This window comes from Canis lupus, chromosome 3 (assembly GCF_003254725.2).
Source record: "Canis lupus dingo isolate Sandy chromosome 3, ASM325472v2, whole genome shotgun sequence".
NCBI classification, from domain to species: domain Eukaryota; kingdom Metazoa; phylum Chordata; class Mammalia; order Carnivora; family Canidae; genus Canis; species Canis lupus.
In genome coordinates, this window is record NC_064245.1 from 78201372 (window position 1) to 78273460 (window position 72089).

The 72089-nt window shown below is 34.5% G+C and overlaps 1 long non-coding RNA gene across 2 annotated transcripts; it reads right to left on the bottom strand.

Moving 5' to 3' along the window:
• Window positions 1-27848: 27848 nt before the first annotated feature.
• LOC112654042 (uncharacterized) lies at window positions 27849-32977 on the bottom strand. 2 transcript variants are annotated; one of them, XR_004814744.1, is made up of 4 exons: window positions 32855-32977; window positions 31664-31788; window positions 28929-29039; window positions 27849-28034 (listed from the first exon to the last, which is right to left on the bottom strand). It is a non-coding gene; the product is annotated as an uncharacterized LOC112654042 (long non-coding RNA). The 2 variants fall into 2 exon arrangements; XR_007409653.1 differs by lacking the exon at window positions 28929-29039.
• Window positions 32978-72089: the final 39112 nt, after the last annotated feature.

The window sequence follows — 72089 nt, forward strand, 5'->3', positions numbered from 1 at the left end:
CTCTCCATTTATTTATATCCTTGATTTTTTCATCAGAGTTTTATAGTTGCTTTTTCATAAAGATCCTGTACAGGTTTTGTTTGATTTGTATCTCAGTAATTCTTTCTTTTGAGTCCTAATGTAAATGATTTTGTGGTCTTAATTTTAAATTTCACTTGTTCATTGCTAACATACTAATTGCTTTATTTTGGTTCCATTTGTTCTTTGCCATTTATATTTATCATTGTCTACCTTCATATATTATAAGTCTCTTAATGTATAGGGGAAGACTTTACAATATATACTTCCATTTCCTCTCACACGTATTTTATGCTATTGATATAATTTTTTTATTTTTGTACACATAACAAAACTTAACACAGTTAGACTTTTTGCTTTAGACGGCAGGAAAAATGACTTTATATTTCATCTTATTTTTTACCATTTCTTATATTCTTCATTTATGTAGATACAAATTTTCATCTGATATCATATTGTTCTTTCTGAAGAACTTTCTTTAACATTTCTTATAGTGCATATTTACTGGGAGTAGATCCTACATCTTTTAATTATTTATATAAAGTCTTTATATTACTCTTATTTTTGAAAAAAAAAAATTTGCCAGGCATAGAATTCTGTGGTTAAAGATTTTTTTTCTTTCAGAACAGAAAGAAATGTTTGCATTATCTTCTGTCTTTTACATGTTCTAACAAGAAGCATGCTGTAGGTCTGAATTTTGTTCTTCAGTATACAACGTTCCCTGTCTCCCTCTTTGAATGTCTTCAAAAGTTTCTCTTTTCAGCTCTATGAATATGTGTCTACATGTTCGTATTTTTGATTGGTTGTTTTTTTTATCTAGTTTTTCATCCTCCTTGGGTTTGCGGAGCTTCTTGATTATGTGGTCCATAGCATTTCACTAATTTTTGAAAATCATTGGTTATTATCTTTTAAGTATTTCTTTAGCTTGTTTTATCTTCTTTCTCAATCAGGGACTTCCAATTACATATATGTTACACCATTTGGCATTTATTTTTATCTTACACAACTGTACATCTTTCAATCTTCTTTTTTTATGCTTCTGTTTGAATAATTTCTATTTATCTATTTTCTGATTCACTTATTATTTCCTCAGCTCCATCCAGCTTGCTGACTTTTTTGAAAGAATTCTTTATTTCTGACATTAGTTTTCCTTTATTCATTTTTTTATTTCCATTTATTTCTTTTTTCATATCTGAGTAAGAAGGAAAGATATTGTATACCTCACTGAATCATAGCTAAATAGAGTCTGGCTTCATAAACAATAGAAATCAGAGGCTTTCTGAGAATCCAATAAACACAAACTAACTAATGGAAGATCTTATCAACGAATTATTTTCAAGATGAATTAGTCTCTAGCTTCAGTTGTTATGATTAGTATTCAAGTTCCAGGGAAGTAGATTTAGGGTGGCCTGTTTTGGGTCATCCTTGCTAGTCCTAGGGCCTTACACACGTTTATGGGGTGTCAGATGAAATACAAAATGGAGAAAGCTGAGTTTCCGATGGAAAATATAGGTTCTCTACTTACTGGAGTAATTTCCCTGGCAACTTCTTTTCCGTGACCTCTTGCAGGTGAAATCTTCTTTACCTTTTATTGCCTGTTTGACCACTAAATTTTCTATGATATCTTCCCAGATTCACACCATCAAAGTCACTAATTTCTTTCCTTTAGTTCTCCAAAAAGGCTGTGGTACAATGGTATAGAAGCCATCACGGTGCATTATGATTACTTATTTTTTTCCCAAGTGTCTTCCTTAATAGATTTTGAGATGTTACATCATATCCTTTCCCTTTTTACTTAGTTTACTTAATATAAATATGTACTGTTTGAATAAATAAATGAATGAATGCATGATGGGAAAGACATGAATTTCTATTGGACTTAGGACTTATTTGCAACAGTGTATCTCAGAAAAGAAAGCCCTACCACACTGTGCAAGTTTGCCTGACAGCACCGAAGCATACATTCATATGGCTCACCAATTGCTGTAGACATTTTATTTATTTTCTGGAAGATTTAAATATAGCTCATCAAGAACTATAAGCAACAGTTAATTCCTATCTTATAGTAAAACAGACTTACTCTTGTAGGGTTTTAATTTTTAGTTATTCTTAGATCATACTATCCATTGTTCCTACTAGATGAAATAATTAGTCTTGATTTGGAAATATAACTCATAATAATGAAATTAATCCTAGCTTCAATGTAGCTTTGGAACATTATAGAGACTGCCCTAATCTTTAAACAAAATACGTCAGTCAGACAGCTTTGCATTTCAAAGAGACTGGCACAGCTGGCAAACTGACCAACATATATGTGGGCCCAAAGTAGATTAAAAAAAAAAAAAATCTGTCATGTTGCTCACCGGTACTAAAATTCCTTATTTCTACAGGAAATAAACTTTTATTTTAAAATGAACTGTGAAATTTTAAAACGGATGTTTTAACACCCTTCAGGTTCTAAATGGACTGAGGAATCTAAAGATAAAATTAGCATTTCAAAAGCAGACAACACAAGGATGAGAGCCTCCTAGGACTACAACCCAAGTACACAGTCCAAGGGTGACCCAAGCAGCTTTTATGTAACTTAGACATTCCTTTCAGCTTCCCCCAAGACATTTCTTCATCTCTAATGTATATCTTGTGCTATTTCTTCTGGGTCTGTCTCTCTGTGTCTTTCCTTCTTGCTTTTCTCAGGGTCACTGTGTGCATTTCTGTTTAATGCACACACACACACAGACACGGAGACATATTATGAGAGGCTGAAGGAGAGAGGGAGAGAGAGATTCAGGATCATATCCTCTGTTAGACTTGTAGACAAAGCAACAGAATCAATTCATGATTTGCTTTCTCTTTCTAAAGAGCTCTTAACTTCCATGTGCACATGTCCCATATCTTTTCTTAGATTCTGTGACTAAAATGTTTTATTCTTCTTGACTTAAAAGAGCATTAGAATGAATGAAAGAAGAATAACAAATAAATAAGCATGGTCTTTTGCATAAAAGCAATAGTATTTTATCAACCTAAATATTATAAACAGAAGAAATAAATATATAAACAAAACCAAATTTATTTATTTATTTTCTTCAAGTATCAAATTAATTGCCATCAATCAATAGTGATTGTGTGTCCCTATGTATAGTGCTTGGATTGGGTAATTGAAAAAAATCAGGTGTGAGTTCTGTCACTGAGATAGGCTTAATTTGGATTGTATTAAATGAGGGGAAAAATGACAATAAGATTTAGTAGTATCAAGGTACTATTCTAGTGCCTCTTTAATCTACTTTAAATATTTAAATTACGTTCAGGTTTATCTTTTACTTATGTGGCTCCAGCCTCTCTCTGGAAGACATATTTAGTTCTTTTTATACCAGACCTGTCTGGCATTCCTTCCTTAGGCAGGAATAGACCATACTAATTGGGCACTGATTTAGGGGGAAATTGTATTGCCCACTTATCATGGCAGAAATGACTGGCCATAGTGAGACCCAATTGCAATTCCATTGCCTCACTGGAGTAAAACAGATGCAATGAGCAGTTTTCTCTCTTTTCAACAAGTAAAAAAAAAAAGAAACAAAAAACAAAAAAAAACAAAGGGATAAAATATTTGTAAAAAGATTTCCCTTTATAAGCATTACATGTCTCAGTTGTTACAGTAACGTGAAATTTATCTTTTTTTCAAAAGGTTGCATCCAGCTTGTGGTTTTATTTAATTGAGAACAATAGTTTAAAATCACAATTTGTTATTTACACTTTTTAAGAATAATATGAGGAAGAATAATGAAATCACGATTAGTATTAACTGTGATTTAGGCTTGTAAAGCAGATTTGAGCAAGTGTCTCTAAATACAAAAATATATTCCAGGAAAGGGGGAATAATACCTACTCTCAGCAGGCATAATATTTTGTAGGGCAAAAAAGTATGACAAATATGTCACAAAGAAATGTGTTAAGCATATTAGTAATGATGCATATAAACTACTGTGAAAGTTAAGAGAAACCACAGATGATTACTTATTGTTCTAAGCAGGGAGGACTTCAGAAGTTAGTAGCTTCTTGAAAGATAAAACTACTCAGAGTTAATAAAATAGAGTGAGCAAAGGCATGCATAAAGGAAAACATGTGGACTGGAAAAAAGCAAATATTCCAATAAATCTCATGTATAGTTTTTACTGGGAATATAATGAGGCAGACTTGGAAAAAAAGAGTTAGAGTTAAACCATAAGTGTCTTAAATATCTAGTGCATAATTTTATTTGGCTCTTGTGACAAAGTTAAATCTCTGAAGCTTCAATGGCAGAAGTAGTTGATCTAAGAACAATATTGCAGGGGCACCTGAGTGCTCAGTGAGCTGAGTGTTTGACTCTTGCTTCAGGTCAGGTGATGACCTCGGTTCATGGAATTGAGCCCCACCTGGGACTCCACCTAGTGTGGAGGAGTCTTTCTCTCCTTAGGATGCTTTCTGTCCTCCTCCCCCGTGCTTCTCTCTCAAAAAACAAAACAAAACAAAACAAAAACAAAAAGAACAATATTGCAAAAAGTCTACAGTGATGGTGATCCAAGAGATTAAGTGCAATAATATATATGATATTCTCATAGGGATAGAGACAATTCTTCTTTCTTTAACGTTCATATGCTACTTTATTGCAAACTGATTTAATATTCATTCAATGCTCAGTTTATTGTATTGCCATTGTTTGCATATTGGTACCCAGAATAAATTGACAACTTATAGTGTACAAGAAATTTGTTTTTCGCTTATTTTTTTTTTTAAGATTTTAGTTATTCATTCATGAGAGACACAGAGAGAGACAGAGAGGCAGAGACACAGGTAGAGGGAGAAGCAGGCTCCCTGCAGGAAGCCCGATGTAGGACTCAATACCGGTCTACAGGATCATGCCCTGGGCCGAAGGCAGGCGCTGAAATGCTGAGCCATTTGGGCTGTCCTGTTTTTCACTTTTATATCTTTAGCCCACAGTAGATAGTAAATAGGTACCCACTAAAAAAATAATTGTTTGGAAAGGACAACAAAGAGTCAAAAAGTAAACAGAGGTTTTGAATCTTTTCTATGGTTCATCACTCAGAAAATAGTCATGTTGACAAAAGGAGTAATGACAGAAGGCCTGAGCTTGTGCGGAAAAAAGAATAAGACTAGTTTTAAACACAGTAAGGCAGGAAATATTAATGGAATATTAAGATTAGAAATGCCAAGAAGGCATATGGAATTATTAACAGTTGCATTATATTCTGTGTCAAAAAGAAATGAATGGATTCTCCAAGGATTAGGGCAAAGGTACCTGAGTGGTTCAGTCGGTTGAGCATTGCCTCTTGGTTTTCGCTCAGGTGGTAATCTCATGGGTCATGAAATTTGAGCCCCTCAGAGGCTCTGAGCTCAGTGGGGAATCTGCTTGAAAACTCTCTCACTCTACTCCCCCCTCATTCGTGTTCTTTCTCTCTCAAATAAATAGATCTTTAAAAAACAAAGAACAAAAACATTTCATGATTGATAAGGAAGTAACAATGCTAACTAACCACTGCCTATAATGTTTCTCTGTAAAAAATTTGCAAAGTTTGAGCTTTTAATTCAGTAATGATTTTTAATTTTATGACTTATTTTCAAAAGATAATATAAAAATTATCGAACCAGTAATAATTTCCTACATAACAAATAAATAAGAGGACCACTGAAACCCAGAAATATATAAGCCAAGACTTATAAAATGTAAATATTTTGTCAAAATCACACAATTTTTAGCCAAAGTGGTACCCTTTAAATGTTGATTCTCATTTTGCTTCCCATTTCCCCCTTTTCAGCAAGTGCACTTTTTAAAAGATTTTATTTATTTGATAGAGAGAGAGAGAGAGAGAGAGCAAGCACATGCACACAAGTAGGTGGAGTGGCAGGCAGAGAGAGATGGAAAAGCAGGCTCCCTACTGAGCAGGGAGCCCTATTTGGGTGCAGGGCTTGATTCCAGGACCCTGGGATCATGACTGGAGCCGAAGGTGCCACCCAGGTGCCCCAGCAAGTACATTTTTAATCATAGCTAATTTCCTAATCTTAGTGTTTATATTTATATGTTACAATATCAGTCGTTAATAAGAAACTGGTGAAACCTGATTTATCACCTGTGCTTTGTTAGTTGTTTTCCATTGCTGTAAAGTGTTCCGATTTTCTTTTTGATCTTGAAATTTGAAAATTTCATACCTATAGTATGTCCTAGAATGGACCATTTTTTTAATTATCTGGAAATCTTTTAGATTTTTCCAGCCATCCAAACACTTTCTCAACTGCTGAGTTCACTATACACAGACACACATGCACATGCGCATGCACACTCATATGTGTATGATTTATGTTAGTCTGTTAAATCAAGAAATGTTTGCTGAACAATTAACACAAGCTTAATGTGATGTGTTAGAGCATTGTATATATCAGAATAAAATGATTGTTATTATGGAACTTGTATCTCATGGGAATGGGAATGTTCAGGAAAAAACAAAATAAATATGACACGGAACACATTAAAATGTGAAGTTTTACGGAGCAATGTAAAACCAAAGAAGGGAAGCAAGAAATACAGAAGATGGGATAATTTGTTCAGTGAAGAACTCACTAAGAAATTGGTAATGGCAATGAGGGAAAGAGAAATGTTTGCTCAGGGAAAAGAGTACGTGAAAAATTCTGTGTGTCAGGGGGATTTTACTGTGTTTGAAAACCAACAAACAGGACCTTGTGGTTGATACTGAAACAATGTTGGAGGGTTCTAGTCTAGAATATTCTGTAGCAGAGATAATCAGAGATTATATTTTCAAGGGCTCTGCAAGCCAAAATAAGGATATATTGCCTTTTACTTTAAGAAAAATGAGGAATCGGAGGAGGGTTCTAAGAAATGATAGGATACGGTAAACACTGAACAAGATCATTCAGTTTGTTGTGGTATGAATAGCTAACAAGGATTGTGGAACCTGGCAAATTAGTTTGGAGAAGATTCCAATCCCCTAAACAAGAGCAGATGGTGGCTTGGATGGGGGTGGTAGTAGGGAAAGTGAGAAGAAAAGGTGGAATTTAGGATGTGTTTAAAATTAGAGACAATAAGATTCCCTGTAATTCAGATGAGATACTGAATGTATGGTGTCCAATAAAGAGGAAAATCAAAGATCCAGGTTTTTGATCTCACCACTAGAAAGGCAGAGCTGCTTTTAATACAAATGAAACTTCCTAAGTTCCATAAATAAATACTTTTCATTTACTATCCTACTAAAAGAAAATATGTTAGTATCTCCTGCTTTCTAAAGGTCTCTGTTCTCTTCTGGTTATTTTGGGGCTATACATTTCACACTCACCTTATTGTAGTCTCAAATGGAAAAGAATAAGAGCATGAGCTCAGTTTACACTTTTACCAGGAGGTCCAAAAATTGTTCTTGGGACTTTTTGATGCAAAGGTAATAATCTGCCTTTTTAAAAAATAAAAAAATAGGATATATCATCAATTTACTAGTTTTAAAAATAAATTTAATATTAAAAGCAATACTAGGGGATCCCTGGGTGGCGCAGAGGTTTAGTGTCTGCCTTTGGCCCAGGGAGCTATCCTGGAGACCCGGGATCGAGTCCCAAGTTGGGCTCCCGGTGCATGAAGCCTGTTTCTCCCTCTGCCTGTGTCTCTGCCTCACTTTCTCTCACTGTGTGCCTATCATAAATAAAAAAAAAAAAAAAAAGCAATACTATACAGGGACAACTGGGTGGCTCAGTTGTTGAGCATCTGCCTTTGGCTCAGGTGGTGATCCACAGGTCGTGGGATTGAGTCCCATGTCAGCCTCCCCACAGGGAGCCTGCTTTTCCTTCTGCCTATGTCTATGCCTGTGTGTGTGTGTGTGTGTGTGTGTGTGTGTGTGTGTGTGATGAATAAATAAAATCTTAAAATAAATTAAAAAAAGCAATACCATATGTATTACACTAGGAGACAGTAACACATAACAGAAAATGGTGCACTTTTCATGTTGGGCATACCTAGATTCAAATCTCATTTCTTCTGTAATAATTATAGAACCCTCACCAAGTATGGTATATTTTTACTAAGATTTTTATATATACTGGAAGTGGGAAAGTTAACATTACCTACATCCTAGATTTCTTAAAACCTAAATTATAAATTACATGTACAGTACATAAGACTTGAAAAGCCTTGACATAGAAGGAGGACTAAACAATTTTGAACTAGTGTCATTATATTTAACCCTCATTCAAAACTCAAAAATTTCAGGATAAGTAGTTCTAAATTTTAAATACTCACCTGGGTGGCTCAGTTGAGTAAGCCTTTGACTCTTGATTTTGGTTCAGGTAATGATCTCAGCATGGTAAGATGGAACCTGGTGTTGAGCTCCACTCTGATATGGAGTCTCCTTAAGACTCTCTCTCTCTCCCTCTCCCTCAACCCCTCCCTCTCCCCTAACATGTGCACACAGGCGCACGCTCTCTCATAAATAAATAAATAAATAAATAAATAAATAAATATTTTTAAAATGTTGCTCTTCTCTATCATTCTTCCAACTAATGGAAGACAAAGTAATTATACTTTTTTCCTTCATTTTGTTTTAAGTTAATATGTAATGGGACTCAGAAAAAAGAGGGATTAGTAGTTTGAGAGTTTTCCTCTCACACAGACCATTTGCAATTTTGAGACTGAAAGTTTTGTGAATGTTTCACCAGGCAATCATCACAACCAATGCCTAGGCATTATCTGAATGATGTCTGAAATGGTGCCCAAGAGAGTAAAAATATTCAATAAGCACCACTTAGTGACAACTCATTGGCAAAATATAAATTAATATAAGAATTACTTGTTAAAACCCTGTGTCTTGATGCATGTAGCTCTCTCTCATTTAGAAGTTTACCTCAAAGATTCTTCAAAAATTCTCTCTACATATATAGAGTAAAATAATCACTGCTATATTTAAGCATTGTGTTTAGACAGTGTTGAAATATTCATTCAGTAGGTTCCAGGTTGTGGCTATGGGCACCTATATATATTCCAAGTATTTCACAACCAGTTCTGTGTGGATCTCAACAAATGAGTAAAGAAGGTATCTATATGCAATCTGCACATATACAAGTGTAAAGAGACTGAACAGCAGCACTCACATAATCTCTCATTTGATCATCACACAAGGCAGATATAATCAGCCTTTCCTCATTTTACTGATGGAAAAAAATAGAAAGCAAGTAATTTATTCAACAGTAGAGAATTCGGAAGTATAAGAACTGAAATTTGAACCTAAGTCTATCCAACAACAAATCCTAGATTGTTTTATTTTTGATCATTTAATCACTGTATCTTTGTAAATGGCTTATCTTCAAAATTTATTAAAATGTGTTTATCTAATGAAGACTTTCAAATGTTTACATTAAAAAAATACTGCTTAGCTCTTGTAAAACAGAAACAAAAGTGTAGTATGTTTAGAAATTCCATGTATTGGATCTGAGATTTTGAGTATTTCCTGAGCTAATAAGTTGTGTTTTTTAAAAGATTTTATTTATTTACTCATGAGAGACAGAGAGAGAGAGAGAGAGACAGAGAGACAGAGAGACAGAGACACAGGCAGAGGGAGAAGCAGGCTCCATGCAGGGAGCCCGACGTGGGACTCGATCCCGGGACTCCAGGATCACGCCCTGGGCTGAAGGCAGCGCTGAAACCCTGAGCCACCGGGCTGCCCTGAACTAATAAGTTTTAGTAAGTTTCAGTGCATTCTATTTGCCTGATAGACTTTGTCTCATTTCCAAAGGTATGTAATAACTTAGTTAATCAATAGTTATGAATAAATCAATAAGGATTTATGATGGTCTAAATAATTCTATAAAGAAACAAAGTATCCCAAAATCAAGACCATGAATGCAAATATTACACAAAAGTAGTGAAGGCTTTGGCTTTCAGGAAATGGAGAAAGTGACTTAAGATTACTTAAGGCTGCAGAATATAAATGCATGATACAAAACTTTGAAGATACATCCTTTTTGTCAAAAAAATCACCACTATCCTTCAAAATTCCATCACAAAACACTTAGCTTTTATTGTAAAACCTAAGTACATATACTCGAGAGGTGTGTGCAACCCGAAACTCTATATAAGCAGATGAAATTCGGGTTCACAGAGGCCGTGTTTTTCATATAGATAGACCCCAGGAGCACAATTCCTTTTAGGTAGCTCACCTTAGCCAGTGCTAACATTCTGGCAGTAGGTATTGTTCAGCATGAAACATTTGACACTGCTCTTAGAGGTTTCTTGAGTACCCAATGGCCCCAGTTGGTGTGTAGGATATATACACAGCTTAAACAATTCTCTTGACTTCTGGCAATTTCTGACAAACTGGAAACCCCAGCAGGAACTAAAATGACATTGACAGCTATGGGATGGTCTGCATTATATTTCACCTTTTAGCATTTTTACTCTTTCAATAAAGTATATCATTGAGAGGGATGGGAGGCCTGTCAGGTCACAAATACACTGCAAATGAAAAATGACAAAAGTTTTGCTCTTTGTATGAATAGGGTCTGATGTGAAGTTTAGTTAAAGTCATCCAGACTCTTGTATACAGTTGAGAAATAGGGCAAATTTCTTGCGATGTTTCAAAAATCTATTGCCGTCCAATTGTTTTTCAGGAATGACTGACGCCACCATGAAATTTCCTAATAAATGTATTAAGATCTTATGACACAGAGCCATGCCTTTCATAGAGGATCCTACAAATTTGCCTGTCAGTCTCTCATTTCTTCACTCATATGTTATTGAGGAGCTCTACAGAGTCATTTCCTTGAAATATTCGCCAACAGCTACTCTCGGATTATGGGATGGGATGATTATGACATAAGAAATGCTAATCAGTCCCTTTCTTGGGATTTAAATTTGAGAATAAAAATAGTATATCATTCTTTCTTGGATGACTGGAGCGGTCATATTAAGACTCAGGAAGTACTTATTGAATAAATTCCATCTGTAATTTGAGAAAAGAAGCAATAGAAATAATCATGTAGAAAGAGACAGAGATAAAGCAAGTCTGCAGAAAGGAGCAGAAGGGCAGGGAACAATCCATTGGTTCCTTATGCCCAGCTTAAATCCATTTTTGAGATCCATTTGTTTTCTGAAACATGCCTCCTTTGCCCCTGCAGTGGTTTCTCCTGCTATTCCTGAGCTAATGCAAGGTGTTGATGGAATCAAAAGAGTTCTCACTGATATTCTCTTCTAATGGGAATAAAGTGTTTCCAGTCACGCTCCTTCTGGCAGAAAGCATACATTAAACAAATAGCTTATGATAATGGAGAATACCGATGGAATAAACAGCATATTAAGTTTTATGTCCAATAACCAAGGTAGCAGACAGAGGAGAAAGATAGGGATTTTAAAGCCAAAAACATAGACTCTCTTATCAGACAGCTGGTCTTAGGTTATTTGGATTTTCTTCATTTTTGTGTCCTCACAGGCCAGACTTATGGGATGTGTAGTCACGCAGGTCCTTGTGCAGAAAGGCTTTGGGGTTTAATGTTCTGCTTTCATTGTGTCGAAAGGCTCAATAATTTTTTCTTCTGATTTGCCTTTCATTAAGTGAAGTTGGATAGGATGACGGAAATTGCACGAAGAGCTCGGAGCCACATGGTGACCCTACTTCCTACCATTTCCAACCTTCCCAGGGTGACTGTGTGTTTCCAAACTTCTGGCACCCTGGGCCCCACTCAGAATCCTTTTCTCTACACCTGGTTGGCAAGAGTTGCTGCCTTCTGCCCAGGGCTGATCAGTGTAGCACAGGAGTCCGCTATTCCATCATTCTGCCCGCATTCGACCAGCACTCTCTGCCCCTGTTGGGAGCTGAGGAGCAGGGCAGCAGGTCAGGTGCATGCCACAAGAGCTCACAGGGCAGGGCAAGGCAGCTGCTTCTACTTTGGCACAATAACACCACAGAACAGCATATTTGGCAAATGATTCCGTGGGAGCTTCTTTCCCATTCCTGATCCAGGTATTGAATGTGTCTTGATACGGGGACTGGATTCTTAGGGATCATGCATCCACAGTAGTGCTTTTGGGCAGTGGGCATGGAAACAAGTAATGACTTTCCTGGCATTTTCCTTTTAGTCTGGGCCCTGCAAATGATGTCATGAGCCCTGGTTCTGGGTGAAATAAAGTCTCTCATCCTGATCATCCTTTTTTTTTTTTTTCCCTAGGCTTTTCTAATGAAGAGGTTGGTAAAGTTTCTAAGAATCAATTTACATATGGGTATTTTGGTAGGAGGAAAATAAAAGGTATAAGTGAGCAGAATTGATGTGGGAAACAAAGGCAAAAGAAAAAATTAAATCTCCTTATGACTTACAGCCCCCTGACAAGTCCTTGAAACAGGCAGAGTGACATTCCTCTAGGAACTTGGCTGCCTTGATGTTAATACTTTGCTAAGGGCAAAAGGCAATCTTAGCTCAACATTATCCCGACCCCCCAGGATCCTGTAAGCCTACTTTAACATGTAAAAATTCTTTTGGAAATTTCCTTTATCTCCACCCCCAAGATACATGTTAGCAATCATCCCCCCGAGCATACGATCCTCTGATATACATCTGAAGGTTCTCGTGATTAAGATTTTATTAAGCAGTAACAAATGACCTTTTTCCAACAATAGCTAGGCCTCTCAAGGTCCTAAAAACAAGATTTAGAGTTTTACACTCTCCCTAACTTTCTCCCAACCTGAAAGTATATAATGGGCCACTCCTCATGACCACAGTGGGGCTCTTTCTGCCCACGGGTCCTGTCCCTGTGTTTTAATAAAGACACCTTTTTTGCACCGAAGAGATCTCAAGAATTTTTCTTGGCCATTGGCTCCGAACCCCACCACTTCACACCACATCAGAATGAGGGATATATTGAAGAGTAAAAAGCATGATGTTCCTCTCCTCTGGGTCACCCACTATAATATCCTAACTGGTATGCCACCAGTTGCTTGCAGAACAGTAGATAAGTCATCCTCAGCAGGCAGCAGTCTCATTTAATTTAGCCCATTTTGCTGCATTTTTATTAAACAAAAGATTATAAAATGCTGTAAAGTTATTGGAAATAGAGGATATGGAAACATTACGGAAGGGTTAAGATGAATTAAAATGTCAGTGTAAAGCACATAGGAAACGATGATATATAGTGAGTGTTTGATATATGGGAGATATTGTTATATGGGAGTTATTGTTATATGGAATTTACTTTGTTATATGGAACTTTTAATGAAGTGAGAGCTGAAAATCAACTGTATGTTGTTATGCTTCTTCCATCCAAGTAAATGTATTGAAGTATTTTCATAAATTCGTTAGCTCTTGATTCTCTACAGTAAAGGGAGACATGGGTAATTGGATATAGTTGTGAATCATAGATGTTTAAAGACTTCATTTTGGAAAATAGTTTCAAGTCCTTTCTTATCAGTTCTGCTAACACAAGAAGTGACATTGATTGATTTAATTTTCACCTTGTCTACATGTTCCTGTTCACTTGCTGGTAAAGGTGCTAACAAGCAGTGAAAAAGCCAAAAGCATCAGACAGAAACTGAAAGAAACAGAATTAAGGGGTTGACTGGGAACGCACGAATTATATAAAATTAGGCTAAAGCTATACAAGAGATACATTCTTAGATGTTAAGTGTATATCAAACTCTTGTCAATTTTTTTTTCTTGTCAATTTTTAAATCAAAGCCTTTTGGGTTTTTGTTTGTTTTTTGTTTTTTTGAAGATTTTATTTATTTATTTATTCATTAGAGACACACACAGAGAAAGGCAGGGACACAGGCAGAGAGAGAAGCAGGTTCCATGCAGGGAACCCGACGTGGGACTTGATCCCGGGTCTCCAGGATCATGCCCTGGGCTGAAGGCAGGCGCTAAACCTCTGAGCCACCCAGGGATCCCAATCAGAGCCTTTTGATTTGATAGTGCTGAATTGGCTAAATACAAACAGATGAATCAATGTTTGAGTAATTAGTTGTCTATATGAAGGAGGATTTAGATGTGAGTTAAAGAATTTGAGTCATTTAAAAAAATGTTCTAATTTATCTAATAGTGCACCCACATCTCATAATTATATAGTCATCTCTCATAACTCTGTATGTAAACCCTGTTATTAATGGCATGGCAAATAAATAACATTAATCTCTAAGTGTGGAGCTGAGGAGTTGAAAAATTCTAATGTAGACATAGCTATGCCCAAACTTTATAGAGTTACTTGTATCTACATTACTCTATAGATGATGGAATGGTGCAACAGGAAGTCACTGTTGAGACTACTGTGTGCTTATCATTCCATCGATGGAATAAACAAGGAGCCACGCTAGTGAATTGCAGGTTCATGAATCTACAATAAATAATAGAGCCAACACTAGATAATACACTGCTATCTAAACTCGCCAGTTGATTCTAAAATCAACCCACTATTTGCTATTGTTTAGAATCTGGAAAGTAAATCTACACTTACATTTCTATAATTTACATCTTTCCTTAGCAAGTTAAATCAACACTTCCCATAACTCATAGTTTTTTTGTAAATTCAAAAGTAAAAGGAAACTTAGAACCTCATATAATGATGCCACAAAGATTTAGTTGTTTGCTTGAGGGCAAGCCAGATCTTAAAATCAAGCCACTACCAAGCTAATATTGTATTTTCCTTTGCATTTTATAAATATGTTAATGTCATTATAAATCCTTTTGAGACATGAATACAATAAATCATTTCAGTGGTCTTTTTAGAACTGAACTATAAAGGAAACCTAATAGGTATTGGAAATCCCGTTTGATGTCATCATTTTAGAGCCAAAGATCTGATTAATATTCATTGGCTTTGTCGGAAATTGAAAGAGTATGATGTTTATCAACATATAATGGTGTTTGTTCATTACATTGATTTTTATTATGAGTTTTCACAATTTGAAATAATAACCACAAAAGCAACCCAAATGGATTTCTGATTGTTCATTGTTTATAGCATCTGTAGAAAATATGTTGGCATGACATTCACAACTAACATGTTTTATTTAAAATTAAGGGGAAAATAGTACTAATTATAAACATTGTCTATAATGGAGCTTTGTAGTTTACATAATTACATTTTGTAAAAGAAAGGAGGCAAGCTTGGTCTGACTTCATTTTTCCATTAGAAAGGATCTGACTGTCTTCCTCCCATGGTACCAGCTGCATGAGATCAGTGTGCTTCATTTCAATAGCCTGCAGAGACAGTTTACTTTCTAAGAGCTGCCTCTTGCAAATGTGCCAGGGGAAGGATAATTTTGCTCTCTATAACAATATGCAGAGGGCTAGGCTTGTCCAGAAATTCTGCTTCACAAACTATGTCTAGACCAGCAGTGCCATCAAAAATCTCAGTCTCAAATAAATATGTTCTGGTTTTCCTTTTTTTGCCAGATTGTTCTCAAGAAGTATTTTCCAAAATAAATAAGTGAATAAATAAATTACAAGATGGCTAAAAAAGTAAATAATTTCCTTTGTGGTATCTAATCGTAGGCTTTCCTCTCATTATTTGCATGCGGGACAAAATTACACTGAAACAGACAAATGGACTCTCAAAGTTATGTAAAAATTAAAATGGCCTGGCTAAATATGCTTCATTTAAAGTTTCAAAGTAGCCAATGAAAACACTTAAAATAAATATTCCAAACAATAAGATGTTATGTCTTTTCCTCAAAATTTATGTAAATCAGCCTACTGGAAAGAAAACAAAATTTTTTTTTTTAATGTTTAACAACAACAACAAAAAAGGTTATATCATGGCAGGACATTCATGGAGTTTACACTGATAACACAAGATGTGTAAAGGACCTTCTGGTGATGTTTGCATAGCCTGGATACTATCTGCGCTTTTCAGGCAAATTGGCCTATATGCCTTAGATAATATTCATCTCTGTATCTTTAGTGCCTGGAACAGTGTATTGTATAAAATGGGTCATAATAATAATTAATTATGATAGCTTCGAATCATGTTATAGTTAGTGATGGCTTGATGCTGTACTCATTGTGCAACCTTGGATGACATAATTCATACCTTGGATCCCTTTGTTTCCACATCTATAAAGTGAGGAGGCGGCCAATAAATACCTACAGGCAAGGTAGCCATGGTCTAACATATTATGTAATGAAATCACCTGATGGAGTTTCTTGATAAATAATTTTAGTTAGTAATGAATTATATATGAAAAGTCAATGATATAAAATTAAAGGCAAAGAGTGAACATAATAGCTCTTCAAAATATATGATATCATTCAGATTTGTTCTATGAATCATGGGAGAAAGCAATAAAATGATAAGAATGCAGAAGCAAAATAACATCTGTAGCTTAGAAAGCTATTCAGGTTTTATAATAGAAGAAGGCTCCAATTACAAAGCTATTTGGAGACATAATGCTAATCCTTTCTTTAGGGATTAGAATAAGAAACTAACAAGACAAAAATCTAACTACTCCTTGGTGAAAGTTGTTAATCACTTCGTGATACAACCTGTGCTAGTGAACATTTAATTATTATTAAATGTTAACAACACGTATGTGTTGATGATGTTTCCCCACTGCTAAGAATCATCATCTTTTAATGTGCCTGAAAATATTTTTGGAGACAAAATCCCTGTTGGAAGGTATCCTTGTTTATAAAGTCTGAGAATAAAGCTTGTATAAAAAATGACTGTTGTTATTTTAATATTATTAAAACAAAGAGACAAATCTCAGAGACCAAGAAAACATTAGACTTTCACTGAATTAAACTGAAATGTAAATTTATCACTGATTCATATCCTGAAAAATAAAGAAGGCTAAGTTTCATTGGGATGATTGATAACAAAGAAAATACTGAAAAATAATATAAATCACATAATCTGCATTATCCAGACCTAAAAATAAATAGCATAGTATAACTATTGTGCTCAATATCAAATAGAATTTCAGCCATCACTACAAACAGCTTATATAAGCTTAATACTGTATCCAATGCGGTTATTTTACGAAGCACACACGTGCCAGGTCCTCTAGTAGATGTTGATGTTTCAAAGGCATCATTATTAATGATCCATGACCCAGGATTTGCAGTCTAATGGAAAATACATTACTCATAAGTACCTAATTTCAGTGTTGGGTGGTGAAGGGTCTTTCTCCTTACTGGCATTATTTCTTCTATAAAATGTGCCTAGCTCTCATCTATTGTGATATAACTGGAATTTGTCATCTTCTTCCATGCTCAAGCTCTCTGGATTTGATGATTTGGCTAGGATCTGATGAAGATGAGTTAAATACACAGCCCAGCCCACTGAATAGCTAGATCATTGATTAATCCCAGAATGGGCTTCTAGTCCACACTAGGCCAGTTGGCACCCTTCACTAGGATTCTTAACATGCTGCTCTCTGATAGCAAATGTATTCCTAGTAATGGTAAGTGGCATTATTTTCAATTGTGTAGAAAAAGCTGAAAGGGAACATGTTATTAAGATATTTAAACACTGGGATCCCTGGGTGGCGCAGCGGTTTGGCGCCTGCCTTTGGCCCAGGGCGCGATCCTGGAGGCCTGGGATTGAGTCCCACATCGGGCTCCGGGTGCATGGAGCCTGCTTCTCCCTCTGCCTGTGTCTCTGCCTCTCTCTCTCTCTCTCTGAGACTATCATAAATAAATAAAAATTTAAAAAAATATATTTAAACACTGCTGCTATTTTTGTTCTTAAGCCACCTTTCCCATAGTTTTCCTGTTTGAAACAATAGCTATTTTCTTTTAAGTCAGGTTGAGTTGCATTTCTGACATTTTCTGCCAAGATGGCCATTCATCATTTACTGTTTTCCATGCATGATTTCCATAAATAATTAAATCTATGATACACAATAAAAAAGAGACCTTCTGAAAGTGTTACATCAGTTATCTTCTTCATTTATCCTGAGGGTGGGAAGGAAAACTTTCAGATAATAAAAACAGTGAGAAGATACATTCACAATAAATTTCAATAGCTTTGGGGATATTTTTCTTTAAAAAATATTTTGATAGGGGGAATTAAATCAGATAAGATAAATTCTAGGCATTTTAGATGAGTATTTATGCCCATTAGTATGGTTCTCTAGTAGATTAAGACTGAATTCAAATATTTTTATGAAGAAGTTCCTTCCCTACTGCAAAGTGCTATCCCAAAAGTTCTCCATGGGAAGGAATATTGACAACAGTCCCCACTTCTCTTTGAATGAAGATGAGAAGGCCCTCTGTGATACAATGTGATCACACAGGGCAATATGAGAGAGTACAACAAGCAAAATGCTGGAGTAGATTGACTGCAAGTTGTAGAGATATGAGAAGATTCAGAGAAGGCCTGGGAGCTTAGCTTTATGCCCTCGAACAGAAGTTTGGACTTGATTTAAGACTCTATATGAACAAAATGATCACCCAACATGGATAAGTGTAAAAAAATGCCAGATCACCAGCATGGATAACAAAACAAAACAAAACAAAACAAAACAAAACAAAACAAAACAAAATGAAAATTCACCAGATTACCAGAAAAGTCAATAAATGGTTGGCAAATTTGTGTTTTCCTCAAATGTAAGCACTTTCTCTTAATTGTAGCTTCATGAATTTAAAAATACATGTCTATATATATTTTCCATGTAGTAAAATGATATTTCATATTAGATGAATTTCATTTTGTCTTCTGAACTAGCTATTCTCAGAATAGGATGTAATTCTCAGAATAGCATGTAACTTAGTCAGCAAGATGATTTAAAAATATTTCTGATTCAATATTTTTATTTTTTTATTTTTATTTTTTTTAATTTTTTATTTATTTATGATAGTCACACACAGAGAGAAAGAGAGAGGCAGAGACACAGGCAGAGGGAGAAGCAGGCTCCATGCACTGGGAGCCTGACGTGGGATTCAATCCTGGGTCTCCAGGATCGCACCCTGGGCCAAAGGCAGGCGCCAAACCACTGTGCCACCCAGGGATCCCTGATTCAATATTTTTAAATAAAAAATATATCAGTAGAAGTTATCGATGAAGCTATTGTTCCTTCAATGCAGAAATGTATGATATCAACAAACCATTGGTAATATAGATCTAAAAGACACAAATTGAACCTAGTTGTCTTTTTTGCATAAATATTTTATTTCACAATATATTATGAAAAATTTGATCTAAAAAAATAAAGTAATATTGATATCACAATGAAAACCTTTTCTAGCTTAAATAATGTAAGCATGGTTGTCTAAAGGAGTTCAATGGAACTCTACTTCTGTATATTTGTTTTATGAGATTAAATTTGGTCTCCTAAATCTATTGTGCCATTTTAAAAGATCTGTAATAGAAATTTATTTAAAAATTAAATTCAACATGCTAATATGAAATTCTGGACATGATTTTTTAAAATAATTATTTATTTATTCATGAGAGACACACAGAGAGAGAGAGGCAGAGACATAGGCAGAGGGAGAAGCAGGCTGGGAACTTAATACCAGACTCATACAGGACTAGATCCCGGATCCCAGGATCATGCCTTGAGCTGAAGGCAGACGGTCAACTCTGAGCCATCCAGGCATTCCTGAAATTTTGGAAGTGATTATTTCATCTTGCTCTTCTTAACAATTTCAACTTAATACATCAGGTTAAAATTGACCTTACCATCTCTCTAAACATATTTGTACATTTTATAGGTATACTATAAATTAGGAATGGCATACTTCTTCATTATATTTAACAAAAAGTCTGATATATTTATTTTGAATTAGATAAGCAAGCTCACAAATCTAAGACAAGGATGTCTTAATTTAATATCACATGAGTGCCCTCCTGCTGGATTATGTGATTATCTGGGTGATTCTAAGCAGTGTATTGTTTCTGAGCACTAGTGTCCTCTACTATAAATGTGAAGCAGATAGGTTATATGTATCATAAGGCTGTATGTATTAAGTCTGTTATATGCTTAGAATGAGGTATGTCACATATTTCAAAAATTATTATCAATTTCATTTTTATTACTATAAATTATCATTTTTATTCACATTAAATGTCCAAAACTATTATGAATTTCATTTATATTGTTAGAACTTTGCTTGTATTTTTTTTTAATTTTTATTTATTTATGATAGTCACACAGAGAAAGAGAGAGAGAGAGAGGCAGAGACACAGGCAGAGGGAGAAGCAGGCTCCATGCACCGGGAGCCCAACGTGGGATTCGATCCTGGGTCTCCAGGATCGCGTCCTGGGCCAAAGGCAGGCGCTAAACCGCTGCACTACCCAGGGTTCCCAGAACTTTGCTTGTATTATTTTGATGAATCAAGTTAATCTTTTTTTAAAGATTCTATTTATATATTTGAGAGAGAGAGAGAGAGAGAGAGAGAGAGAAAGCATGAGCAGAAGGGAAAGGGAGAATCAGACTCCCCACTGAGCAGGGAGCACAACATGGGGCTCAATACTAGGATCCAGGATCGTGACCCGAGCTGAAGCCTGGTGCTTAACCGATTGAACCACCCAGGCACCTCAAAAGATAAGCTTATTTTATTATTTATTGCATATTTTAGAAAACTTAACTTTCATATACTTAAATATATTTTTCAGGCAGCCCAGGTGCTCAGCGGTTTAGCGCCGCCTTGAGCCCAGGGCCTGATCCTGGAGACCTGGGATCGAGTCCGCATCAGGCTCCCTGCATGGAGCCTGCTTCTCTCTCTGCCTGTGTCTCTGCGCCTCTGTGTGTGTGTGTGTGTGTGTGTGTGTGTGTGTGTGTGTCTCATGAATAAATAAATAAAATCTTTAAAAATACATATATATTTTTTCACAGTAAAAGTAATGTGCAAAAAAAAGATTTGACAATGATTTCTATTAAAATATATGAGAAAAGTGGATCTGATGAGGTAAGAAAATAAAAGCAAAAATAAACTATTGGGACTACATCAAAATAAAAAGCTTCTGCACTCTGAAGGAAACAATTAACAAAACTAAAGGATAGCCTATGGAATGGGAGAAGATATTTGCAAAGTACATACCTGACAAAGGGTTATTATCCAAAATATAGAATGAACTGATACAATTCAACACCCAAAATGCAAATAATCCAATTAAAAAAGGGGCAGAAAACATGAACAGACATTTCTCCAAAGAAGACAACCAGATGACTGGCAGACACATGAAAAGATGCTCAACGTCATTCATCAGCAGGAAAATGCAAATCAAAACTACGATGAGATATCATCTCATACCTATCAGAATCGCTAAAATCAAAAGCACAAGAAACAACTAGTGTTGGCAAGGACAGGAAGAAAAAGGAACTCTCTTACAGTGTTGGTGGGAAGGCAAACTGGTGCAGCCACTCTGGAAAACAGTATGGAGGTTCCTCTCCAAGTTAAAGATAGAGCTACCTTATGATCCAGTAATTGCACTACTTAGGTATTTAACCAAAAAATACGAAAACACTAATCCAAAGGGATACATGTACCCCTATGTGTATAGCATATTATTTACAATAGCCAAATTATAGAAACAGCCTAACATTTGTCAATAGATGAGTGATGTTTTTATTATAAGATTAATGGGGAACTTCAGACATCCTGTTTGAATCCAGAACACATACTCATAAACAGAGTGCATAACGACACCAACTGTTCAGAACAGAAGTCAACTGTGAACAATTGTTAAGTCACACCCAGGGCATTCTACTTGAGCGACTGGTCCTCCTCATAAGTGAAATATAAACATGTTTCCTATGAAAATCATCATGCAAATATTCCTCTTAAATTTTAATTAGCCATGTTCGTAGTTTGGTGACACTTAAACTGTCTGGTGTTAACATTTTCCAGGCTTTAATTAACAAGTACCACAGAGTTTGCTTAATGCTGTAATGTGGTGGAACATGATTTTATGTATCTATTTTAATACCCAAATATTATCTGGAGCCATAGATTTATATCAAAATTAAATATCTGTTCCAGTCAAATAATGTCATATTGACTTCATTAGCATTCATGGAGCTTCACAGCTGGAATATAAATGGCACTTTGTTCATTACAACATAAGTTCGTTAGTTCTAATAACTGGATTTATCATTTTATACCTCTGAAATAAAAGAGAGATGGATACAAATGTGCATATCCAAATAGTAGCATTTCCTAGGCCAGATCAAGAGGAGATTATTTTATATGAAATTACAAAAAAATATGTAATTGGTCATTTATTTTAGACCAGGCCCTTCACCTGAATTATCCCAATTAATCTTCACAATCACCACATACAGCTAATATTACCCTTGTTTTACAGAGGAAAAAATGTAGGTACAGAGAAGTGACACAATTAATCAAAGGAAGGTGTAGTATCTGAATCCCTGGCAGTCTGTTCCTAAGCCTGTGCTTTCAACTTGTATATCTTGCTCCTTTGCAAATGTGTCCTCATTTTTTTTTTTTTTTAGTTTTAATTTGAACTTGGGTATTAATTCATTACCTTTCTTCTGATTTATCACATTTTGATATCTTTGTTCACTGCTTAATAAATGCTGAAATAATTGCATTTAAATACTAACTTTGATACCCGCAGAAGTATTTCACTTCTTCATTTCATTGCAGGGAGTAATCACTGTGGTGTTTCTTTCTCCCATCATTCTACCACTCAGTCTGTAACTAAGCTTCTCCCACTTGTAACTGTAACTAAGCTTCTCCCACTCCCACTTCTGCTTCATCTTACAGTAAGCTGAGGGCAGAGAGCTGGAAGGTAGGGAATTTCTACTGGGTAAGTAAGCGATCAATTCCTGTTATCAGTATCCTCTTCCCACTAAGAAGTCAGAAGCAGATGTATTGTACACTCTCGGTTGCCTATCCAACATTCACTTTTCTCTTAATTTTTCTTAATATTTTGGAGAAGTATTCCAATCATCGGTGTGCCTTTGGGGAGCTGATCCCATTCTCTGACCCCAACTCTAACCCCTACCATTCTACTTACATTACCTCAATCAGAAAAGCCCTATGTTGTGTGTTGTCCTGTTGTTCAGCTAATGATGATAAAGACCAGGCATTCTAAATCTAGAGTCCACACACTCTTACCACCATGTTATATTGCTTCTTTATCACGAGACCCCATATACACCATATCCTAGAAGAAACTCATGAGATAATGGGAAAATCATATATCTCTATTTGTTGTAACATAAGCAAAAATAAATCTGTTTCAAGTATACATTCTTAGGTAGGTGTGCTCAGTGCTATTTAGTAGTCAATAAATATCCCTTACTATCTTAGTATTATAATTATAAACATAACTCTCAGAGAGTTTTACCATTTTGAAGTCCATTGTCAGAGCCAACTCCAAGCAAAGCTTTAAAGTAGGTGAACTGCTTCATTGCTTTCTTTTTCCCCTATTCTTTCCAAGGATCAATTCAAGAGCCTCCCTAGGCAATGAGAGCCCTTACTTAGTCTTCTGCCAGCTCAAACCCCCATAGCTTAACTGCCCCCATTAGCCACTTGCCAAATCTCTTCACTAAAGCACATGTATTTTGTCTTCCCTACACCAGGTCCTATTACCAGCTTAATGACAGTTACTAATGTAGCTGGGCTGCCCTTAGTTTCTTGATGGGTTATTCCATTCTTTATTCATTTGACCAGAAAATAATAATAATTTTCATATGCAAAGGACTCTGGGTAAGCTATAGAACTAACACCATCCCTCAAGGTACTCTCTGCCTTATTAGGTATACGAAACACAACATGTATGCCAACACTTCACACTAACAAAACTGGTTAAGGGGTCACTAAAAAGTACAGCTACAGTTCTGAGGAAGTTAAAAGGGGGAGACTACTCTGCTTGTTCACTCTTAGGTAACAAAATAGGGATGTTTAGGAAATAAAAGCCTAGAACCTTATGGGATGCCTGGCTGGCTCAGTTGGTAGAGTACACAAATTTTTATCTCGGAGTTATGACTTAGATCCCCATTGGTGGCATGGAGTTTACTTAATTTTATTTTAATAAAAGGCTAGAACTTTACATTGTAATACAAGATTGATTTCTCGGATTGATTTATATTATTGCTTTTAGGATTTTTCATAGTTTAATAATGGCAGCTACAAGGTCATCTTCTTTATGGCTGGGACTTTAGAATGGAGAGAACTCATTTAACACTTTTAAGGGCACAAGGGATGGCATTTTTCAGACTTCGAACTACTCTTTCCAATTATTGCTGGCCAATGACACACTTCCCCAGCAATGGCTATAGATCTAAGATTGGAAAGGAAGCAGAAACTCAAGCCATCTGCTAAACTGAACCACATGTAAAAAACTCCACATTTTATCTCATCATGAGATCTCAGCCTCCACTTGACTGCTTTACACTTTTTCTCTTTTAAAAATATAGAAGACTGTAAGAACAACTCTTCAAGGTGTAAGTCTCTTTGAGATTTTAAACATTCTGATCCTAATCAGTTTCTTTGGTAAAAAGAGTAAAGTTTACTTTGTCAACATCTTCAACAGAAGGACGTGAACAGCAGCAGTGTCAAATTAATGACCATATTCTGCAGTGTTTATGTTGTATGTAGTTAATCAGTTTCTGAAAAACTGAGATTTTGCACCACTTTTTCATAGTGGTATTTTTCAGCAGTTTATTCAGTTATTATAGATTCATATTCACATTATTGCTTACTTAAAAAAGAAAATGCTTGAGCTGAAAATAAATAGGAAGGTTGCCTGGAATAAGCTGAAAACATTTTCTATGGAATATGTTTGTCCTCAAAAGCATATCAATTTTGACAGGTAGGACATTGTCCTCACATTCAGCTTCGAGCTGATTTTTTGAATAAAAAAAGGAAACCAACCTGGCTTTCATCTAATGGCCTTCTGAATCACCAGCTGGCTAAAGCCTCTAAACTATACATTTTCCAAGCAAAGATTACAGAGCAAAGAAGCTTAATCCCCTAACCACATCCAGATTCTCATGAATTAATTCATTAGTTCATAAATAAGTTACATCCTCAAACCACTGCCTAAACTAATGTGTAGCCATTCATTTTCATCCCTTTGGGTTTCTGAGTGTTAGTTCAGATTTCTTTAATTACTAATCAGCAACATCAACAAGAAATACAGTATATTCACAAAAGGGCTGATATAAAGGGAACCTCTGAGTGCTAAATGGGTATTTTCTTTATAATATTTTGGCTTTTTAATTTAAGCTTTGGCAAGAATGTTCAAGTTAAATATGAACGTTAACTACAAATGGATGCCAGAAAACTCATAAGATATTTAAGGGTGTTTCTATATTGTTTACTTGTTATTTTTTAAATGTGTGTTTGTATGTTTTTTTTGTATGCATGTGTTGGACAGGGGGCAGTCTTTTTTATCAGCACTGGAAACACTTAAGACTGCACAATGACAGGTTCAAATAACCATACAACTGACTCCCAAGGATATTTCAGGTATTCCAGATTCTTGGCATAAAAGCTATTACTTAGACCTAAAAAGTGGTAAATTCAAAACAAAAACAAAAAGGAAAAAAACAAACAAAAAAGTGGTAAATTCAAGAAACAAAAACAAAAAGGAAAAAAACAAACAAAACAAATCTGGGCCACAGGTTACTGTCTCAGGGCAACAAAAATCTCAGCCATGCATGTTCAAGGTTGATTTTCCATTTGGTTCTGCAAACCTAGATTTATTCATTTTTTAAAAAGAATTAATAAATTAATTAATTTACTTACCTTTGTATAGTACTGTTTATGTCTGCTACAGTAGTAAGTCCTTTCAGTAGCACTGACATGTTTCAAGGATACTAATATACAGGTCTAGCGATTTATGAGAATTTTTGTTTTAATTTAGTAAATTAAATTGTTCTACTACAGGATTTCAGTAATAAACTCTAACCCTCTCAGACTTCTTGAGGACCAAAATGTTGTTCTTTTCACCATATCTTCAGTGGCTAGCATCTTTCCTGGAATACTCAGTAAAATCTGTGTTCTATGAAGGACTGGTTGAATGAATTGTCTGTTTATATATCCAAATATATATGATATACATAATATAAGAGACACAGACACATATAGACACCTTCTAAATCTCTTATTGTGTGCCAAAACCTGAGTTAGTAATTTTGTTATATCTTGTATTACACAAGGACCCCATCAGGGATTTTACTCCTTTTTTAAATAATTGAGATGCGTAATCTCAGTTATGACTCGCTTAAGATCACATAGCAAATAAACAGCAGAAACAGGATTTAAACCCAAATTTTTAAAAATATTTTATTTATTTATTCGGAAGAGATACAGAGAGAGAGGCAGAGAATTAGGCAGAGGGAGAAGCAGGCTCCCTGCGGGGAGCCCATTGTGGGACTTGATCCCGGAACTACCCTGAGTGGATCCCTGAGCCAAAGGCAAACTCAACCACTGAGCCACCCAGGCGTCCCAAATCCAATTTTTATAGTAATCAATTTAAGTAGTTCTTAAACAGTATACTACATGTTAAAGATTTCAAGAAATTCATTAATAAAAGTCAACTTGTAAACTAATTGGAAGATGTCATTCAATTTACTTTTTCTATTCATGTTGGTTAATGTCTCTTTAATTAAATCATTCATTTAATACTATGAGTTTTTCGTTTGTTTTGTTTTACTACAGCAACCAGGTAAATACCATTCTCCCTGTTCTATTATTAAAAAGAACACAACACTATTGTGGATATATGGGCAGAGAGTAACAAGCATCACTGTAAATAAAACAAGCTAACCCTCATGTTTTCTTAATTATAAGTCAACAATTAAAGGATGTTATATTTAATATAAAGTCACTATTTCCTTTTAAAATCATTTTATGCATTTATATAGTTTATTTAACAATGAAGGATGACAAACTCAAATTAGCTAGCCACCAAAAAAAAAAAAAAATTAACTTTGAGCTAAACCTATTTAATAGAAAAGACATATTTTTTGGAATTTCCCAGAAATCTTCCATTGAATGTGAAATAAAAAAGTTCTAAAATTGGATGCTTCCACTTAGTGCAAGTGAACACAAATGTGCCCAAAGTCAATGGGGTGTGATGAATGCTGCCCACTGATTTGAGTCTCCACAATCAGCAATACTTTGAGAGGCTGGTCTACAACTACCATTGATCTCTAAGGAGACAGGAAGTTTGAGGTGGATTATAAGTCAACTCTGACAGTAAACACACCACACTGGTTAGCTTCACTGACTTTTTTTTAAATATTATTTATTTATTCATTTGAGAGAGAAAGACAGAGGCAGAGAGAACACAAGCAGGGGGAGAGGCAGAAGGAGAGAGAGAGAAGCATGCTACCCATTGAATGGGGAGCCCTTTTAAGTGGGGCTCTATTCCAGGACCGCAGGATGATGACCTGAGCTAAAGGCAGACGTTTAACCACCTGAGACACCCAGGCACCCTTCACTGACTTCTTTTTGAAGTGGGGATGTGGGTGACTTTCTTGATGAGGAAGTATTGGATGATTTCTATTTCTAGCACAAGTTTCTTACCTCCTGGTGGTAACTGTTCACACACTAGCACCAGTGTGTGGAGTACACATGGATAGCACTGGTCTAAGTTAATAACATATTGGAATAAGATTCTTACAGGGATCATGTACACGTAGACTGTGCACCCATATCACATTTGGGATATTTTCGCTCTCTCCAATTATCAAATATAGAAAAGTGGGAACTGGTGTAGGAAACAATGCCTTCAAGTTCTCTTCAGTGTGAAAAGAGCAGAATTTTACTAGAAGACTGGCAATGCTTTAATTGTTACATATCCTTATATGTTGTTCTATATCTCTGGGGGTGCATCTGTTCTAGTCCATTCGGGCTGCTATGACAAAATGTAAAAGACTGGGTAACTTATACACAGCAAAAATTTATTTATCATAATTCTGTAGACTGGGATGTCCAAGATCAAGACAGCAGCACTGTTGGGTTCTGTTGAAAGCCTTCTTCCTGGTTCATAGCTAGCACCCATTCACTATGTTCTCGCATGATGGAAGGAGTGAGGAATCTCTGTGGAGTCTTTTTTTATTAAGGTGCTTATAAAAAAAAAAAAAACAAACTTTAAAATCAGGTTTTATAAACAAATAAAAACCAAAAGTAAAATCATACAAGTGAAGAAATAAGTACTCCAGATTTCACTTCCAGTTAATTATGTTTAGCAGAAAGGTAACCAAATGACCTAAAATCTTAATCTGAAATCACGGTTCACCTGTGACAGCAAATAGAATGGCAGATACATGGAGCTTTGGATAAAGGTTCTCAAACTGAGTAAATACCACTAGGGGAGCCTGCTAACATGCCAGTTCTTCACATTTCATCCCCACAAAATCTGATAAATTAGTTCTGGAATAATGACTTATAATCTGCATTTTTCCAAAAGGTCTCCAATGTATTTTTCCAGGCAGGTGAGCAGGAGTCCACGTGTTGGGAAAAACCTGGCTCCCATGCATTAAATGAGGTGGGCCAGATCAATTCTACTGTGCAACTTTAAGGCCATAGGAATGTAAGTGAAATTTCATCAGTATTTTATATATGTGTGAGTTTTAAATGGACATGCTCTTAACTAATTTAAAAAAAAGAAGAAGAAAGAGTGGATTCTGTAAGGAGGCAACTTGGACTTCAGAGTTCATTTGATTGGATTCACGGAGTGCAAACAACTGGTTGTTTTTGTTCTCCGGGCTGTGTTAAAAGTACACAGTTCTTCTACTTGTCTCTGCTTATTAGCAGCCAGGTTTTGTTAAATCCTTCAATAATGGACTAGGTGCTGGCAATGCAAAAGCGTGACACCTGCACATGTCAATGGGTGCAAACTTCCAACGCCACTGGCATGTATACTGAAGCCCTCAGACCAAAATGTGTTTCATCCTTCACTCCTCAGAGAGGTGTCTCTCCCAAGCAGTGCCTTTACCAGAATCCCTCTCCCCACTGACCTTCAATTTCCACTCAGCAAACGTCTTTCTCATTTCTTTCACAATCTGAGATTATCTTGTTTATGTATTCTTTTCTTGTTTACTGTCTGTCTTCATTAGAATGTTTGCTTTCTAAAAGCAGAGAGCACATTTTCTTACGCAAGGCCATTATCCTGGTGAGTGAGTAAGTCTACGTGGGGCTTCATATATTATACATGATCTACAGGTATATATTGAATGAGGGAATAAATATTTTAATGAGTGCTCTAGCATGAGGAGCCTAGATATTCCATTTAAATGTGTTTTCAAGAATCTTGAGGGTGGATTAAATAATGATAAAATAGAATATTCTTCGAGGACATATAAGAGGCCTTTTTGTTTATCATGTGCTTATATTAGAATATCAAAAGATTAGAATATAGTGTCCACTATACTTATGGAATTTTATAATTTTGCATATCAAAGAATCCGAGAAATCCCAAAGAGCGTTTCTCTGCTTAATTAAACCAGCTTCCTTAAGTTATTTTTGACAATTTAACTTTTTGTTTCCCTCTTAATATCCTAAAGATGTTTGTCAGCAAGCCTTTGTTTGAGGAGTTGCTATCTTAAGCATTTTTCCCCTGCATTCTGTGATATCTGTTATTATGGTGGTGATGGGTAAATAAGAAAGATTTATTATTTCAAATTGTGTTTTATCCTCAGCTTTTCTGAATCATCTTTGTGACAGGAAATTGGTATATGATTGGAGAGCAGAGATTAGTCTAGGGAGGAGGAAATTTGCATGCATCTACAGGTTTCATTGCCTGATTACTGTAGAATGTGGGTGAGATTGCTCTTATTTCCTACAAGCAAGAAGAACATGTATCTTTCGTTGAAAATTTACTTCCATAAAAACAGACTCCATTATTTTCCCTCACCTTTGATTATTTTAACAGTCATCTCTTATAATTGGAACCTTCAAAACTTGACCTCTTGGCATTGATGTATTTGTGAAATTACTTCTCTGTCTTTAAGAATCACACTTGTAAAAGTGAGTTAATAAGAGGTGGCCTAGTATTTCAGCAAGAATTTTGTTGTTTTGTGGAAAGACCACGTCGCTTTATGTTAAACAATTTCTCTTTACACTAGGACATGACAGCAATTAACTAGCTAAAATGTTGTGTTTTATATTATTATAACTGAAAGAGAATTTGTGACAATACCTTCTCTTTCCTTTCAGTACTGGTACATAATTGGGGGGAGAAAAAAGCCTGTTCTTTTCGTGTTTCTCTATATAATATAATACATTTGTCATTTCTTATTAGCTCTTCAGATTTCTATTATTTACAATCCCTTTGAGATGCAATAAAAAAAGTTTCCACACAAAGCTCATTATTTCTAATTAATCCCGTAACAAGACTTCAGGATAGCTGTGCTATGAAGCTCTTTTCCAAAACAATAGTGTCTTATTATCCATTTCATTTTATAAATTTTACTTCTGAGGTATCAGGATAATTTATATAATATACATTTTCCATTGTTTTAATATGCAACCAGGCTACCAAACACAATATTTGATAAATAATTCACATCTATGAGATTATAACTTTTTCCTTTGAATTATAAATAAGATATTTGAATTAACAGTTTGGAAATAATGCCTCTCAGCTAAACAAACAATATAAAAATACCCCTACTTTTTCTCTCTCAAAAACTGATATCATCTGAAACTTACACCATCTGAAATTAGATTTATATTGTGGGGCTATAGATTCTCTTGGAAATATACTTTGTCATTAGAATAAAAGAAATGGTCTCCTTCTTCATGAATTTAGTTTTAAGAGAAACAAAGATCATTTGCAACTACACCTTCTAATTGCAATGTCATTGATAATATTTTTATCTTTCTCTCTTGACTCCTTTTGAGATCTGCTAAAAAACTAGAAATTTTAAAACAAGTAATCAGAGGAAAAGGATACTCAAGAAAAATCTGGTGCATGTACCATGAGATGAGACCATTAGTTAGTATCAAGGACTTTATTTAAAATGGAACGTACAGGGAGAAAAATAACTTTTCAATATTTTAAAGTCTTAGTCGAGACAATGGTGACCATATACAAAAGTAAATCTGCAGGAGTTTGACGTTGGTTTCTTTTTTAAAGAGAAACATTTACATATGTAGGCCACAGTAATCATATTAGTAGTAATACCTAAGGTACAAGAAAAGGAAGGTGAAAAGGAACGCTGCTTTGACTGAAATCTATTTCCCCTGTGCATAAATGTGAACACCAAATGTGGACACTTCACGGGATGGCTGTTGGTGATGAAATAAAGGCACTTTATGTTCCTGACTTTGTTTCTTCAATCCCTAGAAGGAAGGCCTTCTGGGTTCACCCAGGATATTAGTAATTTATTTTCTTTTCCTTCTAACATTAAATCAAGAACTGCTTAATAAGGTTCTACCATAAACTAGTGAAAATGTCTTCTACTTTGTCGTTAACGTGTTCATTCTTTCAAACATTTCTCTGTAGCCCTGATTTCTGAAAACTGCCAGCCTGTGCTCTTTTTGTTAAACCTTTCCCATGGACATTATCTTTCTTAAGAAATGGTAAGGAGATTTAGAGATAATACAGCAGCTCCTACACTTATCACAGAGCATACCCTCCCTACTCTGAACAATTATTACTAGGTTTAAATAAGGGATAATATCACATTTCACTTTTTTTGTGTGCAAATACTATGTAGCCCATCCCTATCCCAGGAGGCATTTGACTAACCATTGCCATGGGATCCAGGAAGATAGTGACAAAGGTGTTCTCTCTGACCAAACTTCAGTCAAACTCCTCCAAGCACTCTTCTCAATTAGGCCTCAGCCTTGGGCTTCAGTAGCAGCTCTGCTGGCCTGTGTGAAATGAGGGAAAAATATATAAATTGGTCTCTGCTCCTAGTTCCTGGTACAGGGTTCCTGAAACCCTTGCAATTTCTTGGGTGATAGGAGTATCTTTTGTTTTAATGAGGCAAATTTGGGTGGGCTCCTGGATGGGTCCTAGGATGAGGGCTGGTCACCAGAAAAAAATAAGCCTTAATTAGAAGTTTGAAATTTTCAGCATGCCACCCTCCGCCCTTTCTCTTGAGAAGCGAGAGGGCTGCAAAAGGAGTTAATGATCTATCATGCCTATACGGCCAAGCCTCCATAAAAATCCAACAGTAAAAAGTTAGGAGAGCTTCCAGGCTAACAAGCATATGGACACCTGGAGGTGATAAATTCCAACCACCATGGGGACAGAAATTCCTATGTCCTAAGACCCTCCAGCCTTCACTCTAAGAATCTCTTCATCTGGCTGTTCATCTGTATCCTTTATCATATCCTTTGATAAATTGGTAAATTTAAGTGTTTCCCTGAGTTCTGTGACATGATCTAACAAATTCGTCAAACCTGAGGAGGGGAACTTCTGATTTGTAACCAAATCAGATGGTAGTTGTGTAACCTAGGAACCTATTAGTGCAACCGGCATCTGAAATGGGATGAGAGCAGGCCTGTAGGGCTGGGCCCTTCAGCTGTGGGATCTGACACTATCTTTAGGAAGGCAGTATCAGAATTAAGTGAAATTATAGGAAATTCAGCTGGTGTTACATAGAACTGCTTGTTGTGGGGAAATTTTTCCTGCATTTGGTGACCAGAAGTGTGAGAAACGAAGTGTTTTGAGTGGGTGTGTAAAGGAGACACATAACACAGAATGAAATAGGAGGGAAGAACTGGGTTTCTCCTACTCAGGAAAACCCGGGTTTCAAGCTCAGCCTACATTACCCAGTATCAGCAAAAATCTTACTAAGTCAGTTTAGAGAGAAACCCCCACCCTTGATATCTAATAACCCTCAAACTGCTCATACCCTGTGTGATAGAGGATCGCCCTGGCCTGCCTTCATCTGGAATCTTGCAAGGTCAGTTTAGCAAGAAATCCCCCTACCTGTGGCATCTCCTCTGCAAAATTTCCATCCACAGATCCCTTCTCTCTTTGGCTGTAAGTGTCCATCCCTTCTTGTATTCGGGATCGAGCCCAGTTCTATTCTGAGGTCTCCGTTTCCTCACCACAACACTTTCTGAATAAAATCTGCTTTTACTTATTAACTACTGTCCAGTCCTGGTTTTCTTTACCAATGGTCAGATAAAAATATGCCTTGATTAACTGAAATAGAAAAAAAAGTGCTTAGCTACTGTTATCCTTAGTGATCTAGGTAAGAGAATATCAACTAATGATCTAGAATATGCGATGATTATAATTTTCAAGATAATTTCTGATTAAATTTGCTTATATCACTTTCTGAAAATGTCTATGTGTATTGTCTTAGCCTCACATAACACCAGGGCTAAAAAAAAAAAAAAAAAAAAAAAAGAAAGAAAGAAAGAAAGGAACCTAACATCTGTCTTCTAATAACCCTGACCCTGTTGGGAAATTTAAATGATATTACAGTCATAATAATGAAAAGCATAACAGACCTTGTTGATATATAATATTGTTATTATCTCCAGGTCATTTGTTAACTGCCTTAATGAGCCCCTAGTTATGCTATGCTAGACAGTTTTAGGATTAAAATTAAATTAATCCATTCTTTGAATTGAAGGAGTATCTACATTAAAAATTATCACTATCATCTCATTTCTAAAAAAAAGAAAGTAGTCACATGTACTAACACCATCTAAAGTTCCTCAAAATTAAATGATACTTGGTACTTAATAACTCACACAGTTTCCTGCATTTCCCCTTCTTAGTCATTCATCACAGTTTGGAAATATACATGGATGTGTTTCATTGTTTGTTTTCTCCGTGTGCTGTATTCACTGCCACACGGAGATGTAAACCTAGAAAGGGCAGAGGCGCTGTCATTCATTCTTGTTTATTGCAGGCAAACTTCTAACACCCAGTGTTATGTCTAGCATACAGTAGGCATTAAATCAATATTTGTTGAATTGATAACTGAATAAATCTACTTGATCTTCAACTCTGTAAGGGTAAGGACTTTGTTTAATTTGTTCAATAAAGTATGCCGCGTATTGGACACTATACTTGGAGCTCAGCTGAATGAAAGAGAAAGGAGGGAAAGAAAAGGAGGAATAAAGAAGAAAGGCAACTAAGAAGAAAAGAAGAACAATTAAAAAAGTGGATAGATTAAGTTTATTTATTTTCTTCAGCTTTTATGAGGAGTTATATGTAGACTACATGTAAATCACCTCCAAAATATATACAAACTGAAGGTTGATGAGGGGAGGAGGTTGGGTGGGAGATGGGTATTAAGGAGGGCACTTGAAGTAATGAGCACTGGGTATTATATGCAACTGATGAATCACTAAATTCTACCCCTGAAACTAATAATACAGTATATGTTAATTAAATTAAACTTAAATAAAAAATATGTATTTCCATATAAATAGAATATGAGATACTAAAATTTAGCTGTACTCTGATAAACTGAAGATGTTATAAATTTTAAAATTATCTTTATGACAGTCAAATATTTACTCTTAACAGATAGATAAACCTATGTGGAAAAAAAAAAGAGAGAGAGAGAGAGAGAGAGACTAAAAGTACTCAGATATTTCTAGAGGCACTTATCTAGTGAGGGGTGAGCCAGGGCTAAAAGCCATGTCTGTGAGAAACTACATTTTTCTTCCTAACCAACAATATTCAAATCAGTTTATATTACACTTCCAGTTTTATCTAGCTAAAAAGAACCAGACATAATATACTATTTGTTAGAGGTAAAGGCTCTACAAATAAGCAGTATATCTTATCACACATGAAACAAAGGCTTAAAATTTTATGTTAATTTGTCATTCCATTAAGCATATTCTCTGTACCAGGCACCATCTTATAAGCTAGTAACCAGTGAACAGAGCAGACAAAAATTTCAGTGATCACTGAGATTCCAATTTGGCTGGGGAGGTAAAGGTATCTACAAATATTTCAAATGTTTAATAAGCATTCAATAAAAAATGAATGAACACACATCTCTTTCTTTCCCTCCACCTCTCTATCTCTCTCTCTCTCGCTCTCTCTCTCTCTCACACACACACACACACACACACACACTTGCCAGTTTCGTCTACAAATTCTTTATTCTCCACTTTCTGCTTCTCAAAGGTAATTGATAGTAAGAGCTGGTTGTAGATATGTACACACAGTTTGGGCTTATAGAAACTGCAAATCATGTGCAAGCACATTATATGTTTCTTTTAAAATAAGTATATAATCATTATTGAGAATGCAGGTATGTTTTTGGCCTTCCACTTACTACTTAAGACCTTTGGCATTGTAAAATTAAGGTATATTTACATGCAATAAAATCACCCTTTTTACTGTAGTGTCTTACAAGGCTTGAAAAATGTTTATGGGTGGAAACTACCACCACAATCAAGATCTAAGATAGTTTTGTAAACCCCCAAAATACCCCTTATGTCCCTTAGTATCTAACCCTCCCCCTGCCCGAAACCTCTGATAACCATTGATCTGTTTTTGTCTCCATATGTGATTTTGCAAGAATGTCCTACAAATGGAATTATACATGTGACTATTCAAGAAATGTTAGTTATTAATGCCATATGTCACTGGATTTAAGAAGATAATGATTATAGGAGATTTCCTTTTTAATTTAATGCAGGGAAAAAAATTAAGCTTTAACATAATCTTTCCCATCAATCATGATAAATGCCTATGATACTAAAATGTAAAAAAAAAATGTGATTTTGAATCACTGAAATACTATATTGTCATTTATTCCTACAACATCAGGATCATTATATATACATCCTCAACACTATCATCACCTAAAATTTTGTATAATAATTTTCCCTTCAAGTCAAAAAGCATCAGGTCAAAAGATGTGCATCTGACTCACTCTTTTTAATTAATTAATATATACTGAGGTATAAATAAACTTCACTTTATTCAGCCATTCCTATATTGATATTCAAATTCTTAAAATTTCATACTATTATAATCCGTGTTGTAATCAAAATAATCATCCATATATTCATTTCTTAATGAATTTATTTCTACTGAATTTATTTCTATTGAAAGAGTTTGTAATGCAAGGTTATGTGTTTTTTAAATTTTCATAGAAATTTCTAGTTTATTTTCCAAAATATTTCAGCAATTCACATACCCAAGTATGATGCAGAAAACATGTTTGTTTCCCTAAATTTAATTGAAGAAAGTCTCTTTTAAAAGTTGCTGTGGGGACGCCTGTGTGGCTTAGCAGTTGAGTGTCTGCCTTCAGCCCAGGGTGTGATCCTGGAGTCCTGGGATTGAGTCCTGCATTGGGCTCCCTGCATGGAGCCTGCTTCTCCTTCTACCTATGTCTCTGCCTCTTTGTCTCTCTGTATCTCTCATGAATAAATAAATAAAATCTTTAAAAAAATAAAAAATAAAAGTTGCTGTGAAACATAGAATTTCATTTTTTCCTTCTTATTTAAATTATTGTAAAAGTCTTTATTTAAATTCCAGTTAATTAACATACAGCATAATTCTAATTTCAGGTGTATAATTTAGTGATTCAAAACTTCCCTACAATACCCCATACTTATCACAACAAATGCACACCTTAATTAAAACCCCAAAAATACATAATCCAATTAAAAAAATGGGTAGAAGACATGAATAGATATTTTTCCAAAAAAGACATAGAGATGGCCCACAGACATGAAAAAATGCTCATATCTTATTATTTTTCTTTTTTAAAGATTTTATTTATTTATTTGAGAGAGAGGAAGAAAAGAGCACACAGGCTGGGGAGAGATGTGATGCAGAGGGAAAGGGAAAAGCAGACTCCCTGATGAGCAAGGAGTCTGACAACAGGGCTCCATCCCAGGACCCTAGGATCATGACCTGAGCTGAAGGCAGATGCTTCACGTAGGTGCCCCTATTTATAAAAGTCTTAAAAAATAGGTAAACAATTATTTGTTGATAAGGTTCACAGCAATTATGGGAGTAAGAGAAATAGGAGAGACATATCAAGACTTTAATATTAAAGAGGAGAGGAGAAAAACCTGTACCTCCCTAAAAATACTTGGCTGAGATGTAGTAACTCAAACTTCTTTATGTATATGACTCATACATATGAGGCAACTATATTTAGGTAGGATCCCTTAGGTCCTGATAACTGGAAAACTTCAAGATTCTAAAATATTGTAAATGATTATAAACATAGGCATTATTTTAGTTTTGATGATGTTCTAGCTTTTCTTTTTCTAAAAAAAGATTTTATTTATTTATTCATGAGAGACACAGAGAGAGAGACAAAGTCATAGGCAGAGGGAGAAGCAGGCTCCTGCCCTGGGACTTGATCCCATGATCCTGGGATCATGACCTGAGCCAAAGGCAGATGCTCAACCACTGAGCCACCTGGTACCCCATGTTCTAGCTTTTCAATTCAATTTCATCTAAATACTGAATAAACCCGATTTACAAAACATATTTTTGAAATTCAGCTTGTGCAAGTTTGCCTTAACAAACACACATTCAAGAATTTCCTGAAAAGTTTAGCCTTTCCCATCTGTCTTCATTTAATTCTACTTGTGTTTTGAGACTCACTACACCTTACTCCATGAAGGCAATACTTTGATCTGTTTGCATGAAACAGGTGACAATTTATGTTCAATAGTCAACACCTACTTTAGCGTAACTCACTAGATACACATTATCTGAATTTGCAGTATTTGTGAGATCATCTTCAGACTCAAGAACATTAATTAAGAATTTAGGGGGAAATAATATTTCTGTATCTACTTCTCTCCTGTTCCTATCAATATTTAAAATAATCATTGTGCTTTGTGAAAAAAATTATATTTTAATAACTCCCACTTATTTGGAGACTTTGCAGCAGCAGAATTAAAATGTGCCCAAACGTGCCATGTGAATATTGTCAAGGGGTATCATCATGGCTGACAGGAACTACAAATTAAAAGGACCTAAGAGCATGAAGGCAGAGGAATCAACAAAATCCCATAGGTAAACAGCATAAAGATGGGATATAGAGTCAAAATTCTGTGGACCTGATCACTTTCCAAGTCAGTCTAAAGTTAAAAGAGAAGTGGAGTCAAGACTCAATGCTCTTGACACCTATAAACTTAATATTAATTGAAAGATAATAGACTTGGTATACTTTTAACTGCTCTATTCCTTGATTCCAGAATTCTTCTCATAAATAAACTCAGGAAATATGTGTGAAATTAAATAGTAACACATTTAAGTTTGTATTTTACGTTTTAATGTAATATGGGGTATCCTATAAATGACAGCAGCCACATAAATCCTCTGCCCCTTGGTTTTTTCAGGAATACCTTAAGAAGTCTTACAAATCAGTAGATATCTGTTTTCTTTTTCTTTGTAATGACTAAAGAAGATCCCATTTTTTAAAAGCACCATAATCTATAGGAGTTTGAACATGTTGGTTGTTTCTATTCTTAACACTCTTTAAAACTCTCCAGTGAATATCCTTGTACATGCATCATTTCATAAGCTAGCAAGCAATATATGTATAAATACTAAAGTTGCACTTATGTATAAATATATGATACAAATACGTTATATATTCATAAAATACATATCAATATATAAATATATAAGTGATACATATGTAAATTATTCAGCATATTATCAGGTCAAAGCCTTTGTGAATTTTAATGTTAAATATATTGTTAAATATCACTTCCCAGAGACTAGCCAATATTTACTCCCATTACTTGTATATTGACACATACCTGTTTTTCACCTCCTCTTCTAGAACATCATTTTATTCTCCAAAAGCTATGTTAACTCCAAAACCAAGTGCTACTAATTCAAGCTTACAATGGTTTTTTGTACCTTTCTAGGCTCTTTAACACCTTGGTTCCTCCCTTTGGATATACCACCATTCCAACCCCTCCTGGCCTATTGCAGTAAAACAGCAGAATGTAGTTTCTTATCTGCAACCTATGCTTATAAGTCTACAATGCTTTCCTGATCAACTTAATTCCATCAACTTAATTCCAAAACCAAAACAGTTACTATGGTCTCTGCCTAATTCTCTAAAAGCATCTGTCATTCTCCCCCTCAATCACTACAATAAAGTCACACTTATCATCTGTCAGTTCCTGGGACACTTTTTCTTTTTTTAACAGTTCTATAATTTATTTTTTAACAGCTCTGTAATTTACTTTATTTTTTATTTTATCTACAATATCTTACCACCTATTCTTTAACCTGCAGATTCCTTGCTGTCCTTCACATAACTGATAAGTATCTCTCTCTCTCTCTCTCTCTCTCTCTTTTTTTTCCCCAGACTTTTACTGAAACCTTAGCCTAGTTTAGGCTTTCCTCCATAGCAGGACCTGAATCAAAAACTTGTATGCACGTAGTTTATCTGGAAGATGACCATGGAAAACAAACAAGGAGAAATGGGTAGAGTATGTGAAAAACTACGTGAGACATCTCGCAGATTCATTCCATTCGATGGAGAGAAGGCTACGGCACACTTTAATAATTTCCATCCTTGATTGGTGAAAGGAAGCCTTCCATATTCAAGGATTTGATGTGAATGCAGCTGTCCAAGTTAACACTGTGTTAGCAAATGCTCTCTGACAGAAAAAAAGAGAGACACAGGTTCTTCAAAGAGATAAGTGACATATACTGAAAACTTACTTTATTTACAACTACAGGTGAACACAGATAAGCCTATGGGATACAGGGTGGAAAATAGTCTGTTACAGTTCACTACTCGGACCATACAGACCTATCCACTTGTGCTCCATCTGGAGTGTAACCTGTTACGGATGCCTCAAGATAACTGGGAGCCACAATCTCAAAAAATGAATGAAATTGAGCCATTAGTAAAACAAGCTATGTAGAATGTCTTCTGCTTCCACTCATACTAAAGCCATACTGGTATTAATCTTTTTTGTCTCTATCATCCATTGTAGTTTTTTGATTGTTTGTTTGTTTGTTTTTTAGATTTTATTTTTTTATGAGAGACACAGAGAGAGAGAGAGGCAGAGACACAGGCAGAGGGAGAAGCAGGCTCCATGCAGGGAGCCCGATGTGGGACTCCATCCCGGGTCTCCAGGATCACTCCCTGGACTGAAGGTGGCGCGCTAAACCGCTGAGCCACCAAAGGCTGCCCTGTAGATTTTTTTTCACCCTTGGCTAGGACATTTGCTATGTGCTTGAGTTAAATGTCAGCAATTCACTTATAACATCCTAAGTATGAAATAACTATTAGATAATCAAGAAAAGACATTGAACAAATAATGGGATAAATTAATCAGATTCTGGAGAAAGGTCTGGTCCTAGAGATAAAAAATTATATGTAATTAGGGTTATATAAAGAGTTTAAAATCATGGGAGTTGAACAATATGGGAGTGAATGAAAACAGGAAATGGTTCTTGGAACTGTGACATAGAGTACAACTGCACTTAGACTTTGGTCCTGTGAGAACAGTCCTTGAGATTAGAAAAAGAGAAGTTAACCTGATGTCTTAAAGAAAGTTTATTAGGAAGTCATATCCCTGGATTCAGCAACATGAAAATAATGATTACCTTGAAAAGAGAAGACATAATAAAGTAGTCCAGGAGAAAACCTGACTAGTTTATGTTCAAACTAGAATGGAGGTGAACAGAATTGGAGGCATCTAGTGTTAGAAGAGTGTGTCGAGGAGTTTTACAGTAGAGAAGTAAAGAGGCAGATGGTAAAGGAGTGGGATCTGAAAATATTTCATTTGTTTTTGTTTTTAAGGTTGGGTAAATGAATGAGTGGTTGAATGCTGCAGGTTGATCTGATAGAGAGCAAAAAGTTGATGAAGCAGAGTATGAAAGGTGCAAATGCTGGAATAATCACTTTAGGAGCAAGTAGGATGATTTCCAATGAACCATTTGAGTGTTTCACCTATGAGAGGAGTCTAGACAGTCCATCCATAATAATAGGCAACTCAGAGAATATGCACACAGATCCAGACAGATGTTCAGAGGTGGTCAGGTTGCTGCTGGAACTTGTCTTCTTATTCCATTCTATCAGTGACTAAGGACACAATGCCATCAATTCAGAGTAAAAGGGAAGGCAACTGTATTGGAGGTTGGAGGGGACGTTAGAAGATACAAATGGGTATCTAGAGAAGAGGAAGAGTGATAGAACATGGAATGTGAGAGGATGATGAAAAACCTCAGGGCCTGCCTAATGACACTGGTCATTGATTTAACTGGAAACTGTATCCATATTTGTCTTCTTTATTTTCTCCAGATACCTTTAGTTATGACCAAAGAGAGCAGAAGGACTGTTTTACCCAGGCTTCCCCTCTTGCTCAAAATGAGTACAACAAAATTCAAGAGAACAAAATGCAAACCGAAAATGATAGACCATGGAATTTAAGCTGCATGAAGGCAGAAGTGAAGCAATGGAGCTAATGACGGACTGAAAAATGATACACATAAATAGATTGTAATTCCTGATGTCCTGATGCACTGTGCACTTGCACAAGCCAAGAGACTAGACAAAATAATCCAGAACAATAATTTCTAGGGGTTTGAACCTACTATTGAAATTGAGACTTGGGGAATCTATCTTGCAGGTACTGATGTCCAACACCATCTATGGTATGACCAGAGAAGTAAGTAGTCAAGGTTTGTATATCGTCGCTATTAGAATATTAACCACAACTGAATGGAAATAAGTCTGATTTGTTCACCATTTTACACATACACACACACACACACACACACACACTTTCTTAAAATCCTGGTAGATGGGATCCCTGGGTGGCGCAGCGGTTTGGCGCCTGCCTTTGGCCCAGGGCGCAATCCTGGAGACCCAGGATCAAATCCCACGTCAGGCTCCCGGTGCATGGAGCCTGCTTCTCCCTCTGCCTGTGTCTCTGCCCCTCTCTCTCTCTCTCTCTGTGTGACTATCATAAATAAATAAAAATTAAAAAATAAAAAATAAAAAAAAAAAAAAAAAAAAAATCCTGGTAGATAAGAAGGGTTAAATAAAAAAAAAGGATGTTCAGTAAATGAATAAATGAAGGAATTCATACACCATTTTAAACATCAGTGATTATTAATATTAACTAACTTAATATTTTACTGTTTGCCACCAAAAGTTAATAGTAAACTTTTAACTACAGAATATGTAACTTCTATTAAAGTGTCAATGTTTTATAGGCAAAGACCATGAATACTCAACATGGGGAACCACAACCTCTTGTGTATCCAAGAGGATGTTAGCAAAAACCTCATACAGGATTTGAGTTTTCATGGGTGATTTGGGGAAAGGTATAAAGAAGCAGAAGTTTGCTCTAGATTGGATGCTGTTAAAAAAAAGTAGGAACAACTCTATGATTGAGTATCTTAGTAAATCTCATATAGGGTGGGAGATCTGAAGCAGAATAAAGCCTAGTTGGTAAAGAAGCAATAGTCATTTATTTTGACCAAGAAAAGTGGTGTTTGCTATTTTGCTGATGGCACAGTGAGCTGTTTTGTGTGTACCTAGAAAAAATAAAGTAGACTTGCTTTCTCTTATTTTATCATAATCTCAGAGTACCCTTGCCTGAAGTTGGTATTCTGCAAGATTGCTTATGATAATGAGACAGTGACATGGCTTAGCTATGAGTGTCAGGCCAGTTTCTCGAAGCCAGGGGCTGTTCTCTTTTCCCCTCCCTCTTTCTAAGAAGTAACTAGTACTATTCCATCAATAAGACTTCTGTTAATATTTTAATTACAGCGAATTAGTTATGTAAGTCAGGTAACTTTTATTGATAGAAGTCTACTAAAGACTATTTTAATTCATGCTACCTTATTATATCATTTATTTTAAAAGTGGTAAAATTTCAATGGCTGCAAAGTACAGGCAGCACGGTAAATATATAAAACCTGGACATGGTGAGGTTTTTGTGCCTATTAGTTTTTGCTGTCTTTAAGTCAGTTTTTTAGATGTTTCTTAATGGAACTATATTTACAGATAAGATGGCTTTCAAATCCTGTCCATTGCCTCAAAGTCATCTATTTTTTTTTTAAATCTTAATCAGGGAAAATCTACCACATGTTTTTAATGGGGAAAATGCATTATTTTATTACTGGTTTGCCCCTAATTGTCCTTTCCTACTTCTCTCTTTCCTAACTGCAACTTGGCATCTTGGATAAGACAATTTGCTATTATATTTTAACATATTGTTTTGGGGGGAAGAAGAAACATGCATTTTAAGAATAATACTGATTTCACCTGTTGCACACCAAAAAAATAGGGCTCAAAGATCATTTTCAAAGTGTGTAATTCATAATTATATATCTCCTTGAAGTGAGTTTAATAGACTCTTCTTTTATCCATACATATGGATATTTGTGTCTATGTATGTAGGATATGTGTACAAGTATATTTCTATTTTTTTATTGTGGTATACTTCACTAGTCCAATTACAATTTATGCCTGTTGAATCTGATCAATTTCCTGTCCATCACTCATTCCTGACTTAAAGTAAAATTAATCCACCAGCAACTCAATCAGTCTAAACAATTTATAGAAGAAGACTTCTTCTGAATATTGATTTATTCTATCAATTCACTTAGTTCTAGCAAATTACATCTGGTCTTATTCAGAAGGCTAAAAATATGTTATCACACTAATGACCTTTTTTGAATGTCTCACATTTGGTTAACCCTTAGTTGAGGAAATTGTTGAAAGGTGATATATGCTAATTTACATTTTTGGAGACAATTTTTTTTAAGATTTTATTTATTTATTTGAGAGAGAGACAGAGATAGAGAGAGCGAGAATGAGAAGGAAAGAGAGAAGCGGGCTCCCCACCGAGCAGGGAGCTTGATGCAGGGCTAGATACCAGGATCCTAGGATCATGACCTGAGTCAAAGGCAGTGCTTAACCAACTGAGCCACCCAGGAGCCCCAGAAATTCTTTTAATAGAATATTCATTTAAAAATGTCTTCGATTATCATTGCCTTCTTCTATAGAGTGACCAACACTTACTCTGGGGTATAAAGGTGTTCACATATTATCACCACTTTCCTTTCATCACATCTTCTCATTCTGATCCCCAACTATTACTGTATTTTAGCCCCATGTTTGTCAGTAGCTTCCATGATCATATGTACATAGGACGATAACTAAAATTATCCATGGCCTCAGAGAAATCAGTGCTTATCTCTAACATAGTAATTTGTAATAATCTTTTAAATCTACCTAGGGATGACAATCTACTCTATAATATTAAATAAAGATGTCTCATTTATTTCCCTCAACTGGGTCAAAAAAGATTATGGTGAAAATTGGAGAACACAAGCCAGAAATATAGATAAATAAGTAAATTCATACTTGTTGTGAAACACTGGTATCAGAATTATTTTGCTTTCCTTATGCCCTCTTTGGCTTTCATCCTTCTCCCATCAGCCATCATCTCTACATTTGTGGTGGCTCTCAGCTCACCATCACTAAGTACTTAAAGCAATGCATGGAAAAAAATTAACAGCAAGGCAGTAACTGAAATTAATGTAAAATCGTCTTCTGTCTACTAATTCTAGTATAAAAACTCTATAATGGGAAGATTCAGAATGTATTGGTAAGATGAAAGAACAAAGAAACAGAAAACAGAAAGGAAAAGACAAGAAGAGAGAAAGAAATTTTAAAAGGAAGGAAGGAAGAAGTAAAAAGAAGAGAGGGAAGGAGATACTCTTGTGTATTAAGTAGAGAAAATTTACATACTTATCCCTCTTCCAAGTCAAAAATGATTAACTGTTTTAATATTTTAATGGCAGATGTTATATGAGAAGTAGCAGAGAAAGCATTTGCCACATGTCTCATTAACAGAAGATCAGTGAATATAAAGTCAAAACATGCTATTATCCAAGGAAAATTATTATAGGTTCTCACGTTTTCTAGTTGTTGTAGAACTGTCAACACTATAAAGAGTGTGTTGATATTTAATTTTTACTTGGAACTGTATAATGCTGATGTGACTATATGATTCATGGAGAAGTAATAAATTTATGAGGCACATATTTAGGAAGAGTAAATTTAAAACCTTAAAGAGGTGATTTAAAAAGGATAAAAATTACTTTTATATAATTTTATTTTGCATGCCTGCTTACTCTAGGATAAATGTATGAAAAATCATGGTGAAGAAAAATCATAATTAACATTTCAAATTTTCTTAAATTTTTGTATAAAGTGAAGCACTAATTTAGATTTTAAAAAAATAACTAGTCAGTCCTCTAGTCATTATTTGATGTATTTTTATTCACAGATTTACATTTTGTAACATGAATTTTAATTATTAGACTCCATCCTATGTACCATTAATTTTTTATTTTTGCAACAGAATCATACTATTATAAGAAATGAGACAGCATCATGCTCATTATTATTAGGATAGGAAAAGTTCCTCTTGTAATCTTATTTTTTTCCCAAATTTTCAGTTTTTTTCACACGTCCAACCATATTTCAATCTGGCTTGCACAGTCTAGAAGTTTAGTTTGAGAATATTTGTTTTGCGTTAGTATCTGAAGTCTCTCTGTTTATTCTTTTGCTAAAATGTCATTTTCAGTTCATTTGTTATTTTCTTCACATAGATATTATATTTCTTTTTTTATTATTATTTTATTTTATTTTGCTCAACATGGGGCCCCATCCCAAGATCCCGGGATCACGATCCAAGCCAAAGGCAGATGTTCAACCAACTGAGCCACCCAGGTGCCCCTATATTTCTTTTTTATAATTGTTTCTGAATCTTATACTTTTACTGTTCTAGGTTGTGATCTAAGTTGGACTCTTTATTCCTATTATATTTTCTAAATGTTAATTACATAAAAGACAATTGCTAATTTTTAATACCCAACATATAACACTCCACTAAGTGCTATTATTGGTATAAATAACTTTCATGTGTCATCTGCAAAATATTTTTTAAATATCTGCCTTTTCAATACATCCAAACAAAATTTTCAGAAGGAAAATGATATATTTTTTGACAATTGCTATAAACTGATATTTGTCATGCTTATGATTGAATATTCATGAAAACATTTGATATGATTTTTACCAGAGAATATCATCCCCTTTTTCAGATTTTCAAATTAGTCTATTTAAATTTTTCAAATTATATATATGTCATGATTTAAAATATTTCTCATGTCCTTTCTATCACTTGTCTGTCTCTTTTTATAATTTCTGGACTGCATTACTTTTTTCCTTTATCATTTTATTTTTAAATAAAATAAAATTTTATTTAATAAATTAAATTTATTAAATTAAATAGTTAATTTAAATGTATTAAATCCACTAGGTGTGGAGCCCAGTGCAGAATCTGAACTCACAACCCTGAGGTCAAGACATGAGCTGAGATCAAGAGTCAGATATTTAACTGACTAATGTGCCCCTTTTCTTTATCATTTTAAATATGGTTAAAATTTTATTTTTTAATTAAAGAACCTCCTTTTTTATTTTTTTATTATCTCCTCCCTGTTTTATTAATTAAAAAACAATACTCTTTGTATTCAGAGATAATGCTAACTACTTAATCTTCTTGCTTTTGAATGAATATATTTTAGGTTGCATATTTTTTTCATTAAGGAAAACCTCCATATTCAGCTTTTATATATGTTTCATATTCCGACTTGTTTTAATTTTTACTTGAATGAATATATTTGAAAACTTTTAAATTTGAAGGTTGATGATTTTATTTTTTTAAATTAATTAATTAATTAATGTATTTATTTCATGAGAAACACAGAAGGAGAGAGAGAGAGAGAGAGGCAGAGACACAGGCAGAGGGAGAAGCAGGCTCCATGCAGGGAACCCGATGTGGGACTTGATCCTGGGTCTCCAGGATCACGCCCTAGGTTGAAGGCGGCGTAAACCGCGAGCCACCCAGGCTGCCCTGATGATTTTATTTGTACTATTAATTTATAAATATACTGTATTGAATTTAAAATGTATATAAGTACAATTAATGACTTCAGAAACCAACGGAAATCTCTCTGTGTTCTCTGATCACTATTTTTTATTTATTGTTATTATCATTTGACAAAGTTTCCTTGGTGATCTAAAAGATTTGTTCTCCATTTGTAGAACATAAAATTAATTCTATTAGTATTTTAAATTTCTTGCTAAAAACGAATGAGTGTGTGTGTTTGTGTCTGTGCTTAATCTCTACATTATAAGTATTTTACCCAATAGCACACAAAGAGCCAACACTAAAAAACCTTTAACATAATGGTTAAAAATCTGAACTCTTGTATCTGTTATAAGGGAAAGGTGAGTTTTTATTATTGAGACATTTGTTGTAGAAGTGTCAGTTATGTTTACTGATATTATTATTATTATTATTATTATTATTATTTAGAGCTAAATGAGCCAAAATCAAGAGTCACTTAACTGACTGAACCCCCAAGTGCCCCATGTTTACTGATTATGTTTCACCAAAATTTTATCTCTGTGGAAATGATGCTTTAAAGCCTTAGAGATTTCTTATACTACAGTGAGAGAACAGTGTACTATGAATACAAAAGATACAGATTCTAAACACTTTACTCTTCAATTTATGATTCCTCAACTATAAATCATATAAGATAGTGTATGTTTAAGTGTTTTGAAAGACATAAAGACCACTAGATATATATTGTCTTAATTGAAATATAAAATTTGTAGACATAGAGATGACTCTATCACTGCCAAAGTAGTGATATTTTCACATAGTCAAAAAAGTGTTCGAATTTAAGATACAATTTCTCGTCTCAAATTTTCCCAATTTAATTTTATCATGAGTAACTAAATTTGACTTTCACTCAGTGGAAAAAAAAAAAACTATAATTAATTGAAACATTTAAAGAGTTCTTAATCCTCTAATTACTGAATATAAACCTTATATCTTAAGAATTTAAATATAAGATGTAAGATAAAATCTCACATATGGTTGTTTTATTTTCCCATATGGTACTTTGAACTGTAGTCCAAAGTGAAATAAATTGTGAGTAGGGAGATTGGCAAGTGACTTTTTCCTCCATTAGTTCTGCATTCTTCATTTCACTCTGGAGTCTTATCCTCAAATGAGGCTTGTCACAATCTGTACCTGTCGCCTCAAGTGAATGAACAACCTTCTAATATGTTACTGACATCAGGGTTTCAACATGTGGGAGGATGTGGGAGCAACCCCTTGATTGGCATTTCAAATATCCTTCATCAGCTCCGTGGTTGTTTCAGTCTTGCTGAAGAGCCAAGGCATTCCAAGATGGGGTATCTTAACTACTTCTGGGCTGATTTTTTTTTTATGCTGAAAAATATTTGAGAAATGTACTATATATATATATATATATATATATATATGTACTATATATTATAGAGGTTTTATGCTTTCTATAAATTCACCCTTCAGGCATTTCATCACTCCAAAAGGTCATTAATATAAACCAACAATCAATTCAATAAAGTAAGTATGTATAAGTGCTATAAATAAACATTTCTAATTTGCATATATTACTATTCATTCACAGTAAAAAATACATTAAAAGCAGACACATGTCAAGCACTAATGTATATTACTTTTAAAATAAAGTTATTACACAACTACTAATAATTTCAACAATGGTATGGGTGAGAGAGGTGATGTGTTTCCTTATTTATTAGTAAGACAATAACATATTGGAGAACATCTATACTTGATATACATTCCTTAGGGTCAACCAAATTAATAGATCTGAAATAGTTAATTGAAAAACAAATCAGACAGGCAAATGGGACACTTTAACATGTAAATAAATAACAACAAACTCTTTATTTTCTAAATTGTCATTCAAATGTAGCTTATCATCATTTTAAAGAACCCCAGTGTCAGGATATTGCTAACAAGGAAGGAAGTGAAAAAGAGGCAAACAAAGAGATTTTGCCTTCTCTGTAACATCAAAGATGACTTAGAAAAGACAGGATAGTATATATAGGTTTTACAATTTCATTGTGAATATAATTTGACATAAGCACCCTTTGTCCTTCCTTACTCTAAAATACCTGTAAATCTGACCCTCAGGAAAATGTAGCAGGGACCAACAGACCTCTGAAGCTGCCTTCTGGTTAACTGATTCTAAAGACCTATTAAAGACCAGACCTTAGTTACTATAATAAAATTATTATTGACCCTTCATATAATAAAAAGTCTTTGCCTTTACACCTCCCACTGTTTATTCTCCTTCTCCTTGTGTAATGGCAAGGATTGGCCTTTATAAGGTATGTCCTTCATGTTATAACCAAATTTGTTTTGAAGTGCAGTTTCCAAGTTCTCTTGTCTTAGGCTTTGACATCTGTCTCCCTAGATTTATATATAATATGATCTATTTTTTAAATCCACTTAGGGCACCACTGTTCATAATAACAAATATGTGCACATAATTCCAACATGTTATTGTTTTGATATTTATATAAGATTATTTAACAGAATAAAATTTGTAGGAAAAGAAATATTTTTCAATAGGTTAATTTGCATTAGCATTAGAAATGGAAGGTGGCTACCCTTTTCATAATAAAACTGGTGACTTGGTGTTAATAGGTCAGAGAGGAGGTCTAAAAAATAATATACATGTTGAGAGGCCTCACATATTTAATAACATAATTATTTAAAGGATTATGGAATATGGGAAAAAAAAGGTTTAGCAAATGCTGACCACTTTGGTGCTATTTCAAACTTGGTAAACTGAAAAAAAAATTGAGAAAGTGTTCAGAAAGGAGCCTGTAGTACAAACATAACATGGAATATTTGTTTTCCTTTTTAATCCTCTCAGGGAATATTTCTTTCTCTCTCATTTTTTGGCACTACTCCCTACACCAACCTCGTTTCTAGGTTCGTATGGTTAAAAGATTGTGGGCGCTACTTTTTGAATTAAAGAGTTAAGGCTAGATGAACATTTTAAAGGACTGTGCTGGTTTCATGAAACCTTGAAACACTGGGGTTGCACCTTCTGTTGTGACTGATCACAACAGTGCCACCCTCACTGAATGAACAGGGATGTTCTTGGAGTCCTGACAACAGCTTTTAGAATTCAAGTTTGCATGAGACAGCTCCTGCTACAAGAAGTAAGAGGTAATTGGGCAAGCGATGGACTGTGGGAGCTGAAGAGAAAGAGAGAGTGCTGGCAGCTTCAAACACATGAGCTGATTTTAGTGACAAACAATAAAAGAAAAGAACTTCCTTTTGGGACTTGAAAGATGCCAAAATAGCCTACACACATCAACGGAAAGCACAGTACAGTATCTTCCTCCTTTAAGATAGTGAAATAAAATAAAAATGAACTGGATATTTCAATCTTCTAGACTCTCACTGTATTTTCATTTGGAAAGGCCTCAAGTTATATCATAAAAGCAGGAATGAACAGGACAGACGGAGGACACTAAAACACTTTCTTTACTGACCATATTCACTTCATTCTGACCTAGGACTTTGTATATACTTGGAATAAGATCTTATTTAAACAGCTCCTAATGTTGATAACTGACTTGATTTTACGGAATGTCTTTCTTTGTATGGAGTAGCTGGTAAATAACCTTAAAATATGAGAAAACTGTTGGCTCACATTTTCAAAATTAAAGACAAGGACAGAGGGGCACCTGGTAGCTCAACATCTGTCTTCAGGTCAGGTCATGATCCTGGGCTGCTTTTCACTCTCCCTTTCCCTCTCCTCTCGTTCCCTCTCTCTCTTGCTCTCTCTCTCTCTCTCTCTGTCTCTCAAATAAATAAATAAAATATTTTAAAAAGCGGGAGAAGGAGAGAAAGGCTAGAAAGGAGGGAGGGAGGAAAATAATTTAGTTTTTGAAGGCAAAAGAAATGAATCTCATATGTATTTTTGGTACTTTATATTTGAGATGATAAATGGGAATGTAAAGAACTAAGGAAAAGTATAAATCCGAAATCTCATATAAACAATGAGAATAATTAAAGAAATAGCCTTCTTTCTAATGAATTTTCTATTGGTTCTACAAAATTTTTGAATATATATATTTTCCCAATTACATATATACGTTTGCTAATTATGTAATTATAAGGGAGACCGCATGGCATATATATATATATGTATCATATAATCAAATATGTAGATTTTTAAATCACATATAGATTTGGTATATAAAAGCAATACATATATTTACATATTTACATTATATATATTTATTATAAAGAGCGATTAGAAAAAATTCATCTGCTTTTGGATTCAAACCTATTTCTTTAGAGAATCACGGCAAATAGCATAACCAATGTTTCTCCTTTTATTTTTATCAATGTTATGGTCAGGCAGACATTTGGATCATTTCTTCTGTGATGAGATAGAAACAAATGAAGTCCAAAGTATGTATCAGAAGAAATATGACATAGGTAAGATTTCCAGTCTCATTAAGACTTTTCAGGGCAATGAAACATAGTGCACAAAAGATGGAATTTGAAATTAATCTCTTTCAGTTGCTAATACTATAACTTCAGAAACATAATTTAGCATTTGTAGGACTGAGTTTTCAAGGTGTAAATTTATAATAATTCTTACTGGGATCCCTGGGTGGCGCAGCGGTTTGGCACCTGCCCTTGGCCCAGGGCGTGATCTTGGAGACCCAGGATCGAATCCCACGTCGGGCTCCCGGTGCATGGAGCCTGCTTCTCCCTCTGCCTATGTCTCTGCCTCTCTCTCTCTCTCTATCATAAATAAATAAAAATTAAAAAAATAAAATCTTTATAATAATTCTTACTCTATCAGGTTATAAGGAATACACGTAACAAATGTGTAACTGTTTTAGAATGAAGAGGTGCTCAGTCAAACAACAAACAAGTAGAAGTTATCCAAATGAAGAAAACTGTAAACTATTTGCTTCCAGGAAGATGGAACAAAAAGCTGATTAATATGTCTAGACTCGTATGCAAGACAAAGAATTTTGGGGATGTGACTGGTCAAGCAGGCATTATTAAGGATAGGGAGGGTCTTTCATGCCAAGCTAAAAAGCTGAAAATTCTTCTGTGGATGGCATGTAGACATTGGATTTCTATATGGATAAGGCAACATGGGCAGATTTGTATCTGAGATCATTATTCAAGAAAGAGACAGGATTATTAGCTATTACAATAAACTTGAGGGGCACCTGAGTGGCTCAGTCGGCTAAGCGTCTGCCTTCAGCTCAGGTCATGAGATGGAAGTCCTGGGATCCAGCCCTGCATCGAGCTCCCTTTTGGGTAGGAAATCTGCTTCTCCCTCTCCTGCCATTCCACCTCCCAGCTTCTGCTCTCTCTCATTCACACTGTCTCTCAAATAAATAAAACCTTTAAAAAAATAATAATCAAGTTGAGATCTCATAAGAATCTAAATCGAGAAAGTATTAATAGGGATTATAGTTGTGAACACACAAAAACATTCTCAAAATAGAAATTTAGAAGGACTCTGATATCTCAGATATAAGGATTAAAAATCAAAAAATAAGGACTAAAGATTTCACACTTGGTTTGGATTTGGCAAGGGTGGAGCTCATCTTTTAAGACTTTCAGATAAATGACTTTTTTATCGAATAATTCCATTTTTGATTTCTTCCAGGTAATGCTTTTGCCTTAACCTAAAAGGGTAATTCCAGGAATTTGAGACACATTTACCTATGTATAAGTCAGGTACTGAATAAATGTCACTCAGCTTTAAAAGATTATAATTTGTGAAATGTATATCACTGGAAATATTATGTACTGTTATCTCTGTACTGTGTATATTTTTCTCTACTCTATTAAACATAAGGTGGCCTTGAAGGAAAAGAATATTGTCACTTAGGTTTGCAATCTAGTTCCAAGCAATACCTCCTTGTGACTAAACATAACATTTAGAATTAAAAAGCAAAACAAGGGCAGCTCGGGTGGCTCAGCATTTTAGCGCCGCCTTCAGCCCAGGGCCTGATCCTGGAGACCAGGGATCGAGTCCCACGTCAGGCTCCCTGCACGGAGCCTGCTTCTCCCTCTGCTTGTGTCTCTGCCTCTCTGTCTCTATCTTTGCGTCTCTCATGAATAAATAAATCTTAAAAAAAAAAAAAATACAATTCTAAAGCAGCTAACATCCATCCTTCCACCATTGCCAAGCTTTACTCCAAACTTTACTTTTACTCCAAGGGGCAGGAACATTTTTTAGTTGGATGCCATGACACTGATAGGACTATATTTCTAAGTCACATCCTAGAGTGCAGAAATTTTAATCCATGCAGCCTTCTTTCCTACCTGTGGATAGGATATGAGTAGAGAGATGGAACAAGTCAGCATATCTGAGGACCCTCTCTATGTTGTGTTACATATACTTTGGGTTGCTTATTTTCTAGGGTTCAGTGGCTGTTGTTAGTAAGACTGGAACTCATGGCTTTAAAAAATGAACCTGCTGTGATATGAAGTTTAAGTTTCATACTCTCAAACCAGTTTTACCAAAGAACCCTGCCATGGGATATGGGCAGGCAGGGGCTAATCATACCAGATGGCAGTAAGACAGTACTCAGGATTCCCATTTGTCAATGACACTTGTGAATATATTTCCCTCAGGAACCACAAAGAAATGAAGTATGCCTGGTTCAGCACAGACTTAAGGCATTCTAGAATATGGTTTCATCAGAACTCTACTGCCTTTCTAGCATATTACATTTAACAGTAAAGCCCATCAGTTGCCCTTTACGGGTTTATTTTAATTGAGTAATATAACATCTTACAATTGTGCAACCTCAGCCTAAGTTAACCTTATTTTACAGGTAAAGAATTATTTCAGTTGTTAATTATTAGCCCTACAGTTCAATCATCAGGGAAATTATACTTGCTTCTAGTACTTAACAGTGTTGATTATTTAATATCATTAAGCACCAGTATTCACCACTTTGAAATGGGAATTAAAATAAATCTTTACAAGTGTAAGGATTAAATAAGACAAGACATAAAAGTCTTAGAACAGTATCCTTAATACAATAAGTACTCAATAAAAAGATGAGTATTATTACTATTGATGGAATACAAGTATCCAGGGTGTTCTGTAAATCATTTATAATCACTGATGTGTTGGGATCCCTGGGTGGCTCAGTGGTTGAGCACCGCCTTCAGGCCACGGTGTGATCCTGGAGTCCCGGATCAAGTCCCACATCGGCTCCCTGCATGGAGCCTGCTTCTCCCTCTGCCTGTGTCTCTGCCTCTCTCTCTCTCTCTGTGTCTCTCATGAATAAATAAATAAATCTTTTAAAAAAATAATCACTGATGTGAGGAGATTTTGAAAAAAAACAAAAACAACTATAATCCTATTGTTATTATTATTAAAATTTGTACAGCTTGGTGTATAAATTACAACTCCTAATCAGTGCTTAGACCATACTAAATGCATACAAAACAAGTGAACACATGAATGGAAAAATATCAGCATTGGTAATTATTCCTTCAACATGGCTCCATCTTGCATACACAGTTTTTCTTTGGATCCCTCTAAATATTTACAACCCAAGTAGTATGAAAAGTCTACCATCGATTATCAAGAAAATGATTTACCAGTTTACTGACTTGCTCAGTTACCAAGACAGTGTAAGAACTGGGATTTAAGTCAGGCTGTCTGGCTCAGGAGACCAGACTTTATTGCATCTGTAAGTATTATGATTAATTTGGATTTATGCAGCATAAAGAAACAAAGAAAATAACTTTAAATTATAAATAAATATAAACAGGATTAGTGATTAGTAGGCTTAAAAACAAAATAGATCATAAGTATATAAATAAAGGAATGTAAGCCCTCTCTAAAGAATGAATTAGTTCATTCAGAGTGACGTGGTCCTTACGCTTCTTCTAGCGTACCATATTAAGTGGGTACCCAGCAAATAGAAGTGAAAACTAGGTACTTAAAAGAGATTCTTTAATAAATACATTAATTTGTCACCAAGTGTTTTCCAGTTTTGTTCTATTTGCTAAGTGGTTTGGAATGGTTAAGGACATTGAGTGACTTGTATCCATCACACTGTCAATACCTCACCTCACCAGAACAAAGGCAGGAACTTAGGTTGAAAGACATATGCCTAGAATTTAATCAGGTACTTAATTTGTTCAATAAATATTGAGACAGTGTCCTAGGCTCTGTGCTATGTCCTTGCTTTAAAACAGTTCACCTCCTGAGGCAGAGGGACACATATAAAGCAACGATGATAATGCCAAGTAAAAAAATACTATCAAGGTATTTTTAAATTTGCATCGTAAGTGGCAACCTTCCTGGCATGGGAAAGTAGTGAAGATTTCACAGAGAGAAGTACCTTTGAGCTGTATTTTAATGAATGTACATAACTTTGCTATTAAAAAAAAGTTAGAAAGAGCATTTCAGGCAGGAGGAATGGCATGTGTATAGGCATAGAGCAACTTAAGGCAGGAGGAGCATTTCAGAGACTATTGCAAATGACTGAGAAAAAACAAGGGAAATAAAAGTAAAAACATAATGGTAAATAATATGACTTTACACATATGATCCAGGAAAAAGACCGTATTTTAACAATATATCGCAGATGAAGTATTGATATAATACAAAGGATTATAAGAGATGATAGATGACTTTTTTCCTAGCATAATAAACAGAATCCATCTTTATTTTCATTGAAAAGAGATCTAGTGAGCTAATAGTAAAACTTGATTATATTTTGAAATAACCATTCTTGATTCTTTATTGTACATTCATCTTACAAAGATTTGATTTTCAAAGACGACTTCCCTAATAAATGGGAATATATGCCAGGAAAGGAAGAATTTTTACTTTTTTCCTAGCTCATATGAAAGATACTGCTTTCTTGCTAACATAATGGAATAACTCAAGTTGAAATCAGTTAGTAACTTGAGACTTTGAATCTCTGAGTTTGCATGGCAACCAAATAGTCATGAAAACCCCAAATACAATTAAAATAATAATAAATATCATATCAGTTAAATTCAGTAACAGTAATCAGAACTAATAATTATTTCAACCTGAGATCCTTCAGATATTTTTATTTTATAGTCCTGGTTGGTTAGCTCAAAAACCAAAATATTATATGACTTGACAATGTATAAAGTTCATAATAATCATACAGAATGTATTAGAGTCTAATGTGTTGTTTTTTTTTTTTTGTAACAAATTGCTACAAAAATTTGCAGTGACATGTAAAACAACACAATTTATTGTCTTGCAATGGTGGAGGTCGGAAGTCCAAAACAAGTCTCACTGGCTAAAATCAAGGCACTGGCAAGACTGTACTCCTTTGGAAGCTCTGAGGGAGAATCTATATCCTTGCTTTTTCTACCCTATAGAGGCTGCCAGTACTCCTTGACTCATGACCCCCTTCATCTTCAAAGCCAGTAGTTTGTTAATTCTTTCTCATTTCTGTCCTTTTCTGCTGCTTTTCTCCACTATTGAGAACCCTTTGATTACACTGTGCACACCTAGATAATCATCTTATTTTAAGGTCTGCTGATTAACAACCTAATTTCATCTGAAACTTTAATTCTACCTTGCAATGTAAGCTCACATTCACAGTTACCATGGATGAGGGTGAGAAATTTGGGGAGGGAGGGGGTTATTCTGTGTACTATACAGAATAAGAATAATAAAAAATAATTTAGAGTATAGTTTTACAACTGTAAATTATGAGGACCAAGAAAAAAAAAAAAAAAAACCTTTCTAGTAAAGTGCTGATGTGTTGGGTACTCCAATATTTTGATGGCTACATTAGGCTGCTTCAACTTTCTTTACCCTTGGGATCAGTAGTTACATTTAATTTAATTTTCCAATTAAGAAAAATTAAATTAATTACTTGCAGTTTGCCCTTGAGAATACATTCTTCAGTTTTAATGGCACATAGTTATTATGCCTCAGGTAAGGAAGGTTTACAAAATGTTTATTAACAGTCACAATTGTCAATACTCTTCCACATTCATCTCTAAAGTATATAATTTAAAAATCTATGGAATATCTTCTAATAAGACATCTAGTTGGGGAGGTTGGAGAGGAGAAGAGGAAAAGAAGAAAGGCTGCTTTTTAAATTAAGTTAGGAATTGCATATTTTCCCCACTGACTCACCAGTTAAAAAAGAAGGAAAGAAAAAAAAGATTTAAAGATGAAAGAAGAAATCAAGAAATCGAAGGAAGGAAGAAAAGTTACTACTATAATGCTGTCTCAGTAATCCACTATTTTCAACCCAATTTTCAGATACAGGGAGTGTGATCTTTAAATGGTCAAAATTCTTGCATTTGGAACCTGCAAATGCCTTTATGTTTCTTTATTTTTTAGCTGCTATCCTTTTTTTTTTTTTTAATTCCCTTATCTTATCAATTTGTTTTGCCAAGTTTTTATCTGTTCTATGAGGGCCTTGAGGACTTGGCTACTATATTTGTACCTGTATTAATTTTCCTTTTTGAGTGTATCAATCTGAGTGCTACTCTTTCTTGCCACTTTTTTTTTTTTTTATTATTATTACAATATAGTTTGTGGACATTAAGGAGGGCATGTAATGTAATGAGCACTGGGTGTTATATAATACTGATGAATCGCTGAACTCTACCTCTGAAACTAGTAACAGTATAGTTTTCCTTGCGGCTGCCTGTCTCTCCTGCCTGTCATGAATCTTTCAGTATGCCTGTTACTACTTCTTTTTTTCTTTTTAAAAGATTTGAAAATCTTTTAATCTCCTTAAAATCTCTTCAGAGAGAGAGAGAGTGTGTGTGTGTGAGAGAGAGAGGGGGGCGGGGAGGAGCAAAGGGAGAAGGAGAGAATCTCAAGCAGACTCTCCGTTGAGCTCTAGGCTCTACCCCAAGACCCTGAGCCTAAATCAAGAGTCAGAGCTCAACTGACTGCACTACCCACGCATCCCTGCCTGTTACACTCTGACCATTATGCTGCTTGCTGTTCCAGACCAGCCTGTTGCAGCACTCCTTCCTGCCTGATTGCTGTAATCATCTCCCTTCCTTCTTGTTCTGTATTGCTTCTTTTTTTACTATCCTATACGTACTCCATATTGGTCCACTTTATACCTGGTCAGACTGACTAATGTGATCATACTTACATTTGTTGGCTAAACATTCTATTTATAGGGATGGTGTAACTGGGTGATTGGTATTCAGGAGGGCACGTGATGCAATGAACACTGTGTTATAGGCAACTGATAAGTTACTGAACTCTACATCTGAAACTAATGATACACTTTATGTTAACTAATTGAATTTAAATAAAATAATTTTTAAAAAGAAAAAATATTTTGTTTATAATATTTAAATCTTCTGCTCATAAATGATATTCATTCATTTTGTCACTGATATTAATGGAATACTTACACTTTAATGTGAACAGCAATAATAATAATAATAATATTAGTAGTAGTAGTAGTAATGTTTTTTTTTTTATTTTTATTTATTTATGATAGTTACAGAGAGAAAGAGAGGCAGAGACACAGGCAGAGGGAGAAGCAGGCTCCATGCACCGGGAGCCTGATGTGGAATTCGATCCTGGGTCTCCAGGATCGCGCCCTGGGCCAAAGGCAGGCGCCAAACCGCTGCGCCACTCAGGGATCCCAGTAGTGGTAGTAATTGAGGGGCAATAAAACGATATAGAACTGCTATCTCCAAAGACTTTATAATTCAGTTGTAAAGAGACAAAGACACAAAATAACAATGTTAAAATCACAAGATAATGAATATGAGAATAATAGAAAGTGTTCTCAAACACCAAAACAACTGATCACTGTATGTTAAAGTATTAAGGACTAGTTCACTGAGATAATTCTAATCTGCCCCTACATTGCAAATATTGTCACTATTAAAAATTAAAAGTTCTAGTTCTTGGACAGATAAAATACAGTAAGTAGTAGAAGTTTTTAATTCTTAAATGACAATTTGATACAAGAAATAAAATCTAGACTTGAATGATTTCAGTTTGATTTTTTTCTTCCATGTTCCTTTTATTTATTGTCAGCCTTATTTGTGTTCTAATCCAATATCCTGGAAAATGTCCCCATCTTCATAACAATGAACACCTCAATGTACCAGACAAGTTGGTTTATATGTTTCCTATATAAGGTATTGGAAGTCTCACTTGTACAAAGTAAAATGGCTTTCTTTCCAATTACCATTTTCGGAAAGCATCATGAGTCGTCAAATGGGTATTTGCTTAAATATAAGGAATATTTATGTCTAAGTATTACTCTTGTAATTTCATAACATGTGTTTTTAGCATGTAAAATTCAGATACTTATGATGAAGCCCTCAATAAAATACTCATATATCTGCAAAAATATAGTATGACACTTGCATGCAAGTCAGGTACATATTTTTTCCAAGACATACTAACAAAATGGCATCTGACTCAAGAAACTAAAAGTGCATTGATATTTCCACCACTTAAAATAACTGGATTTTATCTTTCTATGGCAAGGTACATATTAAAGGAATATTTTTTACCTTCTCCTATCTACTTTTTTATAATATATTTCAGAGGTACTGAAAGTTTATAACAAAGTCACACATGAAAGAAATAGAGCTATAAATAAAAACTGCAGGCTACAAACCTATTTGGATAAGTAATGGCTAGGGAAACACTGCCCTATCAGATTTACTTTGTTAAATAAATTATTGCTTTGAAGTCTATAACTAGGACAATGAAAATCTAAACTTTCAAAGTATTCTAGAATGAATAAGGGCAAAACTTAGAAGAAATTGTTGCAGTTTCATAAACCACCTGTTCATACTATGATTACTGCCTTTTTAACTATACCATATTTATTCTGTTTCTTAAAAGTCCCATGGAAAATCATGTTCATTAAAACTAAAGAAATTGTTAGAGGTTGAAAAAAACTGAACATGTATTTATCTATGCCCTTCCAAAGTATGTCTTTTCAATGATATATAATTGTTTTCATTTTTACTTAGATAGTAAGATTCAGTAGAACTTTCCAGTATGAGAAAATCTATCTGTATATTGAAAAGGAATCCATAAAACATAGGAAATAAAAATTTTGGGTTTTTAATACAGACACAAAACTTCAAGTTAGGAAGACAACATGCTCCATAAAAAAAGAAATCATCATTTTGGAATCATAATGAAAGCAGTTTCTATTTTAAGTTGATCCTATTTTTATAAATTAAATTGAATAATATAAATGAGGATCAATTTGTTTCATTTATCCCATTTGAATATTAATATTTTCCATTAAGTCAGAAAATGTATTTCAATAGCTGACTTCCATTATAAAACTGAAGTTCTTTTGGTTATGTTTTGAAGTAGGTGTAACTGGACCGGTTAGGTGCCTATGTGCTGCTACAGACTAGATTTTAAAGATTGTGACAAAAGATCTTGATGTCTGACCTCCTATATAGAACTAATAGTTCAGATTGAAGTACTTGAACGGAATTTCTGGGGATAGATGAACCGAGTCCTAAAAGAAGAATCTGGACAGAACCAGCTCCTTTCCCTGGTGGCATGCACTTTTCCATCAAGGGCAACAATTTTGTTGCAAAGGCAAACTTATAGAAACAAAAAACAAATGAAAAACACTTGCTCACAACAGATTTTCCAAGAAAAGTGTTCTGTGATCTCATGATTAAATAGGAGTAGGGCCTGAGTGATCCTAAACATTACTTTATGAATAAGAAAAATGTTTTCAGCGTACACACCTATGATTCTTCCTGTTCATGTTTGTTCAGATGCAATAGAACGCACTTTCACATAGAAATGATTTTGTTAGGGCACCGCTCTGCCTTTGTACCTCCAATGGGTGGCAAGTGGGAGGCAGAAGGCATTCTTGCTCTCCACATATTATGTAAAGCGCCACATTAAGTAATGATCAACTCCTGCAGAAAGGAGAGAGGATAAAGAAGTAATGGGTCATTACCTTGCTTCAACTTGACCCTCATTACACTCAAATAAATATTCATTAATCCCCCTCAAAGTAGGTCATAGGTAGCATTAGGAAGGTATCTGGGATAATAAACGACAATTCTTGAATTTAAGGGGAAAAAAGTCTTGTTAATTTGTCATCTGTATTTATAGCTCAATATTAATATACATTTCTTACTAGAAAAATAGAAAGCAAAAGCATTTACTGAAAACCTGAATTCATTATTTTTAATACAGTATTTTTTTAATAAGATACAAAGGTCAGTAATTGCCATTAGGTGCTATTTTAACATACTGAATATTTAGCAGATAAACAACATATTAGAACAGTATTTATTTGTTAACATAGAAAGATAACTGAAAATAGGTATCTTTGATCCGTTTAATGAATTCAGTCTCACAACCCCCAAGTACATAAAACCAACACATTGCTTTTCTGTGTTATCAACAGCTTCTTATCAGTTGGCCACACATAGAATGGAAATAATGTGGTTTTTTTATTCCAAGTATATCTGATGCATTAACAGTTTTTTTTACAAAAAGTAGAATAACTAAACATTTAAATTATAAATATAATTATGATATAACAATATAAAACTTCTTACGCCAATGTGGGTGTGAATATAATTCATATTCACATATATATATATATATATTTTTTTTTTTTTAATTCATGAGAGACAGAGAGAGAGAGAGAGAGGCAGAGACACAGGCAGAGGGAGAAGCAAGTTCCATGCAGGAAGCCTGATGGGGACTCAATCCTGGGAGCCTGGGATCATGCCCTGAGCCAAAGGCAGACACTCAACTGCTGAGCCACCCAAGCTTCCCGATATATTTGAAATACTGATGGTGGAAAAATTTCTCAGAAATGTTGAAATTATCTCATGTATAATTTTTGAGATCTAAAAAACAGGAACATAATATAGATAAATAATTCATGTTTATTTGCTGTTTTTATTTAAGATGAAATAATTCTATCCTATCATTTTAACAAGGTCTTTAGTAATTCAATGACATATAACTTATGTATGCAGAAAGCCAACACCAAGACATGCAATCCAAGTTTTTCTAGAACTTTGTTTCTACAAAGAGATATTGCTGGATCTAGTGGAGAAAAAGGCCGAAAGAGAAAAAGCTAAATGTTTGGGAAAAGGGGAAAAAATGCCTCTCATTCTTCTAAGTAACAGTATTTGCATACCTGCTATCCTCCTTTTCTTTCTGTTCTATTCCATTACAATACAGAACTTTTTGATTTGGAAAGCAAGAGAATCTAAAAGAGAACTGGACTGATTTGCTCACATGAGCCTCGATTCCACAATGATTTTCCTAATGACAGAATAAACTAATGAATGAATTAACAAAACACTGAAGGAAAGGAGTAGTCCAGGTGATTCTGTTCAACTACGAATTATAAATATTCCATAAAAATGCTTCATCAAATGCTTTCTGTGATAATTTTATAGTGAGGACATTAAACTTTTATAAGAGTTTAAGGGATGCTTGGGTGGCTCAGTGGTTGAGCATCTGCTTTTGGCTCAGGTCACAATCCCAGTCTCCAGGGAATGTATCCCGTGTCAGGTTTGATACAGTGGTAGTGTAATGGTTAAGAGCTGCCTGGCCAAATATAAATCCTGCCTCTATTTACCAGTTGAGTGACTGTGGGCAACTTGCTAAACAGTCTATGACTTAGTTTCCTCATCAGTAAAATGGGAACAATACTAGTATCTACCTTATGGGGTTGTTGGAAGGATCCACTTAGCTAATAGAGATGAAAAGTGCTTGGTACACCAAAAGCACTCCATAAGTGATAGTGATTTTTTAAATATTTATTTATTTTAGGAACACCTGGGTGGCTGAGTGGTTGAGTGTCTGCCTTTGGCTCAGGGCATGATCCCAGGGTCCTGGGATCAAGTTCTGCATCAGGCTCCCCACAAGGAGCCTGCTTCTCCCTCTGCCTGTGTCTCTGCCTCTCTCTGTGTGTCCCTCATGAAAAACTAAAACCTTAAAAAAGGAAAAAAAAAAAAAAAAGGAGTTTAAAAAGGGGAATTAAAGAAGTGAAAATAAATACCTTATTGCCAGATGTTTATTTTGACAGACAAAAAGGGAGTTCTCATCCTTTGAGTAAATCAAAATTAGGCCATGGGGACATGATTTCCCTGTACTTATGAATAAAAGAAATTTGAACACAATTTAGTAATTTTGAATATAACTTGATGAATTTGACTAAATAGAAAATATCCAGTCACTTATTCAAACATTCATTCATTATTGGTAAAAATATATATATATTTACTGATAGAGTAACTACTTATTAAAAGTGTGGGCTTCAAAATCATGGAATCTAGACTGTTTTGATAGGATGCGTGTCTTGAGCAAGCATTGTAACTTCTTTATTTGTAGTTCTTCCTATGCATTTTTCTTAAAAGATTTATTTATTTATTTTAGAGAGAGACAGATAAGGGGGGAGGGGGAAGAGGCAGAGGAAGAGAATCTTAAGCAGACTCCTTGCTTAGCATGGGGCCAGCCATGGGGCTTGAACCTCATGAACCTGAGATCATGACCTGAAACCAAGGGGATGCTCAACCAACTGAGCCACTCAGGTACCCTTTCCTATGTATGTTTTAAAAAGCTTAGGATACTAGAAATCTCCTCATAAGTTGCGTGGATTTAATGAACCATTTTTGTAAAAAGCTTAGATGTATACTTGTATTTAAATACTTCATAAATAATATCAAGGATTTCAATGAATAATGTCTATACATTCTGTATCCTTACCTTGCTTTAATTTCCTTCCTATCAGTTCTTACTAACTGACCTGTTACAGATGTATTTATTTAATATATTGACACATATTTATTTATTTGTTTCTTGTCCATCTCACCTAGGATAACATAAATTCCTAAAGGGAAAAAATTTACAATTTAAATTAGTTCATATACTCACTCAACATTTGCTATTCCAAATATGTGAATCTCAATATCTCTTGCAGATTATAAAAGTTGGGGTCTTGGTGTCTTATATATAAAATAAAATAAAATTTTCACATTTATAAATTTTTAATTCTTTATAGCATAATGTTGAAAACACTTTTTTCATGTTTTTTTTTTTTGTTCTGTAAATGTAAATTTTAATTTAACTAGTAAACTTTACTTTTGAATTCTTTTAGGTTTACAGAGAATTGAGTGGAAAGTAGAGTTCTAATGGCATTGTTTTAACATAGAGAAGTTTTGCACCTTTATTTAATCTGACATTAATTATTACCCCAGTTATTTTAATATGTATTAAGAAGGTCTATGCTGTAAATGATTAACAAACTCATTGTCAATAGATCACTGTTCAGAAAAAGCAAGACAACTGATCTCCTGGGGGTTACATTATAATGTGGGAACACAAATAATAAATAAGTTATCAAATAGAAAAAGAAAATGTCTGAAAGTCATGAAAGCTATGAAGAATAAAGGGGATGTTGTAATAGCCCCTGAAATATTTGTGTGTTGAAGGTAGACATGACTTAGGAGTTAATATTTGACGGACATTGGGAAGAGTCAGGCAGAAGCAAGAGCAAAAGCAAAAAGTTTAGGCGAGAATCAGCCTAACAGGTACAAGGAATCCAGTGCAAGAATATGACTCAATCCTTGTGAAAGAGTGATGGGAGTCATGCAAATGAGCTGGAATGGTAGTTTTACATGCCATGGAAAGACGGTGAAAGTTACTCTTTTCACCTCTAGATAAATCCCAAGGCTGTTTTACAAGACTGCAGTGTAGAGGTTACAGTGCAGGCTCGAACTGTTGCTGCTTGGGTATAAATCTTGTCTTGCCACTCTCTAGCCATATGACTTTAAGTAACTGCATGTTAAGTAACTGCATGTTTAAAAAATTAATAAATTTTAGTTTCTTCATCCAAAATCAAGGGCCATAATAGCTCATGTACCTAGTAGTATAATACTTTTTAGGATTAGCATAAAATTAGTGTGTTATTATAGTCAAAGAAACAGAATAGTACAGGCCCCATAATACATGTTCAATAATTGTTGGAAAATATTAATGTTTTAGAGTAAACCTTGCAGCTGAGAGATTAATTGGGATAAACTTTTGGATGAACAAAACAATTTAGGAGGCTGCTATAGTAATCTAGCTGTGATCTTCTAAGTAGTGGCAAGGCAGATGGTGAGAAACTGGTAGAAAAGCAATATGTGTTGGTGATCAAATCGGCATGACCCATCTAAGAATGGGAACGTCAAGATGAAGAAATGAGACCACCTATGTTTTCCTATATTATCTCTCCCTTTGCATTTTTGCTACTAAAGTCTTTTTCCATCCAGAATCTAATTAGTAGTTTTTTACACTTGCTGCTTTAATATTTCAAAATGGAATTTATTTTTGGTATATAGCATGAGATATGAATCTCTTTTTTAATTTTAATTTTAAATTTTAATTTAATACTTGTTAAATATTCCATTTTCTTAGATTATTTGTTTAGTTTTCTTCATTATATATTAAATTATTCATATTCTAGACTCATTTTGGGATATAAACCACACTCTTGATCCTGGAAACAAGACCATAATCAGTTAGTCTTTGGAATCTTAGTAGAAGCCTTAATTTCTATTAAGGTAATTTCTCTTAATGGTTTATTTCCTCTAAAGTATCTTAGCTTTTCTTACCTATTAACTTTTCCATTAAAACTTTTAAAAACAATTCACATTTGATTGTCATTATTGATCACATATATTTATTTGGGGAGAAACCGATGTCTTTATATCTTTATAATATCCAACATCCAGAAACAATATAGAATTCTCTCTACATTTGATCAGAATATGTTTTGTGTTTCTCAAGAAAATGTGTATATATAGATATATAATTAGAATATTTAACCCTATATCTCTATATCTATCTATCTATCTATCTATCTCTCTCTCTATCATCTACCTATTCATATCTGATGTATCATGCAGGTAATGTTAGGAATGTCCTCCATATTGCTTATAAGACATTTTACATTTTTATTGTCTATGAGAATAATATTTCATTTATTCGATTTTTTGAAAAAACTATAGTGTATACCTCCTTTGTTTTCCCCAGCAGTTTAAATTAAAAACAAAAAACAAAACAAAATAAAAAACAAAACAAAACAGGTATTATATTCAAATAAAGAAATTACCAATATTTTTTACATAGGTGTATCTTCTCATTTTTGTTACTGTTTATCCACTGACCAGTCTGTTTTAAATTCTTTCAAGGAGTAATAGCAATATTGGTCATGAGGACTTCTATTAAATCACCATTTTACATTATACTGGCAAATACCTTGAGATTATCTGCAACATATCAATGAAGTATGTTTCTCAACCTGTTTTATAATGGGTTATCTAAAAAAATACTTGTCTGCTACTAAAATTCATTTTTTTTTCAGATGCCAAGATAGCTGTAATCTTTCTCCAAAGTAGTATACACACTAACTGAATGGGGCTTTACAGAGACAGGTTTACAGATATGATGAGAAATTGACCACCTATAGACAGACAACTGGAGACATGTCCTGGTAAGACCTAGAGTATTGGTCTTAATCTGGCTTGCATTTGATGTTGAAATTTTTTTCAATAGAATATTATGTTGCCATGAATAGTTTTAGATATATTTATAATTAAGTAAGTAATGGTTGTTTGAACATTACAAATGAAAACAGAAAACCATCATTTTGCAGTAATCAGAAAATTATATTTGTAGCTATGTTAAAGTCTAATTTAATTTTGCTACTTGTTAGGTTGGATTGATTAGTTAAATGCAATTCTATTTACCGCTTACATTAATGTAATTTTTAGACCGATGTTTCTGCTTCTTTTTATTCTGAAGAAAGTAGGACTGTTATGGACTGAATTTTTTCCCCCTCAAAATGTATATGTTGAAGTCCTAATCCAAAGGACCTCAGAATATAATTGTATTAGGAGATGAGTCTATTAAAAAGGCAATTAAGATAAGGCCCTTAGGTGTGTCCAAATCCAATCTGACCAGTGTCCTTATATGACGAGGGTACAATGACACCAGGCACTTGCACACACAGAGGAAAGCTCATGTAAGGACACAACATGATGATCATCTTCAAGCCAAAAAAGAGAGGCCTCAGAAGAAACCAACTCTGCTGACACTTTTATCTTGCCATCCAGCCTCCAGAAATGTGAGAAAATATATTTCAGTACTCTATGATGTTTGGTTATGGCAGCACTAGCCTAGGGCCTAGAAAAGTGAAATAGTTTGTCTACAATCATATAGTTAGGTGAGAGGGAGGTCTCAGATGGGAGATATATACCATTATCTAATGGTTTCAACACATGACATCACCTGAGAAGCTAAAATTGACTTGTATCATAACATTAATTTCTCTTTTCTACATTTAAAAAATGTGCAATTTTTTCATTCAAGGTATTGATTCAAAACGGAATATCTACAAATGCAATTTTATTGCAACTATTAGAATGTGGGTTTAATGTTGGAAAAATTTAGAAATTCTTACTTTCTAAGTGAAAATAAAACATTTATCTAAAAAATGTTGACCTTTTTAAACCTAAACAAATTTTTCTCAGTAACAAAACAGATTTTTCCTAAGAAAAAAACATGCATCTTTTGATCTCATGAAATATTCAAAGTGATAATGAAGCATGTTTTGCTTTCTTGTAAACCTGTTAAAATATTATTTTTCTCCAAGGTTGACAGTGGTGAAAATTTTATCACACAGCATGAAATGTGTTATTTTGATACAGTGACACCATATCAAACTTATCCTTGCACATTCAACTTTGTGACAAAGAGTATTTTCCTATGAATTTCATAGGCAATGTCCATGGGACTTTAAAAAAAGTATTAATTTCAGATACTGAGTATCTGAATACTGTTAACTGGTAAGGACATGTTGATGTATATATTGATATTGGATTAACACAATATTATAAGCTAAAGGCAAACCTGAAATATAATTTTTAGCATGTGCCTATTCAAACAAACTAGTGAAAAAATATCTTGGAATTAAAGTAATTAATAATCCTACTTTACATCATCATTTACAGATCTCTCACTAATGTTACTATGGCACTTGGTTTTAATAGAGTTTTAAAAATCTATTCCCAGGGTCAAAATACCAGGAATCTATTCTTACTATCTATTATTTTGTTCTTTAATTCTTAGTTTATTATATATATATATATATATATATATATATATATATATATATATACACACACACATATACATATATATTACATATATTATATATATATTACATATATTACTATTATATATATCCTACATATATATAAAGTGAGATTTCTAATTTAGAACTATAAGAACAGTGATATGGTAAAGGAAAAGGGAGAGGAAAATCCATGCAAGAAATAAAATAGTAATACATAATAAAGTGGAATAATTTGGAATGATACCGTCCCTATATTTTGACAGCACTTTAATCAATTTCTAAGTTCTATCTGACTTATCTTCTAATGATCATCAATCCATATTTGTCAGTTCCCATTGCCATTCCCTTAGGTCAAGTAACCTTTGTTTTTCAATGGAATTCAGCATCAGCATCCAAAGAGAACTTCCAGTCTTCACCTTCACCTCCCTCTCATACATGCTTACTATAGCCTCAGTGATAATCTGGAAATTAAAATGGGATCATGCCACTTCCAGCTTGAAATATTTCACTGTCCTGACAATCCTCCTGATAAACAACTTATACTTGAATTACTACATTTCTGTTCTCTTATTATTGTTATTGAAATGTCATCTCCATTCTGTCTTTATCTTGTTTGTACTTTTCTCTACTACCTGTATATTGAGAATCATCACAGCCCTGGTGGTTTGGAATGAATGTTCACATACATCTAATTAAAATATGTATATGTATGTTCAAAAAGTAATCAACTTAAAAGAATTGTTTTAATATATATTTATAGCCTCTTAAGATTTAGTTTAGTGGCATTTGTAGTACAATGAAGAGATTTTGGGCAGCCCGGGTGGCTCAGTGGTTTAGCACCACCTCAAGCCCAGGGCCTGATCCTGGGGACTGGAATCGAGTCCCATGTTGGGCTCCTTGCATGGAGACTGCTTCTCCCTCTGCCTGTGTCTCTGCCTCTCTCTCTCTCTCTCTAGGTCTCTCATGAATAAATAAATAAAATCTTCAAAAAAATGAAAAGAATTTTTTTAGCTTGAATTGAGTGAATATTAATTTATATGGTAATTTCACCATGTACATATATATATATACTCATATATATATACATTTTAAAAAATATTTTATTTATTTAGTCATGAGAGACACAGAGAGAGAGAGAAAGTCAGAGACACAGGCAGAGAGAGAAGCAGGCTTCATGCAGGGAGCCCTATATATACATTTTTTAACCAGAATATCCTTTTGGTAAATGTCAAATATGTGTGTGTATCAGATATAAGATACTTAAAACTTTAGTGCTTTCTTTTTGTTTTATAATATTTTCAAAGTGGCTTAACACTTAAGTCAACATGGATTAGGTAGTTGATATGTGTAGTTAAAATTAAAGATGCAAAGCCTGTTTTATAATATAGGTTCTCTGCTATATCTCACAAATATGTTTCTGAGGGATTAATACCACAAAAGTGTCATCAATGTAAGTCTGAATATCATTAGACATTTCAAATATTGGATAGGAAGTTTAAAACTGCACTAGAAGAAATGGAACACCCTTGCTGAAATCCTCCCGCAACAGGTTGTGCTTTCATTTCTCTTCAATAATTGAAACCATCAAACTCTAATATTTAAAAATAAAATTTAATAGTAATTTTGAACTTCCTCTTAACAAAGATACATCAAGGCAACCTAGGTTTTAGAGTCAGAAAGATAGATAACATCACAGCACATTCTCCCTCAGGCATACTTCTAGCCTCCCTATTCTTTCATCCTGATAACCTACCTGAGTAATTTTAGCAAATCCTGATTAAGCAGAGCTTTCCTTCTGTACAATATGGTGTCTGTTAATGAAGGTTGAGAACAATTATGGAGCTGTAATTAACAGCCTTTGACCTTTAGCTGAGAAATATAGGCACTTAAATCCATGCAGCATTTAGGCCTTTGTAAATGAAAATGGCCCTGAGGAATGCATTTTGGTGACAAGACAGAAAAATCTGAGCAGATGAAATTTCCCTGCATTCATTTCTTGAGGAATAGATGAATTGAATAATATAAAGCTATTCTTAAAATGACTGTCAGGGGAAATCCTTGAGTTAAGAACATTTAAGTACCTAAATGATTAACTTGAGTCTTATTCAAGCATAACCCCCAAACCCAAACAAAATCCTTTTGCTAATGTAACCAAATCATAGGAAATTAAATAGGCTCAAGTAGAATTTTAGTGGACTGAATTTATCCATATAATTTCAAAAATGTAAAGTGTTGGAGAGATTACTTTATAACAATCATGCACTTGATATGAATCTTGGAAATTACTTTTGGGAGTCTGAGTAGTAAATTCTTATCATTCTTGGTTCTTTGGCAGACAGTTATAAGTACCTATCAATATCCAGACTCACTGTGTGCTTACGTGGAAAGTTAGTCATACTGCTGTTGTAGGAAACTAGATGGTAATTTGAACAAGAAAAGACATTTCAAATCTAAATATTTCTCCTCTTGATGAGAACATTAAATAATTCTTAATATTAAAACAAGTTGGCTTTTATATGAAAATTCTCAAGGGAAACATGGTTTATATACTTGTTTTATATAGCATAATGCATGCATACAGATTTTTGAGAAATGGGACATGCTGGTGAATTCATTATTTGAGTTAATTAAAAACTTTATTGCTAGTGATGCTTGGGTGGCTCAGTGGTTGAGCGTCTGCCTTAGGCTCAGGGCGTGATCCCAGACTGGGGATCGAGTCCCACATCAGGCTCCTTCTGAGAAGTCTGCTTCTTCCTCTGCCTATGTCTCTGTCTCTGTCTTTGTCTCTGTTCCTGTGTCTGTCATAAATAGATAGATGATAGATAGATAGATAATCTTATTTTTTTTTGATAGATAATCTTAAAAAAAACTTTATTGCTATTTAAAGCAACAATTTCTTACTTTTCAGTTAAGTCTCAGGAAATACTACAGAATTTTGCTACATATTAGCATCACAGTTTTAAGTATCCTTTAGGTTAGTCTAATCTCACAGTCCATTTCAATATTTGGCTAATAGGTGGCATGCAGTTACTTGGAGTTTGTTTAAAAGTCAAATAATTGTTTTCAAGTAAACTGAATATATTTGTGGCTATCAGTGAGTCCCAGGAAAGAATAACCATCCTAAAGTATTGGTGACATAAAAAGCAAAAAAAAACACAATCATTGACAAAGATCTGACATGCCTTAGATAAGATGCTAAAGTATCGGGGTGCTGGGTGGTTCAGCTGGTTGAGCATCGACTCTTGGTTTTGGCTCAGGTCATGATCTCAGGGTCATGAGACCAAGCCGAATACCAGGCTCCTTGCTCTTGTGGAGCCCACATGAGAGTCTTTCCCATTCCTTCTTTCTTCCCTGGTGCCTCTTCTAACATTCTCTCATGTCCATTCTCTCTCAAGTAAATGAATAAAATCTTTTTTAAAAAGATGTTAAAACACATACTAGTTAGCTATTTAAAAAATCACTGAAAATTACTCTCTATAAACAGTGAAATATGTACATTTTACTCCATGTTTATTTATTCCTAAGATTTCTTTCATATTGAGTATTATGACATATGTACAGCTCATAATAGTCATTAAATATAAAGAATGCATTAATTATCTGAATATTTATTTAATGTTTCCAAGACTTTAAGATTTTATACCACACTAAATATATACATTACATTCATTATTGTATTTTATGAGAATCCTATCTCGTTTACTTAACAGGCAACCATCTTTGGCCATACTGTGTATTAATTAGACCCAATAACTTTTTTTCTCCTGTTTTTTTTTTTAAAGATTTATTTATTTATTTATTTATTTATTTATTTATTTATTTATGATAGACATAGAGAGAGAGAGAGGTAGAGACAAAGGAGGAGGGAGAAGCAGGCTCCATGCTGGGAGCCTGACGTGGGACTCGATCCAGACACTCCAGGATCGAGTCCTGGGCCAAAGGCAGGCGCCAAACCGCTGAGCCACCCAGGGATCCCCCGGTTTGTTTTGTTTTAATGCTATCTTATTTAATAAAAGCGTAATGCTACGCTTCTTTTTCAGGAGCCATTTTATGACTAGAAAAGCTAACTGTCTTTGAGGGACACTTTAAGCATCAAATGGCTGAATTAATGTTGACCAGAACACACAGAACTCTTAT